General features: G+C 32.0%; 1 protein-coding gene and 1 pseudogene across 5 annotated transcripts; both read left to right on the forward strand.

The window, feature by feature from the left end:
• Window positions 1–4,345: 4,345 nt before the first annotated feature.
• On the forward strand, window positions 4,346–34,239 carry LOC148613846 (neurofascin-like). 5 transcript variants are annotated; one of them, XM_088587483.1, is made up of 13 exons: window positions 4,346–4,443; window positions 12,225–12,322; window positions 19,996–20,080; window positions 20,810–20,930; window positions 22,092–22,270; window positions 23,616–23,807; window positions 24,737–24,871; window positions 25,858–25,957; window positions 29,150–29,349; window positions 29,607–29,765; window positions 30,959–31,141; window positions 32,012–32,365; window positions 33,599–34,239. In XM_088587483.1, the coding sequence occupies exons 3-13, from the start codon at window positions 20,026–20,028 to the stop codon at window positions 34,114–34,116; spliced, it is 2,196 nt and encodes a 731-aa protein (XP_088443609.1). In that variant the 5' UTR covers window positions 4,346–4,443; window positions 12,225–12,322; window positions 19,996–20,025; the 3' UTR covers window positions 34,117–34,239. The 5 variants fall into 5 exon arrangements, with proteins under 5 accessions (XP_088443609.1, XP_088443608.1, XP_088443612.1 ...); XM_088587482.1 differs by having other exon boundaries at window positions 12,225–12,277; XM_088587486.1 differs by lacking the exon at window positions 30,959–31,141 and having other exon boundaries at window positions 12,225–12,277.
• Window positions 34,240–50,522: 16,283 nt separating this feature from the next.
• LOC148613847 (uncharacterized) lies at window positions 50,523–51,165 on the forward strand (annotated as a pseudogene).
• The last annotated feature ends 1,575 nt before the right edge of the window (window positions 51,166–52,740 follow it).

Here is a 52,740-nt window from a genome sequence, read left to right on the forward strand (position 1 = left end):
TAGAAATGTTACTTCATAGAGTATTTCACAATGGGAAAGTGAAAGTTGTTGTCTTTGGTTTTTAACAAAAATAGTTTTAAAAGAAGGATTATAGACCTACTTGCCTAAAGGAAGTTTTCTTAATTACAAACATGGAAATAAGGAAACTTTGTAGGAACTGTGCATTTATAAGAAGCAATTCTTATGTTCATAACATGATGCTTTATGTAAGAAACAATTCTATGAAGAAACATTCGACATTGCATACTTACATATCCGATTTTCTTTTTATATTTGCTATATTCGTAACAATTAAGTTTGCAACCCCTTTAAATTTATATATAAACAGAAACGTATATAATCATCCAGAAACAGCACAATGAACATGTAGTGTGTAAAATGGTTCAGAATACACTTAAACCTTTTATCCTTAAAAATGATCATTCAAAAAAAATAAGTGACAACATTCCTTCTACTAGCAGATTTGTATTGAGGTCGGTGAATTCTGACTTTTATGAACATAATATTAACCTATACTTGAACTGATATCGCAAATATTGAAACATGTGGTTTGGTTAGCAATAAAACAAGGTTAACTTAACGTTTCACTTCGAAATACATCATTCACAGTGGCTATTTTTTTCTTTTACCAATTTATTATTGACTTTGCATTATATTTTGTATTATTCAAAATGTGATTATGAGAATTCCAATATGACGTGCTTCAAAGCCATACCATGATAAAAAATAATAATAAACACAACACCCACATTTCGTTTAACACATGGACTGCGTCTATTAACACCCACTCTATCATAGAACCATGCATTATGTGCTACAAGGGGGGGGGGGGGTCTTCAAATCAGAATGAAACTTTGTGATTATTGAAACCTAAGTTATAAAGGAATTCACCAAAAATATTTCACCTGGAATCTCTCATTGTAAGAAGGAATAGAGTTAATTCGACAGGGAACCAGTTTTTCAGAATTGTAATTCAGATTTTTCAGGTTTTTTGACAATATTGAAATTAAAAAATTGAGATCAGGATTTAAATCAGGTACATAAATCTTTTATTATCAGTAAGTTTGATTGTAAGGCAGATATAACGCATAATTAAAATGAAGAATAAAGTTTAAGGTGTAGTCTAGGAAAGGGAGATAATCATATATCATTTTTGGAGGGAAAATGCTAGAAATACCATACATTTTAAAACGATCATACAATCTCATTCATTGTTGACAGCAGATAAAACCACATGGTACTGCAAAGGTAAAGTATAGTACAAACTAATTTAAGAATAAAAAATTGGGCACTCTTGTTCTTGTATATCTAACACAGACATGAAAATGATGAAATTTTGGGTTTCTTAGACAACGCTAAAAAAACATCATTTCTTCATAACACAAAATACAAATCAAACAAATAACTAAATATCATGGACTTATCATAAGGGGTTCATGTTTAAATGCACTTGTCATAAAACTTAATGTAAAGTTTGTGACGCCAAAAAAGCAAAACCCACGTCTCGCCTTCTGCAACTTTCCATGCAGGCTAGACCAAATTAAAGCATGGTAAAGGAATTTATAAAAGTGCTGCGTCACTTGTTTTCAAACATGTTCATTATAATGTTAACATATTCTTTCTTTCATAAAATGTTTACACTAAAATTATAGCAGACAAAAGTCGTTTCCCATGTACACCAAAGTTGGCGGTTTTGGTCTGCCAGGTATCAAGTTATCATGGAGTGACAATTTTCATTACAGATCAATAACTTCATTGTAACAAGTAGTTGGATTTAAGTTAAAATTCACAAACAAATACACAAATGAAAGAGGAGAAATGCAGCCTATTACATTTTGATGAAAACAAACCTTTTATTTTCTAAATTACAAATTAGCATGTACAATATAAATCCTTAACATACATGCATGTGTAAAAATACAAATTTGTACTGTGTTTATTTTTTTTTTAATATTTTGTTCTACACAAACAATTTCAAGGACAACAGACCAATACACTGACAGAGAGACAAAGTGAAAACTGTAGGTCACAGCATCCTAAATAATGCAAAAACGTATATTATTTTATAACACCATTCAAGTCAATTATGTTTTTGAGATTGTGACAAGTCAATTATGTTTTTGAGATTGTGACATTTCAATTATATACTGGTACATGAAATCGGTCAGGATCTACAGACAAAATCTTATCAGTTAAGTCAGACATGTTCTCCTGTATTTCTAAACTCTCTATTTCATACAACAAATTTCTTAGTTCGAGATCATTTACAGTGTCAATTTCTTCTGCCACAAAATCTGCAACACGGAAGATGTCCTGCCTTGAATGTTGCCTAGATGTCAAACTTGCAAACAAGCCTTTAATTTGGCTAAAAGGTAGCCATTTATGTGGGGAAAACCTTTTTGATTCATTATTCACTGTTTGCTTCCCTAATCTCTCACAAATCGCATCATAATATGGGCGCTTCCCTGTTCTTTCACCTTCATCATAAATGTTTTTCAAGAATGTTTTAACTTTGGGAGAAAAACGAATTATGCGACGGGTTTTCTTTAAAGCCCATCCTTCATCAACAGCATCCTCTTTGAAACATGAGATACAAGACTGTTCAATTACTGTCTTGTATTCCCTACCAATTGTGTTGCATTTGTCAACCCACATTTGTTTTACAACATCTGTTCCTGACAATTTTATATACTTATGTGATCCTTTCAAAATGTGCCTTTCAAGACCACTAGATGAAACAAACTCCTTTTGACATCCTGGCTCTTGACAGGCAAACCCACTGCTGTTGACACTATCTGATAACAAAAAAAGGACTTTCGTTCTTATGCACTTTAGTATTGTACAACACCTGCACCTGCTTCATGATTGTCTTACTTGTGTTGAACAGCTGCATAAAATAAGAGTTTCCATAAAATGTACACATCCTATGTTTTCTTGTATATTCAATAAATTATAAAATTGGAAGCGTGTAAGACATTAGTTTAAGGTGTAAATAATGGGATTCCTGACATTGATAACAAACAAACTGGAGTACGCAAAGATAACCCCTGATTCAATGTTTATAGTTAGAGTCAAATGAAATGTCTTCAATTAAATCAGATTGCAATATTTTTCTTATTCATACAGGTGTTTGCTTATTGTGGCCTTCATTTGTGCAAAAAGAAAAAGGGGCAATAAAGGGTCTACTTGGCCTAAAATACTACCGAAAATTAATCATGAAGTGTTGAATGATTTGATTTTGAATTTAGTGATGACTTCAATCCTATAGCAACATAGCCCTTTTCCAGAAGCATATTTGTTAGAGTTCTAGCGCTATACAAAACGTCTGCGTAGTTTCGGCAAGCCCTTGCATAACTTATGAGTTGTGATATGAACACTCCATACGCAGGTGCTGAAGGGATGTTGCCACAGATGAAAGAAAAGTTGACAATTTGGAATGAAAAGTCATCACGTTTGTCGTAAAATTTGGTCAATAGTTTTCCTTTACCATCGATTTCTAAGTGAAGGTCAAGATATGATGCTGACTTTACAGTGTCTGTAGTATCCTTTAAGTTCTTTTGGGTAGATGCGATATATCAAATCCCCAAAATTAGGATTGTTTAAAGATAATACGTCATCTATATAGCGGAAACTGAGATTGAAGGATCTAGCCAAACGATATTCTTTCTTTCTGATCAGATCAGCTATAAAGTCAGCCTCATAAGAGTGAAGGAATAGGTCAGCAAGTAAAGGAGCACAATTTGTTCTCATTGGAATGCCGACCGTTTGTTAAAAAACACGTCCACCACACTGGACAAATATGTTGTCGATTAAAAATATCAAGCTAGGAGATTTATAGAAAGGGTTTCACGCTATTATAAGTACAATTTGCCTTCTATTTTACGCAAAACCATCACAAGTATCCAAGAACGTCTGATTAAACCCAAAATACTTTTTATCAGTCCAAATATGTCTCATTGAACGCCAAATACGTCCAAATGTGTCTGATTCAACGATAAATAAGTTTAGACAGCCGAAAAATGACTTACTCGGTCATGTTTTAACTTAAACAGTCGATACAAAAGTACTTATATATATACATATTATCAGTTACAATATGACTGACTGTGGTACGGACAGTCGTTTTTTTTGTTGTATAGTAGTGTATGAAACTGATTAAAAAGTTCTACCGATGATAATTTCATACGGAAGTAGTACAGGCACAATTCATACTAAAATATTATGAAATACAATTGGTAAATGAATTTTGTAATTTCCCGGTAATTTTATCCAGTCAATCAAACAAAATGCTATGCGTTTCCTCTCTTCTACGAACTTATACGATATATAACCAGTCAAAAGATTTGAAGGAAGTAATGATTTAAAACGCTTTTATCATATGTAATGTTTAAATCAATTTAATTCTCTTTGCTGATATTGAGGTTAGGAAAATATTTTCTGTAGGTAAGTTCTATCTACAAAAAAAAAGGATTTTGTTATCAAATTATCTCTATAATAATATTTTCTTGTAACTATTCTTGATGTGGTTATCTTTCTGGTTTTGTAATATTTTCAGTTCAGACGTGTATTTGCCATGTTTTATAATTCGTATGTGCTCTTCAATGGCGGCCTTTAGTTCAGTTTTAAACTTTACTTTTAACCTAAGCCCTTTATGGTATTTTCAGCATCTTGTGCAACATTATTTTTTGTTCAATTGATCATTTCATTTCTTACCTGCTTCCAGGTATTACTGTTTTCTGTAATACACTGCAATTATATTTTGGACAGACAATTTTGTATTTTACATATGCTAATCGTGGATCGTTATGGTGTATCCATCAGCACCATGAAAACTGATTTATTCAACGGGTCATAGTTTTCCTTCCCTCGTTTGTCTACCCCGGACTTGACTTTTTATGAGCAACTCGGCGGGTGTTTCTAGAAAAGCAGAGGACGCTTACCCTACCGGTGCACCTGGTCCATGCTCCCAGTTTTTAGTGGAGTCCGAGTTGCTCATTTACTTTTGTTACTTTGTATGTATGATTTTAATTACTTTATGTTCTTTGTTGTGTATGTCTGTTTTCCATGTCTGGTCTTTGTTTTCGGATTACATTTTTTTGATTACCGCTATAGCCTTGGTTCCCTTGATTACTCTTTGTATATGTTTACTTTGACTTTAGTTTAAAAGCTTTAAAGAACCTGGCCGATAAAATCCGTTAAAGTGATATAAGAAATAGACGAACACCAAGACAAGAGTTTTTTCTAGGTTTTTAATGCACATACCCTACACACGACTACATTCTATATCTTAAGAAAGGTATTTAATCACACTTTCAATATTGCCTGATCATTCAAATCGACGAAAATGGTTACATTTTTTATAAACCGCAAAAATGAAATGAATAGTACTTTCAAAATCAAATAAAATATATAGAAAAATGGCGTTTAAAAAAAAACTATATAGAATTCAAAATGATATCGGATTTTTTATTTAGTTGACTTAAATTTAACCTTGATTAATATGTAATTAAACTTTCCTAACGTTGTTTAAAAACTTACATTACTGAGATTTCAATTGAACTTAATCAATAATTTTGCAAACACCTTAATCGTGATTGATTCGCGCTTAAACCATTGTTTTTACGCCATCTTTTGTTTTAAAGTAGATTCTTTTTTCTACGAATCAATGGTGGACAAACAATAGACAAAACGTTCCAAAAACAACTGAGTGAGACGTTTTTAGAACGTGTATGTCGTTGTTTGATTTATCAGTAGGCCATTCATTACGATGAGTCCAAAAAGAACTAACGAAAAAAGTTCAGTCATTTTATTAACGTTGACTTCTGAATGTATATCTGCGAATCTAATTTGGGTTTCCGCTAGTTCTTTTGCCAGTTTGTTTATCACACAAACTGGCATTTGGCTTGTTTGGTAGTGATGACTTGCGATTCCATGCACTATTGTACATGCACATAATTTTGTATAATACGATAGCTACTTTTAAGGACCATATATGTATAAATGATTTTTGTGTCAAACTAAGAAACAAACGGAGACAAATCTTTTAGCTTTTCCATTGGAAACCAATATCTCACTTGTATGATAAAAATGCCGAAAAAAGTTGAATTGACGATCTGGCTCTTGGATCAGGCCATGTCATAGGAACTCCATATCATCTTGCTATGGATCAAAGCTGCTGTAGGTTATTTAAACATATTTTATTGTCAAAGACAATTGGATTAGACACAAGCTGTACAACTTATCAATGCCTACTCCTAATATATACATTTGAATAATACATACTTATGACATTTACAATAAATAATATTATTTACGAAGTTACTATAGACACAAACAAATATTTAGTGACCCATAAACATAGATGCATGCACCGGGGATTAAGCATGAATAAAATTAGACAGGAATATCGAAAAATATTTGCTCAAATTGAATGTATTATGTTTAAATAACTTATTAATTGATTTTGTCAAGACGCACATGTATCAATGTTGCGGTGGAACATGATAAAAATAAATATTAGTATTGTTCACGATATACCTACGAGTTCAATGTAACGACATTGTATTACTCACGTACAAACCACCTACCAGCTTCAATGAACGTTTGAACATAACTAAAAATCAATGAGTTAAACTTGTAACTCAAATTATCATCTCCAAAAAGCAGAGTGTTGAGATAAATATTTGTTCCTAGACCAGTCAAATTTTGAAAAAGGAGGTTTCGTTGCATAGTAAAATTTGGACAGACGAAAAAAAATTTTTCTGCCTCTTTTGTCAAAGCTCCACAAGAACAGCTTTTATCAAAAATAACATGTGCTCTAAATAAGTCGTTTTTCAAAGCACTACACTTATTTCTAATTCGTGCATGAGTCAAATTCATGAATTGTTTACCAATGAGGTCAAATGGTGATGGCCTATTAATAGCATTGTTATTACGATATTTTAATTTTAAACGTAATTAAAAAATATATCAGAATAAGATGATTCTCGTAAGGAGATATCCAAATTGTTCCATAGGCTCAATGTAGCTGGCAAAAATAAGGGACGCTATAATGTCGGTTATTGCGTAAGTTATACACTGGTATGTCAGATACTAATGGGGGAAGTAAATCTGATAAATATTCAGGACAATGTTCATTAATCATATTATACAACAAAAGAAGCTTCTTTTGTTCTCTTTTAATGTTTCCCAACCAGTCTCTCGATAAAGTGAATCTCTACTAGCATATGATGTTAAACCCGTAACTATTCTGGCTGCTTCAAATTGGATTTTCTCAATTCTATCTGAATTGACTAATCCACAATTATCCCAAACTTCGCTAGAGTATTCTAGAATCGGTCTTATGAATGTAAAGTAAATCCTCTCGAGCAATTATCGATCTAGCTTAAATTTTACATTACGTAATACATTGAGTTGCTTAGAAGCTCTCTCAATTAGAATATCTATATAATTTGTCCATTTGCAATCAGAGCTAAAAACCAAGCCCAGATGTTTATGTGATTCCACTGGTTGTTTGATAGAATTATCAAATGTAAAAACAATATTAACAGTAGCTCTGTTGCAAGTACTAAATACCATAATGTCAGTTTTATCAGGTTTAGCTTTACCAGCCATTCAGTAGACCATATAGAAAAATATAAGTCCATTTTAGTCATATTGACAAGTGTCTCCTCATCATGGGCTACATGACCAATAGAAGTGTCATCTGCAAATAATCTACAAAGCCCAATCATATTATCAGATATGTCATTGACATATACAAGAAAAAGAAGAGGTCCTAATACAGATCCTTGTGGTACACCAGCATACAATGAGCCTATGGTTGATTTTCCATCCATGAGAACAACCCTTTGACTTCCAGATTCTAAAAAAAACTATAAAGCCACTTTAATAAATTACCCTTGATACCATATCGTTCTAATTTAAAAATCAATCCCTTAATCCAAACACGGTCAAAAGCTTTGCTAACATCGCAAAACGTAATGCAAGATTTTTGACCAGAATCTAAAGACATCCAAATTTCATGATAAAGTTCAATCAATTGATGTACTGTAGAAAAATCAGGTAACAATCCCGACTGAAATTTATAGATACGATTATTGAAAAATAAATGGTTTAACAGCAATAAGCATTCTGGTGCTTATAGAATCTTTGTCAACTGCTTTGTTATGATTTAAATTTGATAACACGTTAATAACATCTTGTTCGAAAATTACAATATCAGAGATGACCTCCCTTCCCCTGTCATCAAAATCACGGATTGGTGGTATATTGTTGCTTGGGTTATCACCCTTCAATAACATTTTAATAGTCTTCCAATATAATTTACTATTGGCAGTTTTTAAATCTGACAATGTATCGTTAATACTCAGATAAAACTGTTCAACTGCGTGTTTTTTTTTATATTGTTTACCTTGTTACGTTGCGCCTTGTACTTTAGTTGATTACCTGGCATCTTATGTTTTAAATAATGTTTTCGTAATCGATCTCTAAATCTGATCGCATGTCTGAGGTTTGAGTTGAACCAAACTTTATCGTTTTCTCTAATCATCACCTTTTGTGATGGTATACATTCAGTACATATACTCGGCGTCACATAAATAACATACTGTTAAAATTTGAATAAAAATATTTGCTACGACTTTATTGACACCTACCGCCGTTTAAATTGTCTTAAATGACTTGCTCATTCGTTTAGCCAAACGGCTTCTCCCTACACATTGAATCGTTAAATTCCGGTCAGATTTTAATTCTCGGTGCCAATATTTACATTGTAAAACGTCGGCCATGTTTACAGTGATCGGGTTCCTAGGAGATGTTGTTTACGTTTAAATGGTTTGTCCAAAAACCGAAGAACCCAGAATGCATTTCGGCGTTATTTCGGATATCTCGGATTTATTTTACGCGAACAACGTACAATACCGAGAAGTTAATCAAGCAGACGATTGTCACCGGAGTTCGACGGGAACTTACGAACTTCGTTTGTAAACAAATCGTCCCGTAGAAACCAACATGGCGGATATTAGTATGGGATTTTCCCGTAAGGATTTGTTACGCATGATTTAAGCTAAAAGCGACTTGTTCAGGGAGAAGCCGTTTGGCTAAACGAATGAGCAAGTCATTTAAGACAATTTAAACGACGGTAGGTGTCAATAAAGTCGTAGAAAATATTTTTATTCAAATTTTAACAGTATGTTATTTATATGACGCCGAGTATAGTTGCACAAATGTGTCCGTAAATAACTGACATGTTATATCTACATTAGGTTGCCTTTCAATTAAGTTAAACCAATCAGTATCAGCGACCTTTCTACGTAAGAGCTCATAGTTTGCTTTTCCTAATGAATACTTGAACGGAATAAAATTAGGAAAATATTTACAAAAAAAAATAAAATGTCGCAACTATTTCTATTTTTAAATAATAAATATTAAATATCTAAAATGTTGAACCAAAGAATAACAAAGAAATGCAACGACACAACTTAATTTTCAAAATAAGGATATGTTCCATTGATGAATGGTTACAATCTAATGTCAATGGTGTTTGACACCTGTCGCGGAATTGCATTATTTTTGCTAGATTATGACCGGATTATACTCACGCGGTCCATATTGCAAGTGCTTTAAGTTTTTTGTGTGATGTCTTGTTTCCTGTATCTTACGTTTTTATGAGCATTTTTATTTGGTTTGCTACATCGTGTATAAAGATCGTTTCTGTGTCATATGTACACGTTTAGGCCATATTTTTTTTTTATTTTGATTATTTTGAATTGCTGACGCTTCATTATTTTCGCCAATATTTCACAAACAGATATACTGTGACAAACAAGATTGATACCATCAGAACAACTTATTAATTAAGATAAAGGCAAACATAGTAACCAAGAACCTAAATAAACAAACAAGCAAGACAAATAATTGGACTAAAATTTTCCAAAATTACTTCTTCAATGACCAGTTAAAGTGCTCGTTTATTGTATGTCTGATAAAAAGACTAAAGATGAAGGTCACGTTCAATTTAAATAAAAGAATGAAATTTAAAGAAGTCGTCCATCCGTTTCTTATGATGATATAAAAAAAGTATTTGATCACCTGAAAGCTACTCAATGGAGTATTCAATAATACAAAAACAACAGTAGTCGTCCATGTTTTTACGTAGTTAGTTGTAGGAGAATATTTGTAAACTAACTTGTCTGAAGTTTCCTTAAATATAATTATGGAAATGGGGAAACGTAGAGAAAAATGATTTTTTATAAGGAACAACCTTGATGTACATAAATTGATGCTTTACACATTCTGTGGTATAAACATTCGCTTTTCTAATTTCCCAAATCTCAAATAAAATTTTCCATATTCGCTGTATCTATAAAAGTCCCATTATCTGTTTACAAGTCCTTTTAATAGCTATCTCCACTTATGGATAGACTGGTATACAATTGTGGCAGGACGACCTACCTGTATTGCAGAAGGTACTTTATTTAAATAGCCAGTTTACTGACTTGGCAAAGGACTAATTCTTTAGCCAAAGTGGTTTGTCTCTGGCCTGTCACTGGGCGATGTAGGGTTCGATCCTTGGTGTTGGAGTGTAATTTTGTAATTGAATTGATGCTCTCTTCTTATATGATCATCCGGTTACACGTACAGAATAACCAAAACATATTGCACTAGTACTTTAGATAAAGTCTTAAACGGACTGAATAATTCTGACCTGTCTGAGCAAAAAAATTGTTGAGACTAATTCAGTCGTTCAGTACCTGTTAAGACTATTACTGGCCGTAACCATTTAAGTCTTGTTCGGTCTTTTTGAGTCATTTCAATCTTTTAGTCTTTAGCAGGTCAATGTACACTTCTTAAATTTTCTTTTTTCAAATAAATAAAACAATTATAGTAAAATATATTGAATAATGTTATTAGGTTAATATTACGTATCTAAACAGCAGAAGTCGGAGTGCATTGTAAAGCTGCTTAAATTGCTGTGTAATTAAATTTATGGGGATTTTGATATATACTCTCAACGCGCACTTCAAGTCGGTCTGCATACGGAACGTGTAGCAATAGATCCATCTGTAAACCAAATCTTGAAATAGGGGAACAAAACATTTCACAGCATCAATTTAAAATAAACATTACGCATTCGTAGGAGTACCATGAAATTTACAGACAGATATAGGTGGTGGAGTAGAATAAATATATTTTTTTCACTTTGGTGGCTACAGGTTGTTAATAACAGTCGATGATGTATTCAGGTTTCTATTTATTTAGCATAAAAACTTTGATTTGACTTTAAAGATCTGTTCTGTATTTCTTTTTTTTTTTGTTATTATTATATGAAATTAAAATTTTGAGCCGAGAAAAATGTAAACAAATAAAGCCCTTAAAAATTTACTCAATTTTGCAAAATCGCTTAGGGATAGCCGATACTTCATTTTCATTTAGCTTTGAAACTTTTTAAGACTATACAGTAGATCAGTATATTTTAGTTCATAATTATAATGACCGATTGATTATCCTTTTTATATCATACAGATTTTCTACACATTGTATACAATGTAGCAATTTTCAAATAAATTTTAAATTCTAGCGTTTTGGCGGGAGAAAGTCCGAGAGTTAATTTACAGGTTGTATTTCACAGTCATGTCAAATATCAGAATTTGTTACACATTTCCTATATCATAACTTCAATGACATCACTTCCTATCTTATATGACCACAGTGATTACAATTTACACGCGTCATATACTGTTACATGTAGGCTACATACTGTATTTCACATATACATGTATTACGTCGAGTTAATTGATTAGATGTTTAATGTGTGGGTTTGACTTTACTTAATATATTTACTGTGTCCACTATTAGGTACAAAATGATACAGTTCGTACAGAAGATGTGAAATTTTGTATCTTGCATATATACATATGTTGAATATTTGATGAGATATCCTTGTTATTTCTTATAGTTATGTTTGGTAAAATTGAGTTGCGTATACATGCTTAATATCAATTAATTTGTGTATTTTTTACTATCGAAGCGTTCGTTTATCGTGCGTTAGGTGTACGTTTAGCGAGCGTTTAAGTATCGCTCATGCGGGAAATCTTAACGTCTCATTGGGTGTTAGTCTGAGTGTCTCAACCTGAAACATGTAAACTTTAAGTAGTTAATCGTCATTTATGGGTTGATGCGTCAGTATTGTAACAGATACATGTATATAAGTATTTTTGTAGAATGGCGTCACTTCACATGTATCGAAAAGGACAGCTGTAGTGAACAATAAAAGGTATGCATTCGAATAAACCTGACCGATATTTGAGGAGTCGCAAAGGTAAAATTAACCCGTAGCATTTTTTGCATGTGACTTTGTACAAATATTTTGTACTGGGACCACCGTTTTGATTAACTGTATTGACTTATACTATAATAGTTTTATTTTGATGAAAAATAAGCAACTAGTCCTTTGACCATAAAACCGCGGGACTCACACACGCTATATTTTATATCGGTTTGCGGAAGATTCAAGAATCGAAATTGGCAGAGGAAGTGCGTGTGGCATAATTAGTCGGTAATATATACATGTAGATCCAGAGGGTTCCGCCCTTATGGGAAATTTTGCTAAATACGTGCAAAATTTACTCAAAAAAGAGCAGTTTATAGCCTGGACCCCTAAATTAATCATCCTTGTATTCGACCCTTATAGTGAGGTAAATATACTTAAAATAAAAAAGAACACGGGGTAGCAAGATCAGAGAATATATCTGGACTATTCGAAAATGCACACGTATATCCAGGGACGTATAGTTATGTTTTCTTGTAGCTTGAATACAAGTTGACTTACATACTAGTAGTATACAGGGAGTAAATAGTGCTATATTCCTTTTTTCTATGTCAGGTTTCTGGGAAGGAACAAATTATTACTACCTAGAAATTAGGGACGACTCCGGAATCCGGGGAAAAGTTTTGGGAGTGTTGTTGATCGTCTGCTGGAGAATTTTTGTAATGTGAATTCAAGTATAGTTGAATGTGAAAATTTGTTGTCTGAAAATTAACAATTTAAAAGTTCGTAGTTTTTTAGTTGATAATTGTACCCCAGACCCAAACAATGCGACAATAGTCCAAAACCCGCGGGTGATCATCCTTCCAATTCACTTGTAGTGAGTATACTATTTAGTTAAATCATACATCCTTTAGACTGTAAATACAGGTCTATAATGTAACTGCAGTGACTTATTGTATATCCCTAGAGCTGTATATGGTAAATGGCTTTCATTTAAGAAACCTTACTCTACATATGTGACTCGCATCAACGTTGAGCACAAAAAAAAAATATATCGGATGCTATAATTTAAGAAAAGAAATCAAGGGCGGATTCGGGATTTCAGGTTGGGGGCGTTAATATGAAGAGCTACAAGACAATTTGGGAAGATATTACTGAAAAAACAGATTTCTTACAACAAAAATCCCTAATTTCATAGGGATACCCTTTCCTAAATTCGCACAATGAAATATGAAATAGCGGATATAGGGCAGCTTATATAATAAGAATTTTTATATTTATTTTGGTGATCTCTGAAAATATTTAGTTACTTTCCTATGATTTAGTAATACGCTGGTGCGTTTTTTTTTGTTTTTGTTTTTTTTTTGTTTTTGTTTTTTTTGCGTTTTCTTGCGTTTTTTTTTTTGCGTTTTACCATATCCGTTCTTGTTTTTCTTTTGCTAGTATATAGTATGAAGTTCAAATCATTTGGCTTCATGTCATATATTGACTACATCAGGTGAGGACCCAATGAACGATGTGCCGGGCATATGCTCCACTCAAATTAGGAGGGAATAAGTGCATGGAATTAAAATTCACATAATTTAAACTCAAAATGTCCATATTTCATACCAGATTTATGGTATAGTATTACTGCGTAAGGTTTTCCATATTTGCTTAGTTATTGAACTGAGACTAGCCATATTGGACTGGAGCGTAGACTAAGTCCTATATTTCTAGCCGAGGACCAATAACTCAATATGGAAAACCTCACACAATTATACCTTTATTGACTAACTAGTCCAATACACTAGGCCAATATGGACTTTAACCAGTCCAATATGAGGGATTGTACGGGTAAAAACCGTATTGGACGGCTTAATCCCAAATTGGTAGGCTAGATCCGGTATTGACGCACTTTTTTTGTATTGTATCGGCAGTTTTAACCATATTTAGGCTAACTTTAGTCAATAATACTTATTATTCCTTAAATATACTTAAACCTAATCTGCAATTACTTCCGAGAACTCTACTCGTCCGCTAAAAATTACGCATACATTGTGCACATGAAAAGGGCGTCAACGGCGGCCGGACCAAGAGTTCCTAAATGGGAGGTGATATTTCGATGGGTTTAAACTTGTTTTTTAATAATACAACAAGATTAGCTTTTTGAAAGGCAATCCATTTTGAAACAACAAAAATATTTGTCTTATTTTCCTATATAAAATTTATATATACAGATTTTTGCATGCACATGATATGGCTGCAAGTCGTTTCTAATGATATTGATTATTCGGCATTTACCTCCTGCATTACATGTCACTGTAGTATATGTATCATAGACCTATACATGTATATAGTCACAAGTCTATGGTTGCGCGGTATAAAAGAAAACTACAATATTCAACTAAACGGCAAAATTGAGTGACGGAAAGTTCCAAAAATCTGGATTACTTATAATTACAGTTTAACTTCAGACATTAACTTTACAAAGCATGTTCTCAAACAAATATTACATTTTTGTTTAAAAATTATTTTGTATACATGTACCTTCACGTACCGCAATACAGTTTCATCATTTATCAGGGACCGTATAGCTTTACTACTTGAGGTCATTTTTTCATGGTCAATACATACTTTGTGTATGCATATTTTCTCTATACTGTGTTATAGCTTTTGAATCCCTTTTCTCAATAACAAATTTCATTTTTGGAATAAAAGAGGAAATGAGATGAGTGACAAAATACATGTATCTACGTCTTTTCTTGTATACATCAAAATTCAAGTGTGTAAACTGCACTCTCAGATTTCTATTAATTGATGCTGATACATGTATAATTAGGTCCGCGGAAATTGTCGGCGAACGGATAAGATTTACGATTTAAAGGTCCTCTCTTAGTCTTCTCTTTTGTCATTTCAAGATGGGCAATAAAATATAAACTTTTAGAATTTGTTTAATGATTGATTAACTTAATATTGGGGTTTAACGCCAAGCAGCATTATTTCAGCTATATCCAGGGGATGAAAATGAAATAGGTGTAAAATGGACATGAAGTTAAGACGGATTGGAAAAAAAAGATGAATGAGATACAAGGATAATAGGATAAACATATTTTGATTGCCGCTGGAAGTACGGCAGAACGCAAAGGTTCCTTCTCCGATAGAATACTAAACAGGGTTCTTTAACTTGCGAGGAACGTGGCGTCTTTCCCAACACATTGTACCACTATGGTTTTTTTTTTGTCAACGATTTCCGTATTATGGTCTGACGACCCCAGCATGTAACATGCCAGGGTTACCCCCATGTACACCTGGGACACACAACCCAGTTGACCTCAGAACCTGTACAGGACTAGAGTTTTTTTTTTTTAGATAAAGACAGATAAAACCCATTTTAGCTTATTGTATAATGCATTTGATCTTTACATTTTTTTTCAAAAATGAACACTTTACTTACGGGCTTTACTGTAAAACGAAAATAGAATGCATCATTAAATGTGTCATCCCGCCGAGGGGGATGGCAACTATTAAAATTTTGAGTTCTAAAATTAAAGGTGAAGCTCAGTTTTGTATTAGTGATTAACAACACAAATACAAGAGAATCTTTATTCAGATTATAAGAATATTTTTGTAGATGTTCGAATATAACAATTTGGTTTGGTTATTTGCTTTGTTAGAGTTTAGCATTAATTAATTACTTCGCCCCTGGGGCGGGATTACCAACTTACAGCCAAGTATACACACGAGTGTCAAACAAATTCTTAAGGAGTATATGGATATGGTTGTGTTAAAAAAATGTACCCACCCTGCATTGACAGTATGATATAATTAACGACCCAATGCACTTCAAATTGTTTCTTATATTCTGCGTACGTGCATGAATCTGAATATATCTGATAATATTTACAGAATAAAAACAAAGGGGTTCAAAGGTCATTAAGGCCTAGATCAAGTCTTAATTAATTATACTTTCATTTCGCGTTAACGTTTGTCTTATTAGATTATTTTGGTACATCTTGTTTGTTTAAACCCGATCTTTGAAAATACATTGTAATATTTTGATTAACGTGATTTATAATGATCTTTAATGTAGTAAAAGTTAGTCTTAAAGTTTTGTGTTCATAAAGACATTAAAAGTATATATTGTTCCCTGGGGATACTTTTGAGATACATGTACTCTTATAGCATTTCAGAGTCACCCATATTGTGCAAGATTGTGAGTCGCAAAAATAGAGGTACAATGTATTTAGTCCTGTCAAAATGTGGACTATGACTTCAGTGGCTACACCTGTAATAATCTTGACAATATAGGATTTAAGGGTGTCTTGCTTTTTTTACTAACTTGAAAATATAGTAAGTAAGTAGGTAAATAGGTTAGTAAGTACTTATTTCATTATAGTTACCTGTGTTAACAGATATGATAACTGTGTTACATCGAATACGTATAATGTATCAAACATCCAGGCCTTTGGACCTAAAAGTCACCTTATATTTAAATCGTTTTAAATCATGCGTGTCCACATACAATTTATGAATGATGGTGTGTTGTATACCTATACCAAGAGGTGTTACTTAGCACTCCAACCTTGTTTGGTATGGCGAAAAGAGCATACCAGATACCTCGTGCCGTACCAACAAAAAATATTGGCCCGATGACAACCGTTCCTGCTGCTGCATTCCTGCCTATACCAACAAAAACTTGCTTGAAGCTGCTTCAACCGCTAATCATTTGCATACCTACATGTACATATATCTCAATTGCAAGAAGATGTTTTGGCGTTTTCCGAAACTTTGCGTCGTAATATTTAAAGGGTTTGGAAGTGGAACAGTTCTATGATTTTATTCATTATTTTTGCAGTCTACATGTTTATTTGTTAATGCGATGTATGCATGAAAACATTAAAAATCAGTAACGTTCCAATATTTCGCATACACTTACTTATGTAATACGATAATTTTACCGGTTGCGTGAAAAGTTTCACACAAAAACAAGCAGATGTATGAATACCAGTGTAATGGACATGATTCCTTAAAACACGTGTAACCACATCAAAATTCGTATTTACGTATTTTACCATACGGTCCGGGGAAGGGGGTAACTTCATGTATATTGCCGTACGGAAATGTGGAAAACAATTGAGTATGGTTTTCCAATTTTGATATATTAATTTCATTGTATAAATTATGATTAACTGGGATGGATGCCCTACATAGCTGTTCATAAGTATATATTCATATGGAAATTGTTAAGGTGTACAAAGGAGAAAAAAAATTGAAAAATCAAACTTCGCTAATTTGTTTTTCACTAAGTGTATAAGATCATGGTTAGTTCACTTACACCCACACATAAACCACGTCGGACCTCTGTTAAAAGTTATGTTAATTAGTTAATTAGACCACCGAACTGATACACACGAGCTCCTTCTCATCAGTTCAAATTACTGAGTGGTATCCTTATTAATAGTTTCCAGTATGAGCTTTGTTTTATTTTATTATATGCCATATACTATTGAAAGATATCAATGGTTTTATAGCAGTGTACCATAAAAAGCATTGAGAATACGCACCAACTCTTCAATTAAAATACATGTTACATTTAGTAAAACAGTGTAACTCGAAAATTATTATTTTGTTTTAGAATTTTGACGAAAATGGAACTTACCCTGTATTTGATGGTACTAAAAACAATGCGTAGTTTAAAGCAATTTCAAAAAGTTTTCAAGTTTCAAAAACAATGTACATTTCACGAAAAATAGGCAAGAACGCGAAATTAGGATATCGCATAATACCTCGCCACGACGTGTGGCGGGGTGTATAAAATTGAAGACAAGAAAAAAAAATCAAGAAATAGTAATAAAACACTAGATATATGAACACATAAAAACCGAGAATGGTCCTTGTTATAGTTTCGTTGATGATATAAACTGCGCACAATCCGATTACATCTATGTGACTGTATATACATGTATACAGACAATATTCGTTCAGTATTCATGCAGTGCACATAAATTTGAAATCTTGTACATTGTATTATAAAGAATCATCTTTAAAAAAAGCAAGCTGCTACTACTGTATGCTTTTTTATGGACATGTATACATTTTGGGGTCTGTAATCAACATCCATGTCGGGGATACTAGTTTATAGATGTTGGAAATTTCTTTTGGAATAAGGTAAAACTGTAACTTTTATGGATATATTTCAGGCATATATTTAGAATGCAATTTAACTATAAACAGAATTAGAAGGTAGTTCAGCACGTTGTAGCGCCTGAAAGTTTTTTTTTCTACAATTATCCGATAAATTGATCTTTTTTATTCAAAATTATCTGTAATAGAATTTTTTTAAAGTCGGATGGATATTGGATACACTAAATATGAATAAAAATTTAACAACAAATTCAATACTTTTGTAAAATAAGTATAAATAAAATTTAAAATCAAAACGAGAAGAATTATTTTGATATATTCTTTTAAATACATATAATATTCAGAATTTAAATGAACTATAAATTACATTAATAAAAAATTCTAAAAACAATATATCATTAAAGAATATTGTCTAAAGGGGACAGTTCATGTTCACAATATTATGACTTTACAAGTCTAGACACAATCGTGTAATATCTTAGTACATAATTTTCAGACAGTCTCAAATGATTCAACAAAGTCTGAACTAGTCTGAACAGAAAACAAAACAGCTGGTCTTGTTTATTTCAACAAGTCTGAACATGTCTTACATGTATCGAACTGAAAACATCTTGTAGTCTTAAACCGTCTTAACATTTCGAACTGAAATCGATCTTACTCTGTTACATAGTCTCGACAATTTTTTGTTAAGATTTTTTATTATAATTTAAGACGATCTAAGATTGTGTTAAGATCGAAATAGCCGTTTAAGACATAAATCTCAGTACTAAAGTTGTGTATTTAGGTCAAGAAAGTGCTTTCTTGTATCTATTTATAAATCATCTTAAGCCCGTATCCTGTAAAAGGATCATTTAAATAATGTGTTGACAAAATATATAATCTCTGGATTAGTGATCAGTGTATATTTTAGTATTTAAGAATTCACAACAAACAAAATAGAAAAAAATATGATAACTTTGAGCTGGAAGTTATAGAAGATTTTAACATTTACATGCTAACCATACAAAATGATAAATCAAATCTGACAAAGGACATCATTTTCACTAAACCAAAAACTACAAAACTATATTTTTTCTTTTTTTTCGAACTTTGTGATAACAAATATCAAAGATCACCACAGAAACATTGTTTAGGAAGATTTCGAAACGAATGTCACGTTTGTAATTGTTCAGCTCATTTATCATTTATGCTGAGGTTAGCAAAATTTTGCATTGGATAAGAGCCTTTGTCATCCTTTCAAGAAATGGTATTTCATGTATAGGATTGAACACGTTTTTTTCCAGAATTTGTCGATGTGTAAAATTAGACCATTCAATTGATTTTCATGTAAGGTTTTTGAGTGAATGGTCCTATTAAAATCATACTTTAGGCTTTTACGTTGTTTTGTTAAAATATGTGATGACAATAAGGGCATTATTGCAAACAGAAAAAAACAGCAATTTCCCATCCCTTTAGCGTCCTGAAGATAGCTTTGCTTTTAATAACAGCTTACGTTGCTTATTTTGTTTCTCTTTTTGACGTTGTATCAAACTGAAACTTCGTTTGTTGCTTTTTGTTGGTGTACTCAACTGTATTTTGTTCATGACATATCTTTACAGGAAATATCGCTTCTTTTCCGTTATAGAAGAATGGAAAAAAGAAATGTACATCATCATATTATATTGTTGCTGTGGCTGCAATTAGGTAAATTTTCCGCTTAAACTGCCTTGTCTTATATATCAAGGTATTATTAACATCCAAATATTAACGATTTTGTTTTTATTTTGCGTAACCTTTTCAAGTTCTCCTGAAAAAATGACTTTTCGGAGTGTTTTGTTGAAAAGGATATTACGTTCAGGGGGACGAAAGTGAAAAAGGCTATGCCACGATGTACAAAATTGAGTGGTGCCGAATGATATACCATAATGATCCATGAGGTCAACAGAAAAAGTGTGTCACAAGAACCTCATTGTAAGCTGTTTCACTGGTACAAAAATTGTATGTATGTTCGACAATCCCTGGCAAAATATGTGAGTTCCGATATGAAAACTTTATACACTAGTGCTGATAGGATATTGCAATGGAGGAAAGCATTTTCAAATTATTGTTCATTAAATGATGTTTTTCAACGAGTAATTACAATGCAATATAAAATCCGTTTATTCCGGTCAGTACTTATACATATATACAACGTCTCAGAATGTGGCGACTCTATTTGCTACACTGCTCCATCGGATCAAATTGATACAGGGAAGATATATAAACGTATAGAAAGGTCTGAAAAGTTCCCAACGATGTTAGAACTGTCAAATTTGCGATATATATATATATAACAAAACATAACGAAGTCGACTGACATCCGAGATTTGTTTATTTTGTTTATTTTTGTTGTTGTTGTTGTTGTTGTTTTGTTGTAAATCTAGGATTTTACAGTACAAGCCTATGACCAGCCTCCGCAAATTACGACAACATTTCAGGACACATATTACTTGCCAGAAGATAATGATGTACCGGCAACTTGGCAGTGTAGAGCGTCAGGCGACCCACCTCCAAAGTTTGTATATATGTTTACAATGTCTAATTATTTACACAATAAACAAAGGATAATTTACTTACTGGAACTAAAATGACTTATAACTATCCCAATTTAGTTAAGTCCATACTGCGTTTATGTAACATTTTCTTGGGATTTGGGGCAAGTGGGATGTTCGAGTAACTTGTTAGGTCAAAGATCACTATTTGCTTAAGGCGCAGTTTACACAAACACACTTTTTCCAACCTCAATAACCCTCATCCCGTTGCCTTTTTTAGTAATTTTCAGCAATATAAATCCGATGGATGACAAATTTTACCTAAAAAATAAAAAAAAAATGTTTGTAACGCCTTGACTCAGTAATTTATATTAGTTTAATTGGTTGTTATAATATTATATATTGTCATTTCATATATCCTAAAATAACGATTAAAACCTGAATGAAAACATAGGGGACTATTAGAATATATATATTGGGATTCACTCCTTAGGAAAAATTGAATCGTTGCCTCTCCCTTTATTGAGCAAACTAGTCTCAAATTTATCGTATTTTTGCTTTGTCTATGAATTTAACATAACTTATATTACAGCCGTCACACTTCAATTTTTTTTTTATTTAAAACTGTAGTTCAAAAGGTGCTTGCAAGTTCTTGTTGTGCGTTGAATCAAATTATAGTTTACATTTGTTAATACGTGTCGATGTATGAGATCATCTCTTATATACAGGCTATGTGAATGATTATTTATAGCTCGTGACAACTGACAAACTGGTAACTTCCATTTATAAAAGGTGAAGTTGGTAATGGCATTCGATCTTCTTGTAGTAAAAATAATTTCACTGCATTTGTTCTATTAGAGCAGTCAAAATCCAAAGACTATATATATACAAATGATATACGGTCACTGACTGAATATTATTTTCTGTTGCTTAAAATGTCATCGTTTGACACTTTTGTTGGATTCAAAAGACAATAACAGTGCACTGATTAGACAAAAAAAAACTGATGTACGAATTTATCTCGAACCGGAAAACATACTCGGCAGAGCCTTGCATTTTCTCGTTGTTCTAAGCCTCATCTATATATCAGTTTTATTTCAAGTCAGTGCACAGTTATTGTCTTTGTATTTAATTTTAGTTGAGGTGTGACTTTATTTTATTTTAAATGTTATCATTTCATTTAGATATGAATGGAATCTAAATGGAAATACTATAAAGAGCAGCCAATACGTTACAGTCATTAACAAATCCGGAAAACTAATTATAAAACGGGCACAAATCAGTGATTTTGGGGATTACAGATGTATTGCCAGGAACAGAGTCGGCATAGCTATTTCATCATTATTTAAACTTAGAAGGAGTTGTAAGCATAAAATATGATATATCAAACATGGCATTAAAACTGCACACTTTCGTTGTTTTTGTGTTTAACATTCATGACAAGTTACAATTCTCTAGGTACATTCGTTTCCAGGAGTATTTGTGAACACGTGTCTTGGCGTATTTATATAAAAGTACTACATATCATATGATCAGAAAATGATCATGTTCACTTAACATAATACGTACTGAAACAGGATGTTTAAGGCGTTCGACATACATTGTAGAAATCGTTCTTTGTTAATTGTTAATTTGCGTTATTTGAGGTATATGTATGTATTACTTTGAAAATTAGGACTGCACATGTAATTACCTTATGATTCAGTCTTTATGTTATCATTTCTTAACTTGACTTAACTAAACGGCAGATTTTAAGTAGTACTGCAGCTAAGAATCATGCAAATTATGTTATATGTGATACACCCCTAAAAGGCTACACATTTCATTTTTTTGTTATTAAGTTTCTTTATATGTATAAATGATGGGATGTGTGAGCATTCATTCCAATCTGTCTGCTCTTAGTAGATAATTCACAACGAAAATCCAATAGTTTCTATTATGTTAGTGTCATGTTCGGAGTTACTTTGAATTGTGCAGTACATTCTATTTATTTATTACTTTATGATTTTTATGAAAAACAACATATTAATTTCTGTTTACTATAAAGTTTTAAACCAAATGTCAGAAATGAAAATATGTATGCTTCCCAACAATGAATCACATTTTTCATGATTCTTGCTGGAGTACTACCAATTCACTTATAAAAGAACGGAAAACATAGTGAAACATAGTAACTGTAAGGTAATGTTTTGATAAAATTCAGACTCGACATCAACTTACATAGTGTATGCTGTTACTTATAAAAAAATACAATACTACTGGATTAAGAAGGTAGACCTAGGGTAATGGTCACAACACTTGAAATTATTGATATGTTTATATCATATTCAATTTCACCAATGCCTATCAAGCTTTCATTTATTTGAAACATAATATATAAAACCAGCCCAAGTAACTTTGATGCTCACGTGCGATTAATGTAAAATGCCGACAACAAATGTTTCAATTATTGTAAGAGTTATTTCCCTTACCCTAGGTCTACCTCCCGAAAACAATTGAATAAAATTGAATCTCGAATATCTGCACTTGGCTCACTGGCTATGAGGTTTGGCAAACACAAAAATCAAAAAGATGAATACGGCTCTAATTACTATCGACAGGTTAGTAACAACTAAAACAAAAAGCTTTTTTTTTAAATTGGAAAAGGTTTCATCATAATTAGTAGAATATATTCAGAATATTTTAACATTATTTTAATTTTATTTTAGTTATTGGATTATTTTCTGATACCGGCAATAAAATTATAATACCTGCTGTTACCGAATTCAGCCATATTTCAATGAAATGTGAAGGCAAACCTAAATGTATTCCACAGAATCAGTGTAAAATAGAATGGAAAAGAGGAGAGGGAGTGAAAGACTCAATAAAGGAAACTAAGCGTGTTGCTTTGGACAAATATGGTAATGGATTTCTGGTTAAAATGTCGGTATAATAGAGATAAATACAGATAGTTTCGAATACTCTTTTTATTTTATTCTATTTATTTCATTAAAAAAGACTTACTATATAAGGCCATAAAATATGCTACTCCACTAATTCTTTAATAATTCTCCACAGTTCATTTTTACTTTTAATTTTGATAAAAAGATCCCCTTTGTTAGTTTCATCCATTTACTAATGCTTACAATCACCCACAGAGTACGCGATTCAGCTTCTGTATCTGTTTTGATCTTGAACTTTGTGAGTTTTATGTTCATGAAGTTTTGTGAGTTTTATGCTGAAGAAGGATATCTGTTATCCGAAATATTCAATTTAAATTTTACCACCTTTTGGTGATGTTAAACATATCTAGACGTTTATTTGATTTATTGTTATGTTTCGTTTTTAACGATTCATCACCCTGGTTATATATATATATATATATATATATATATATATATATATATATATATATATATATATATAACTAAATCATTAAATCGACAATTAATGGCACAGAAAAAAGATTTTAAAGTTCCTTTAGAAAGAAACCAAATTTTACTGAAAATAAAAGAGGTATCTTTTTCAATGATTTTTTGGCAATGAATTAAATGCTTTTACGTAAGTTATTTCTCTTTATCCGTTGAAGTTAATAAAAAACCCAACATTCAACTTTGAGAAATGATGCATTTGTGATATGAAATAAAATTTGTCATGTGCTACCACCCTGTTTTTTTTTTGTTTTTTTTTTGTTTGTTTTTTGGTTTTTTTTCCTTTCTGGACGCTCTCGTAAACGGAGGATTCAAGATGAATGAGATTAGAAACTACTTTTCTGAATATAATATATGTATAACTAAATAAACGTGCGTTTATATACATTATTTTCACAGTTCTTATTATTTCTCAATAGGGACTCTTCATCTCCTGTTCGCAACGATGGAAGACAGTTCTACTGCCGTTAAGCCATATTCTTGTGTTATAGGAAATGAAAACTTAAAAACATTCTATAAAGGTCCTGATATAATATTCCCGATGATTAAACAAGGTAGTATTTGAAGCTTTCACAACTCTCAAATGGGAAAATTAGGTGGTCGAGGTGGCTTCCTATTACAATATTTGGTTTGTGTGGCTGCTTGATGAAGGATAAATCCTTGAAATAATTTTTTTTTCATAATGAGATTATTTAAGTTTTGTATTTTATGGGTAGGTTAATTTTAGAAATTTCGTAGATAATTGAAAAATGTGACGTTGAACTGATGTTTTGTCTGATGATTGTGATTTTGGTTTAAAGAACATCGATTGCAATCTTTTCTATAATATTGATCGTGCGAAGACAATGTTTTGGATGTTTTGGAAGAAATCAATGATTAGAGATATAATTTCAACTATTATGTAGTACTGTGAAAGTATTTTGATCCGAGGATACCAATTTTCGTGGATTAAGTTGAAAAATACGAGTTCGTGGATTCTTGAATTTGTGGTATTTGACGTTTTCAGTATACAAATTAATGGAATTTTCTTTTTCGTTGGGAACCAGATGTCGTGTTTTGGCCTTTTCACAAAAAACCACGAAAACTGGAACCCCACTAACAATAGTACTTTCACAGTATTATGGTTGTTAAGATAATGCTGTGTTCTAGGATTTATTTAAGGAGAATTTAAAATGAAGCACTATTTGGCTTTGATTGGTCATTTCGGTTTGAATGAAAGTAAAATTGTCCTGATGGCAGTTGGTTGAATTGGGAACGTTGTGAAATAAAGACCGGGTACTTAATGATATTGATACGTAAATGACGCCATTTCAGAGTTATGCTGATAGTTAATACAAGTACAAGTTTCGTTTCTTTTTTTTTCTAACAACTATGTATGTTTCTTTCCGCCTGAATATGAAATGAAGAACTTTTGTCAAATAATGGAACAAATGCAAATGGTATTGCCAATTAAATGACCCTTAATGAAAACGCTATGCTAAATCGTTAGATGCTAAAAAAAATGATATCAAAATTTTTATTGCTTGATTTCACTTTCAAGCACAAACACCAAATCGGAAAAAACCAAATCTGGTTTTCAAACATGACGCATTCGGATTACTCGGCGGAGATGCAGAACTACAATGTGTTTTTGCATCATAGTAAGTAAGTCATAAATTTTCTAAAGAAATTTTTTCTATGAAAATCTTTTGAAATTCTCATAAATTTCAAAGTTTTCAGTATAACATAGAAAAAACAAATAAATCATACCCGTTTTTGTGTAGGTTTAACATAGTTTGTAGATATGTATGGTACAAACGTGTTTCGTGTTCTTTGCTATATGATTGATGTCTGTTGTTCATAATTTAGGGAAAAGACAATTTATATCGTAACAATGAAGTGATTTTGCACTCAATATATAAAGAAACAATGATAGTTCTTAAGTAGCTGTCTTTTTAAGAATCATGCAGAATCTGAAAAATGTGATATACCCAAAAAAAGGCTACGTATTTTTATTTCTGTAATTAAGTTGTTTTATGGGTGTATATTATGAAATATGTAATTATTCATTCTGATCTGTCTGCTCTTAGGAGATAATCAACATTGAAAATCCAGTAGATTCTATTGTATTTCAGTGTCATTTACCGAGTTATCTCCCTTAATTTTGAAATCTACAGTGCATGCTCCTATGAGCATGGGTTATATGAAAAACCAAATATTAATTTCTGTTTACACTACCTGAACCGATCCGTGCAACAAAAATTACGACCGGTCATCAATCACCAATCAGTTACCGGTCAGTCATCAATCCGTCAAACCGATCCATTCAACCGGTGATCGCATCACGTGATTACAGATTACAGAGCGATCACTGTATTTTACGGTTTTTAATGTTTTCTTTGTCAATTTTACACATATTTACATAATGTAATATATTTTAACATCAATTTATATATTTATTTTACATTTATTTTATTTCAAACACAAAACTCGGATCAAAGCGGTCACCGGTCATCGGTCATCGATCCGTCAGCGATCAATCAGTTAACAGTCATCGATCCGTCAAATTGTTGCGCGGATCGGTTCAATGACTGTACCAAAGCATTTTAAACAAAATATCAAAAATAAAAATATGTAGGCTTTCCAACCATGAATCACATTATGCATGATTTTAGCTGGAGTACTACTTTACTAAGTTTTTAATAATGTAATGACAATAAAGTGTATGACAAACGGTAAAAAGCAATCCACATACCTGTTGTAAATAGTCTGGCTATTATAGGTAACGTGTCATTATATCAATCCTGTCCATGGTCTTCAACAAAAAGCATAACAGTATTTTATTGTGTCTAAGATCGGTGTTATTTATTTCCTAATGGGCATGCTCTAGAAGCAAGATATATTTCTAGATGTGATGCTATGATTAGTTTTATTGGTGAGTGAAACAGAAGCCTTCTCGGGATTGGTTAAGCGCTGGTTTTTAAAACACTTGTACCGGAAATAATGAGTTTGGAGAATGACACCCTATTTTTTTCTTTAGACTTGTTGAAATATGTCAAATTGCTTTCAGAAAGCGTAATAGTTGATTAAGTTCGAAATGATACAGTTTTGAGAAATATTAAGTCCTAGGTAGTTGGTATGTTACTGTAAGTCTAGATTTGTCTTACAGTTCTTTGTTTTGGTGCAGAGAGTTGATACTAAATTCATGGCACAAAGGAAGTTTGGTACAAATGGTCTGTGGCCTCCATGATGTTGACATGAGAGTTAGAAAAGAATGTATTAATACGTGTAGACACGTATTGGTTTGCTGGTTGTTTATATCAAGGGTTGGAACAATCAACATAAATAGACTTATAAATTTGCAACCTTTCTTGGGTAAACCGTATAATTTAAGAACTTCGCGAGAATCCATACAAACAATGATACCTAGTTGTATCTGCAAACATGTACCACCAAACCTTTTTTAAAACTTTCCAATTCTATACCTACATCTGTCAAAAAGGGTTCCAGCACTTCCAGGACACTCACTTGCTATTCCCGTAGTGGTTGTAATTCAATGTGGATCCTGAAAAAGTTAACCTCATCAATTAAGGATAATTATCAGAATATAATATCTTCAAAAAACACGATTTTTCAACTCTTTATACTTCTATTCTCCATGTATTCAGTTAAACTCCCGACTCAAAGATATACATCGTTGTTACTCCAAATAATATGGTACACCTAGATTATAATACGTTGTTCTTGGTAGAGACTTCTCATACATTGTTATAAATAATTCAAAATCATTTTCCAAATATACCGAAGAAGGAATTTTCAAGCTTCTAGAGTTTTGATTGACAGCATATTTGTACAGTGTGGTGGACGTGTTTCTCATCAAACGATCGGCATTTTAATGGAATCAAATTGTGCTCCTCTATTTTCTGACTTATTCCTTTACTCTTATGAGGCTGAATTTATAGCTGATCTGATTCACAAGAAAGAACATTGGTTAGCTGGATCCTTTGATCTCAGTTTCCGCTATATAGAGGACGTGCTATCGTTAAACAATCCTAGTGTTTCGTGGATTGGGTACATCACATCCACCCAAAAGAACTTGAGATAAAGATACTAAAGAAACCGTGAAGTCAGCCTCATATCTGGACACCACTTAGAGATCGATGGTTAAGAAAAACTACAGACCACACTTTACGACATACGCGATGATTTTTCATTCCGTATTGTCAACTTTATTTTCATCTGTGGCAACATCACTTCAGCACCTGTGTATAGACTTTCATATCAAAACTCATACGTTATGCTAGAGCTTGTCGTAACTATGCAGACTTTTTTGTATCGCGCTAGAATTCTTACAATTATGCTTCTGGAAAAGGATTATGTTGCTACAAAATTGAAGTCATTACTATAGAACTTTCATGGTCGTCATCATGAACTGGTGGATCGTTACGGTGTATCCATGTTGTTTTTAGAATAGCGGAGGACGCTTGCCTTGCCCATGCACCCGGTCCATGCTCCCAGTTTTAAGTGGAGTCCGAGTTGCTCATTTACTTTTGTTATTTTGTATGCATGAATTTGATGATTTTATGTTCATTGTTGTGTTTGTCTGTTTTTCATTGTTTAACGTCATCTTTATAGCATAAACTAAGATTAAAAGATCTAGCTAAACGATAATTGTGTTGTTTTGTCCAAAATACTTTGAGTGCAAAGAATGAAAATATAGCATATGTAGACTGAGAAATTCTTCTTTCTTCCATCGATTTTTATGTACTATAAACCACTTTACCATAGGCAGGGTCTTTGTTCTTTTTGAATTAGTATTTTAATGGAAACATTCAATTATTATTGATTTTTAGCCCCTTACCTGATGTATCATGGACAGAACCAAATGGCAGGCTTATTCAAGAGAGGTCAGAAAAGTATGAATTTCGTGAAAATTCGTTCAGGAGGACTTTGAAAGTGAACAATCTATCTATTGAAGATGAAGGGGAGTATACATGCATCGGAACTAACGAAAATGGGATAGCAGAAGCGAAAGTGTATCTGAATGTCACATGTGAGTTTTCAATTTTTTTTTGGTGAAAGAGCAAATACAATTTTTAGAGCACATCCAATAAGATAATAAATGTGATGATAAAAATGAAACGTTTGATTGCATCCTATAACTTATTATCCCAATTATCCGATATACCAAAAACTCTTGGTTGGGTACTTTAAATTACAGTATTCAAATCGCTTAAAGTTTTGCTTTTGTATCTCAGTTGTTCCTAATTTGCCTTTGTTCCCTGACTTTTTAATGATCAATTTTTTCAGCAAAACCATTTTTCAGACGAGGAAAGGTTCTTGAATCCCTGGTCTTACCAGTTAATAAGAATGCAAGATTTTCATGTAAAATGTACTCAGTGAAAGGTGAAAATCCGCCGTCGTCACCTGAATGGTTTAAAAATGGGGTACCTATACCTCAATATCAAAGTAAGCTCTGTGATATTTTATACTTTAAGTAAATCATTTGACACATTCTTGTCAATATATGTATCAAAATACACTATTATACGATGGAAGTACCTTGTACGTACTTTTGATAACAGAGGTGTCCTTATGAATCTTTGAAAGTTTGTGCTAGACATCATATTCAAATTCAAACTTTGGTCTCATGTGTAGTCAATTTCATATTTTTCCCTGCACGTAAAGATCAAAGGTAAAGGAAACTCAAGATAAAACAATACGTCAATGCCTTCTCATTCCGTATTGTAAATTTTCCTTTCATCGGTGACAGAATTCTTCGTCTCCTGTGTTTGGAGTTTTCATATAACAACTCATACATTATGTCAAAGCTTGCCGTGATAACTATAACTTTTTGTACCGAGCTAGACTTTTTACAATTAAGCTTCTGGAACAGTGTTATGTCGCTACAAGATTGAAGTCATCATTTTATCTATCTACACCATGAAAACCAATTAATTACAGTATCATATAGTTTTCCTTTCCTCTTTTGTCTACCACGGACTTGACATTTGACTAGTACCTCTGGGAGGGTTTTTCTAGATATGTAGAGAACCCTTACCTAACCGGTACACCTGGTCCGTGCTCATACTTTTTTATGCAGTCCGAGCTCACTTGCTTCTGTTTCTTTGTTCATGTTATTTTTGTTATTTCATACATTTTGCACTCTTTGTTTTATGTGTCTGTTTTCCCTGTCCTTGAATCTTTTTTTTATTTTTGCTCGAATTTTATTCACTTGAAAACTCTTTCAATTTTAATATAACAAGATGCAATAACATGGAAATTCTGGGTTTAAAGATAATACCATGGTAAAAAAATAATCATTACGTCATGTCTTTGAATATAGGTAGAACAAAGATATATAAAAGCAAATCTCAAAACTATTTTAAGACAAAACACTTGTATACTAACAAATTGAATACATAATTTAGCAAATCTGGTATAGGAGTAATACAATGGGGTCGATACAAAAAAATATTTAAAAAAAATATCAGTGGTTTGTTTTTCTCTCTACATTTAAATGAGATAAACGACTAATAAGAATAGCTAAGACGGTTATATCTCTTGTTGTACCGATATCGCATACGGTGAATTACTCTTTACCCAAGTCATATTAACGAGGCATCAATAAACGAGGCTTAGATATAAATGTATTTGTACAGTTGGTCCTGAAAGAAACAAGAAATACGAGCTGAATGCAAATGGTTCTGTATTAACAATAAAAGATATAAAGAAACCAGAGGACACATGTACTATCACGTGTAAAGCTGGCAATGTTATCCATGATTTGGATGGAGCAGATTTGTACAGTGAAAAGTATGCTGATGCAACTCTTAGAGTCATTGGTAGGATATTCTTATATTCTATGTTAGAACACAGAATTCTTTGTAACTAGATGCATTATGACCAAGTTTCTTTCTAGAAAACATCTTTCTGTGTTATTGTTCTAGAAAGGACACTTGGTAAGTCGAGCATAAATATATATTTGATTTGATATTGAAGAGCTGTATTACTCTTCCTTATCCGTTTATTTTTATTTTTGTCGATATTTTAATGTGATGCATTCGTAGCCACGATTTGTAAGAAAATTTTCGAGCCAATCATTTTTTCTCGAAATCTATCACAGATGTATAGAAATATTGACACATACTGAGTTTGTGTATTACTTGAAAAATAATTATATCAATAACACCAATCGAATAATTATTAAATTTGGAAATTCATCTTTAATCGGTCTGACATTTATTTTTATGTAGTGGATGATTTCATATAATCTGCACGGAATCCCATTTTCAAACGTGGCTTTATAGGTTTACCACTTTCAAAACTTTATTCTTAGCCAAAAATGTTGAACTAACTTAAACGGAACCACATTATATTTGTCTTCGAAAAGCGGGTGATGCTCTGTTATAAATGTGTGACCATTTGGTTTGATTAAAGTGCATTTGGCGTTTTTGTTGCCTGTGAGCACAAAGAAATACGGTCCCCGTTGTGCTGAACGTCAAAGTTTGAATATGAAATCATTTAAATAGGTATGTGTCGAAAACAATTATTTCACAGACTTATTCAAAATAGCTGAATCGATATTGTCTTTTTATAATTTGTGTTTCTAATCCGTGAATAATTCTAATATTTGATTCCCTAATGAAATCAAAATTCTTGCATGTAAACCCTTTAATGTTGTCCATTTAAAGAACATATATTTTTCCTTGTAGATCCTATTTTAGTATCTTTACTTAGCAACACAACACAAAAACGGACAAGCACAGAACCTTTCTCATTCGCCTTCATTGCCACAACTGATGAAAGTGTTTCACAGCTCTACTACAATTGGGAATATATTCGCCCAGACAACAAAACTGTTTATGATGATGAAATTTTACAAAAATTGCCGTTTGTGAGCTTCAACTCAGACAGAACAAATATGACCATTATTCCGGATCTTGTGGACGAAGACATAAAAGAAAACCAAATTCATGCGGTTCTCGGTTTGTACAGAGTGGTCATTTATCACGAGTTTGATTCTGTCACCAAAAGTTTTAATGTGTTTACTACTGCTGTCGTCCCTGGTGAGTATATATCGTGTTGGGTCTATTTTTTTCCGAGTCTTTTAGATAAAAATCGTACATGTACGTATATTTGATTTAACTGAGTAGTCATAAGTCATCAATTCTTTTAAACAGTGTCAGAATTTAAAATTAATTATCTCACTCTCAATTTCTAAAAATCAAAAGAATGTAATCCAGGGACAAAGACCAGACATGGAAAACAGACATACACAACAAAGAACACAAAGCAACTAAAACTACACACACAAAGTAACAAAAGTAAATGAGCAACTCAGACTCCACTAAAAACTGGGAGCATGGACCAGTGCACCAGTAGGGTAAACGTCCTCTGTTTTTCTAGAAATACCCGCCGAGTTGCTCATAAAAAGTTAAGTCCGGGGTAGACAAACGAGGAAAGGAAAACTATGACCCGTTGAATACATCAGTTTTCATGGTGCTGATGGATACACCATAAACTAAGTTAATTGTGTCAATTGACTTATGTCTAGCAGTGGGCGGTATTCACGGGTCGTTTCTGTACTTTAATCAGCCATTAAGAATCCTTACGGAAAAATCCTACACAAAATCCGCCATATTGGTTTCTTCGGAACCTATTTGTTGAAAAACAATGTTCGTAACTTTTCGTAGTTCTCCGGTGAAAACTGTCAGTTTTTCCGCCAAATCAGATTCATAGGAGACAAACGGGTAATATGTCCGAGAAGTTCGAAGGTACCGAAGTGCATACTAGAATCATTGGTCTTTAGACAAACCACATAGAATAAACAAAATCTCTGTAGCAACCAATCAGCAATCAGAAAGAAAATGGCCGACTTTGACTATGTAAATATTGCCATTCAAATTTCCGAACTGGAAGGATTCGGAAGTTTGACGGCATAGGGAGATATTATTTCGTTATTTCAATTTTGTCATATAGAATCCACATTTAAAACACAGGTTGGTGAAAAACATGTTTTTTAGCCTTTTAAACTTAGTTTTTGATGGTTGTTGCCGAGCTGACGTCGAGTACAATAATTTGACGGGGAATTTAATAGAATGGATAGCGGGAAGCAATGCATAAACATGATCCGTCAAAATCAGAGAATGTCCCCTACTTTTTGTTGATAAATTGTAAAGTTTTTTGTATAAAGCCATCCATGTTGGTGTATCTTATACATTACTTTACAAGAAAACTTTCTTTGTGTCAGATCGAATATGATGAAAATGATACAATGACTATAACCATCTTACTTTCAGATTATACAGTAGGAAGGTATTTCCTAGTAATTCTTGGAATTTTGGCTTTTATTGGAATAGTTGTGGTTGCTATCATTTTGTATCATGCAAGACAAAAAAAGAATAATAATAATAAATCAATGAACACAGATGAGAGTGCGTTACGAATTGAGAGATTATTTGACTCCATTGAACCAGATGTCAGCGCAGTACCTTACCGAATCAACATGATTGAAGGTCATGAAAGTCCACCAATGTCTCATGAAAATGTCAATCCAGTACGGCCAACGATTGAACATGGAAATGACACAAACGTCGATAATTCACTAATAAACCTTTGTTCTACTAGAATTACCAAGAGTTCCTTTGTAGATCACGCCACGGAACTGGATAAAAATGAAGGTTCCGAAGCCAGTGATGATGAACTAAATGTATATGAGTATGTCGCATTACCCAGAAACGGTTACGAAAGTCCATATAACGTTCCGGATCCAAAGAGGGCGACTGGACATGTTTATGAAGAAATACGCTCACCTTGACTTACTGTTTTGTGCCTATGTGTGCGCGTTGTAATAATTTTAAAAACATCATTGACAAGTTATAAAGTAATTTTAAATAGTACTTCGAGTATCAAAATTGCAAATAATGTGGGTTACCTCTCCTTTTTTGAAATATGAATGTGTTTAAAAGACTCTCTGTGTATGTGCATTTAACAAAAAATACCTGTTTGCTTTGATATATGTTTAATGAGTTTTCCCTCCCTTTATGTAATTATTTTTGTTCATTTCAGTGAGGTTTTCTGTAAGAATGAGTGATACTAACTCAGGATTTTAAGGGGGAGGGTTGTGGTCACGCCAAAGTACTCTAACCCCGCCGAATGTCTGTGTATATGTCTTAAGTCAGGAATTTCTTACCTTTGTATGTCTTGTTTCGTTTTTCCCTTTAGAATATATATATGTTTTTGTTTGTTTGTATGTTTGGTTTTTTTTCGGGGAGGGGGGGGGGGGTATACGTTTACGACTATACGTTAGTTGTTCCCACTTTGAAGCCGCCGGACAATAAGAATGGTTACATTAAAAACTAGATATGGTCTGATCAAGTAAATTAATCTAAATTGTAAAGAGTAAATCAGTTTGTATCAAGCAACGTCAAGCCAAACATTGTATTAAATATATACAGGGATCATTTAGAGTATATATGTGTGTATACTGGGCACGTGTTGCTATTTCTTACAGATCTAACAACATTCTAAGTATTACCTTTAATTTAAAATTGTTCTATCTTTGGCTTAATTAACGAGATATTCTCAATACAAAATAAGTGTACATATACCCTAGCTATAGGTCTGCAACCGGTTAAATATTGTTATATTTAAACCACATGTGTGACCAAATGACAAAGCAAAAGTATGATTAGAAAATAAAGTTTGTTCAGGGCTCGGTCGTAAATCAACGTAAAGAACAGATCTCAGATGAACGGTAATGAATTTAAACCAAATTTAATGAAAAAGATTTTAGATTTCTTGTAAATAAGCAACTAAATCTTTGCGCACTACAAAAACCTTTGGTAAAATAATAAATAAAAAAATATCTTTAGAATGTAAATATTTTCACAATTTAGAAAAGAATGTTTCCTGGTAAATAGTAATGGTCTTTGATTTAAACCTAACATGTGCAATTCAAAGCAAACATACAGATTAGGCAAAACAAAAATCGTCATTGTTTTATTTGTATTTCAGTAAAACCTAAAGCCCTTGACCTGATAAACCCTGGCACTGCTTATCTAAAACTATTGACATATTTCCAACTTAAAATACATAATGAAACGACTTAACGAATAATTGAATTAAATCTTCCTCGTGGATATGTATCCGGAAGGTCTTTTGATCTTTGATGATCGTAAACTTTATTCACGGTTATTTTAAAATTTAGTGACCTAAAAGAATAAACTAAAACACACTGAAATACAGAGGTGAATCTTGTGCATAACGTTGTGTTTGAAGGTGTTATAGACCACATAGTAAACTAAAAAATGAAGGATCAAAATTATTGAACTGATAGAATCTATGCAATAATCAAAACGAACAGTCAAAACGAAAGTCCGAAAAACAAATGGTAATATCAAAGTAAAAACACAGACCCGGGTTCTTTTAGCTCAGATATATTAAAACAAATAGTTATTAAGATGAATACTGCCATTGTTCCTTGAGCAACCTCAGTGTAGTCATAGTATTTTTTGTGTTATAAGCCCACTGAATTTTGTGTGTGATATATGCCCACTGAATGTATATAAAGCATCTGGAAAATCTAAACATTGTAACCGGAACCAATGCTAAATATATCTAAAACCTGTTTGTTCGGATTAGAATTATACTGCCGTGTTGAGATTTGATTGAATTTATGTAATACACATTATTGTCACACCTACTGTTTTATTCCCGATTCGCAAATGTGTTTATCTGATTTAATGTCTGCTACTATGACTACTTCAGACTTTTCAAAGATCGAAACTGATGTAACTTGTATTCTGGAATTCTTCAAAATGTAGTTAGTAACAGAAACTTGGAACAAAAACCTCTACCAAAAACAGTAACCGTGAAAGGTTAACTTCCGCTTCAGTGCATTTGGAATGTTTGGGATTGAGAATTTGGGAGAAAGATCGGATTCTGCTTCGGGATAAGGATTTTAAGAAGAAATATATTTTGAAGTAATAATTATCTAATTGTTGATATTTCAAATTTCACTTTGTAATGTAGTGAATAATTTATAGAAAAATGATACTGTGAGGAATGACTATTCAATTTTTTGACGAGAGAAAATTCTCTATGAGGGAGTGTACATGTTGCAAACTGGAATTTAATGCTATATATAATATTAGATACATTTGTAATAATGGAATTTATAATGAATGAAATAGACAAAACAAACATGACAAAAATGCTTAAGTAAATATTTATATTTGACCATGACTTGAATTCTGAAAAATTATATTTTTGTAATTAAGGGAAACGTTTAAAATGTCAAACGTTTGTTGTAATATAGGACGTTTATATGTTATTATTTTTTTTATGATGTAGTTTGTTTATAATAATGAAAATAAAAGTATGGTAATAAAATTATAAAATCACGTTCAGACAATTCATTTTGAATTTATTTTCAAGAGTTTCAAAACTTGCAGACTTTGTGTAGGCGTGCGATAAATTACAATAACTAAAATGTTGAAAAAGCACACTTGTTCACAATAAAATTACGTTTGGGTATCCCAAATTCCACTAAATTCTAAAAATAAATTCAAGTGAAATTACTCTCTCATCTAACATAACATTGGTTAAAAAAGATCACTGTATCTTTTAAGGTGAGAGGTATGTTAACAGTGCCTTTAACGGCGTATGGGAAAATAACATTAGTATTTAAGGGAACTGTCTCCGTTACTTCAGAATTTTTTTCGTAGATGCCAACGACGAAAAAGATGTGTGTATTGGATAATTTCGTTCAATATTACGCCATTTTTTCTGAGTGTCCCAAAATTTTTTAATGGTCTCTTAATAACTGTCACATCAAACAAATTTGCATATAAAGTTTTGGTACATCTAAACAAAGAAAACAAGAACTTGTTAAACCAACTTATATTCGCCTTTAAATTGATAAGGCAATTTCAAATTGACTGTACAAATGTCGATATTTGTTGGTTATGGATTTCATGGAACACAATTGTCTTTCCCATGAGAAAAAAAATATCATATTTTATTCACGAAAGCTCGGATAGTATGAATTTCGTGAAAATTTGTCATGTAGGACTCTGAAAGCGAAGAATGTATCTATTGAATATGAAAAGCAGTATACATGCATCGGAGGTAACGAAAGTGGAATTTTATAGGCGAAAGTATATCTGAATGTCATATATGCATTTGTCGACTTCTTTTGTGAAACAGAAATACAAAATACAAAACATTTGCCATCAAATAATTAATGACAAAAAGGAAACATGGAAAATTGCTCCTTATGTCTCAAAAAATGCTAAAGTGAAAGAGTAATCAAGGGAACCAAGGTTCTAGCGGAAATCAAAAGAATGTAATACAGGGACAAAGAAATTTTACAGGGGTAGAGGACATAACTTTTTCTTTGTTTAAACTGGTATGAAGTTATCATGTTAGTTAACTGCTAGTTGGGCTTACTTCGTATATTTGTATACAGTATATTCAGTTTCTTTATCTCCGTTTTAACAAGGGTCTAGACATTTTTGAACTGATTTTTAGGTGTGTTCACCATGTAATATTCTTCTATAGTTTTAAGGGTGAATGTTGTGAGCAGGCCTAAGCACTTTAAACCACATTTTTTGCGCCAGTCTCAAGTTAGAAATTTTTGGCCTCTCTATGTTTTGTCACATTTTCATTTTTAGTTTTTTATTATATGTTACTTGAGAATAGTGGAGCAACCCTTTTGTTGTAGGTTGTGGGTAATTATGATTTTGGGCCAGATGCAGTCCGTTATGAGATTTTGAAGTACTGACCAAATCAACCCTCGCTTTAATGCCGGTTGAGATTGTATTAAATAATGAAATACACATTAATTTCTTTGTGACGCATATTGTGTTGGATCAAATTTGCAGATATATTTATCTGATTATACTTCCGCTAGTGTGACAACTCCAGGCTTTTTAAACAAAATCTGAACTGACCTAATTTGTTTGTAGTTTTTTTTTTTTTTTTGTATTTTGTTTTTTTGTTTGTTTGTTTTTTTTTTGTTGTTTTTGTTTTTTTTGTTTGTTTTTTTGTTGTTGTTTTTGTTGTTTTGTTTTTTGTTTGTTTTTTTGTTTTTTGTTTTTGTTTTGTTTTTTGGATTGTCAAAAACACTTTTACCCTACAAAAGTTTGAAACAAAAACTTTTTTGATAAACCTCTGTTAGTTAGATCTCTAACCAAGGTCTTACAAACCACTTTCTGTTTGATTGGCCACCCATATGTGGTACCGAAACCTCACTGATTCACTATCTATGCTCTGTAAGTATTGTTTGAAGTACGGTATTTGAAAAAAATGCCAATTATAGATGAAATTGAGGAAAATATTTTAATTCCCAAACAAAATCGTGCCTGAAATGTGAAGATATTTTAGATACATTACTAGTTAAAACAAAATAACCAAATATTGTACACCCTTTATTTGCCAAACATTAACATTTAAAGTCATGTTGAGGCATTTTTCATGGCTAGAGGTGGCATTTCTCCACCTAACATGACATAAAAAAGTTCAAATATTCATAATTTCGGCCCGTTTTGAAGCTTAGACATTATTTAAATGGTCTGTATCACATAAAAGCTTGTTTAACCTATGGTATTCTGAAAAAAGACAATGACGGGTGATATAGAAGAAAATTCTGAAACTCTGAAAAATTCCCGTTTTTCCGATCTTATAGTAATTAACACCCTAAAAGGAAAAAATAAGCGCCTGAATTGATCAGGTATGTTTTGAACATCTTTGCCTTAATTATGAATAGTAAAAATATGAGTTCTACACTGTCGGTATGCTGTGCATGAGAGTACAATTCTTTCTGATACTGTGACCAGTTTTCTAGGGGTATGTGTAATATTTTTACCATTTTTTGAAAATTCGTTCTTGAAAAATTAGTTTTTCGTGGATTATTTATGAAGAAAATAAAATTATACGTATCCAGTGATATCAAATTTGAGACGTTTCAGTTTATCAATAACTTGTAGAGTAGAGTTTATCTGACTTTTTACGGAAAAATCGAAAATCCCATTTTTTGCATTTTTAGATGAATTCTGACTACGAAAATCACCAAATTTATCAAAAGAATCCCAGAAGTATGAATTGTGATCATACTAAACAGAAAAAACCAAATAAACCGTTTTAACTGAAGTGTAAATACTCTAGGGGTTTTGACATTGGAAAATATGTCAATTAAAGTGATTTTTCGGCGGAGTTGGGGTACGTTTTATTCATTTCACCCAAAAATAATAAGTTTTAGTGCAACTGTATTGGTACTATTGTATAGCTGAGACATTAGGCTACATAATGATTAATAAATATCTAAGGTTACTTCGTTTTAAAGAAAGAAGAAGTTCGTAGAATCAAAATACTCAAAAAAATAAATTTTGCCACAACGAGGTCTAAAAAGTAGCCGAAAAAATACAAACATACTTCAATGAGTTTTTGGGGACAAAAACTATTCTTAAATGAGAGGTATAAGGGTGCACATCGGGTATAGCAGCCCACGTACTAATTGGAACACACCAGCTTTAACAAAATAGTCATTTCTGCAATTGTTGCTTTTTTATCTGCAAAGAAAATGATGGTGTTCATGTATATCGTACGGGTGGATGAAAAGGTCAAGTTCTATCTCCTTTTCAATAAAAAGTAAAAAAAAAATCTTCATCGATAAAAAAAAAAGTGAAGGCTTTTATCTAGTTTTCACAAGGTAGATTTGAATAATACATACAATAATGAATTCATCAACACAGTTTGTAAACATTAATTCGACCAAGTAGAAGCGACCATTAAGCAGAACGTGATATGTATTTTCCTATACCATATTTGCAAACATCCAGTTGACTCTTCCAAACCCCAAGGAATAATATGGGTGCCCCAGCGAAGTTGCGGTTAAATTAAATGGTTATTTTTTGATAAAAATTATTTTAGGTTTTAGGGAGTCGTGATGGACAAAGGTTATGAATATAGGCAGACGCCATTACGACTGCCTCAAACCTGACGCCGAAAATCGATACAGCAGATTGAGGCCAAAAATCACTATTTGACATAATAGATGCTTCATATAAAAGCATATAAAAATATATATAGGTCAGGACAATACATGTCATTTATCCGAGTCAAAATGCACAGCCCTTTAAAATGTGCCTTGCTCTACATCAAATAGTATCGGAAGAATTTTTTTGGTCATATATCTAATTCTTAATTGTCAAAAATTTGAAGTTGTGGCGCTTTGGCCACTTAGTTGTAATGATAACATACAAAACAAAGATTAACATTTTCACACAAACTATAAAATCTTCATGCATCTAAGTGCATTTATGAATTACTTTGAATTAATTAAGAGAGTGCAAATTATGAATTAAAACAGAGTAATTCCATGCGTTAGACAATCATTCTAAATTTGTTCAATGAATATTGTAATAAAATCAAAGTTCCTCTGGATAAGCTTTTGTTGGTATGGCTAAAGTATGCAAATAATTCCTTATTTATCACTACGTTCCTTGTCTGTACTATGTACGGCATACACAATGTTAAATGATGAACTAATGAAATGATGAAGTTTTAGTCAAATCCCCCCGGCCCAAAAACAAAAAAAAAATAAAAAAACAAAAAAACAAAAAAAAAAAAAAAAACAAAACAAAACAAAAAAAAATAAAAACAGAAGAACAACTGAAATGTGATTACAAAAATAATGATTACTATAATACATTGGAAACGAAAGTACTTTAGCCATCCATCTGTTCTTATATTTAATCCTGCGTAGCAATTTTACACATACAGACAACGGGTCAACATTCATGAAGAAACAGTTCTTGTTTACGAGAAGGTAAAGTAAAACATATAGACACAAAACTAATAATCATATGTGAAAGTCTTTTTCTTTATTGCGTATATATTAAAACTACAATAAAAGGTTTAAAGTGGAATAAAAAAAAGTGTCCATCCATTTTAAAACTGACATTGTCGAAATATATTAGTAGTACCTTCAGCGCAAGTGATCATGTCATAAAAAAAACAATAACAACACCAACATATATTTTGATTTTTTTTTTTAAGTTATCAATTGTTTTTATTTTATTTAGAAGGCTATGATTGGCTGTGATTGGCAACTAGTAATGCAAATACGCTCTGACGTTTAATACTTGATGAAAAAGATTCAGAATAATGTGTATGCCTCTATGAATCTTGATGGTACTGGGCAATAAGAAGGCTGGTTGTAAACATATAAGGTACTCTTAGGTAGGCGACTATGAGTACAAACCCTGTCAATCAAGAGGTCTTCCCAGAAATGTTGTCTCAACGGGTAATTTTTTTTTTTGTTGATATGTAAAGAATATTACTCGATCACTTAATAGCCAATCAAGCAAATAAAGCATTCAAAATAATTTGGATCTACATGAACATAAGCAAATGACCAAACAACAAGTTTAATGACACTTTTACCGATATAAAGTATTATGTTAAATCAGAAAACTTATTTCGGGATCTATTAGAGTGGTGCTAGTGCATTGCATGAGCATTACACAAAAGTAATAGAAGATGAAATTGTATTTTACCAAGAACTGCAACAGTATCTACCTATAGATATTACCCATATTACCCATATGAAAGAGATACAAATTGTATAATAACCCCAAATACATACATATTCAGTTTGGACTATTTGTCCCTGTTTTTGTTTTACTTTAAAAATATCATTATGATATAATGTAAAATTACATTTATTCCAAGCTTCTTTTTATTTTGCATCAGTAATACACTAACACCATACGTTTCAAAGGTACACAATCATTAGTAACTGTCTACCAAAAGGACAAAGAAAATGAATAAGGAAATCCTTCTAAGGTTATGTTTTACATGAAATATATAAAGGTAATAAAACAAAATACAAACGTTATTTCAAGTTTCAGGAGATAATCAAACAATTGTTAATGTCTTGCCAATGTACATGTATATTTTGACGTATACTCTCATAATTTGTATGCAAACTTTTAACGTGAAAATGTGTCTTAGAAACATATTTGTTCTGCTTTGCATAATTTGATTTGATTTTCATGATTTGATAATGTACAAGTACATTGTATATAGGGTTTCATGGATATCAGTCACTTAAGTCACTTTAGCACAAAAATTTACAAAGCTAAAACACAGTTTGACAGAAGATGAGAGTATTTGTTTCCAGTAGGTCAGAAATCAACGTTTGGTTCTTCAGTATTTCAATGTAGAATTAGAGAGCCAAGATGTATATAATTGAAAACAAAATAGTCAGCAGATAAGGTATTTTGATGTTAATTTTCCTTTTACTTACTTTTCATTGTTCGTATTGGCACTTTGAAAGTAAAAGTTTTTTTTTTGTATTTCAAATATATTTTTGCTCTATTATATTGATTTTGAGTATCATTGAATCAGTTGAATTGATTCGATGCTAATGTACCTTGTTATAGTGAGTACATATAACGAACTTTAATTTTCTTCATTTAAATATATTTTGTATGTGTATTTAGATGTCTCTTTGTTCTTATTTTTTTAGATCTGTTCAATGCCTCCTATATCTGAATTAAAAGTGATTCCACATTCGTGTTTTCTTTAAGCCATTAAATACCATCGAACCCCGCTAGGTCACAGAAATAACAAAATAATAGGATAGTTAAGGCACTTCAAGTACATTTTTCCACTACACAAAATAACAGTCATAAAATGCAACAGTTAAAGTAACGCTTATGTCATCGTTGTTCAATATAATTATTTATTCAGTGTTTTATTATTAAGTAAATTTTGCCCACGGGATAAAAAAAAAGTATATACATTGACCATTATATTGAAAACATTCATTAAATTATTAACATAGGCGTATAAATACAATAAAAAGAATCTCCTTCACAACGCTTTTCAGTGCGTTACATTGATCAACGAAATATGCAACATCATGCACACGTACATTACAAACTTTGCCTCACAATTGATAAGTTACGAACGGCACTATAATAATATCGGAAAAAAATGACAGCAAAATCTGAAATCTTATAGTATTATAGCAATTTTGTGTCATATTAAAACAACATTATGGTGGAATGCGACTTGAAAGTATACTCAAATTATTGTCGCAAAAACGGCCTTAACCATCCTGCGAAGACTGACAAATATAATATTTCCATTTGCTTTCTTGTCACTAGCATTTGCAAATTTGCAATCTGCAAACCCTTAAAAATGGGGATTTTATAATATTTGTCAAGTACATCTTTTTATAAAGAGTGAAAACATGATTTTTTTATGTAAAATATTCCACATCTTATAGCTAGGGGCCCTACATGATGAACAAATAGAAACGGGTCTTTTAGGTACATGAAGCGTCAAAGTTTATTTTTTTATGTTAATGAAGCGTTGCACTTGACATACACTTCTATTGTCAACGTTCATGTTTTCTGTATTATATCTTGACTACACCTGGTTGGTCTGTAATTTGAATATCGTACTTGCTAGTGTAAACTTCCACAAGCACATACAGACAAGAACTAAATTTTTGTAGTTGTTTTATTTTGTTTTGAAATAATGGCTTTTAAAACTGAAGTAATATGAATATGCTCATATTTTAAGTTTAACTGTATAAATAAGAACTTATATTGCAAGGGATTAGGTAGGTAAAAAACCCATTTTGTTCAATTTGTTTTCAAATTTATTGCAACAATAAGCCATTGTCGTTTTCTGAAAAGAAATACATTGTACTTTAACCTACAGGGATGCAATGAACAACCAATATATCATTACAAAAACATTAAATATAATAAATAAGGCATGCTTATACTTAAAAAAGATACTATACTGCACGATTATACCTAAAACGATTGGTGTTACCATTGATGTTTCAGTAGAATTAAATAGCCTTGAAAGCGAAAACATTAATGAACAATAATAGATAAAATTCAATACTCAATGAATTGTGTATTCATATTTAAATTACAACTGACATTTATTTATGATATTGCAAATTTCAATGGACGTTCTATGATGATAGATTCGTGTACAAACATTACCCTTACCACTTCATTCAAGAAAGCGTTGAAGAAATATTAATACTGACATAAAATATATTCTGTTTGAATATAGAAATAAAAAGATTTGTGTTAAATGTCAGAGAGACTTCACTCCAACAGAGAAATTTCAAATCTAAGGCGTCAAACAAGGGGGAATTCAACTATTTATGAAAAATCAAAATCGCCCCAAATAAGCATAACGTGTTCAGTACATGTATGGGATAAACTTTCCATTTTATGGGGTAATGGGCAATTGGACATGGCAAATGGGAATGGGGGTGGGACAATGGGGTGTGGGGAATTTGGCAATGGGGTATTGGGCAAGGAGAATGGGGTATATAAACAGGGCAATGGAGAATGGGGAGAGGGAATAATTTTGATTAGTCAATCGAAAAAAAATTGTTCTGTCTTAATGTTTCTGTAAGCAATTTTCCTATCATAATTCTATGACTGTTACATCAATTGAAATAATTTGAAAATTAAACATCTTTTAGAATATTTTTCTTCTTGATTACAGATGTCACAGTTTATTATTTATATACATTCCTTTAATGTTTAGTTAATTTGTACACTTTTTAATTTCTGGTCATCACAGATTTAAAATGTTCGCGCCCATACAAGTGCGACTTCTTAACAATTTTGAAAATTAGGACTGACATAATTTTATGTCACAGGCACTCGTATGATTTTAATATTGATATGTTAAATATATTGATCAATAAAAACAAGACCCCTTTTTAAATGGAAAATGTTGATTCTCTTTAAATTTTAAATATATGATAAGTGTTGCAACCACGAACCGGATATTAATATTGCCATGTTTGAGAAATTGTACAGAAATAAATGTGTGACATCCACACATACGATGCTCATTTTGACAATTTCTTTTACATTTTAAACAATTATTTTAGACCATTAAGGAAATTTCAAGTGTTTTCACAAATTTATTTTCAAAAAACAACTCATTTTAAAGAATTGATCTAAAATATATGGTTTACAGCATTCCACACGACCTTGTATATATCTCACCGTTCAACATTATACTTATGACCATTTTAACATTTGGTACAATAGTTTTAGGTAAATTAAATGTTTTGCACAAATACACTTTGCAAAGAGTAATCAAGGGAACCAAGGTTATAGCTGTAATAAAAAGAATGTAATCCAGGGACAAAGACCAGACATGGAAAACAGACATACACAACAAAGATCATAAAGTAACTAAAATCATTGCAAAAATATGTCATTTTGAAAATTTTGGAATAAAATATAGCGTTGAAACCAACAACTTGATATTAATATCACCACATTTAATATTTTAAACAGTAATTTTGAACCATTATTGAAATAAATGTGTCGCAGTAACACATATAATGCTCATTTTGACAATTGTTTACATTCTGAACAATTATTTGAGACCATTATAAAGATATTTCAAGTGTTCACACTCATTCAATTTGCACAAATTTCTCAATTTTACGAATTAGTTCTGATATACATGTATCACAGCCATCAACATAATATTTATATTGATACTTTAAACATTTTATACAATAGATTAAGAGTGGAAGCTATGTTAAAAGTGTTCCCGAACATACACTTTGCCAAAATATGCCATTTTAAAGATTTTTGATAAATATTTTTTATCTAATTAATTTTAAATTAAAACTGTTCGCACCTATACAATTTGCAGAAATATGTCATTTTTGAGAAAATGGATTGAAATAAATGTGTCATAGCCAGATATATAATGCTTAGTTTGGTATCGCTTACATTTTAAACAATAAGGTTAGTCAATTATTGAAATTTGGTTTTTTTTTTTGCACGCATATAATTAATTTTGTGGAATTGGGACTGAATATATACACTTGGAAATTAGTGTTTACCAAATTTAAATTTAACATAAAACTAGAATATCCATAAATACATTATTCAGAGTCCTTTTAAAAATTATCGTTGTTCACAATTTGGTACATTTATCTCTAGTTTTAAGAATGTTTTTCATGATAATTCCCCATGCAGCTCGGAGTGGCGATAATACACAATGCAAGGGAATGGGGGATGGGGCAATAGGGTATGGGGCAAGTTGGAAGTTTATCTCATACAGTGACTGTACATTAAATTCAGCCTACCTTAGATTAAAACTATACAAAAAGACGAACACAAAATACTGATTTGACCAATATTTTTCGTCTCTGTTTTGAAGAGTCATAGAACAAAAAAAAACAAAGTAATCATGATCATGATAGTAATGTGCCATACTGCTATTTATACAAGAATTCGATATAAATATAGATAATGTTAACAAGTACTATCTTTAAAAGAAAGATAGCCGACGCGGTGAAATTGTATTCTTTACTTAGAATATTCTACACTTCATTCAAGAAATAACACACGGCACGCAATTTCGGTACAGATAAGTTATCGGTATTGGCCAATCAGGTGACTTGCGTTTCCATGGAAGAACATCATTAACGTCAAAGGGTAAAAAGCGGAAATATACCGACTGCGTCGGAAAAAGGGAAAAAGAGAAAACTTTTTGGGATACGAAAGTCAAAGAATTGTCTAGATTGAAGACCATGATGCAAGCATACATAAATGTAATAAAAGAAACTAGACAGATTGTTTGGTAATGATTCCATAGTACATCCTAAGAACCTGTTCAGTAGTGAAAATCAAAGTTGCCTATCACAGATGCAAATGCAAATAGGGAAGATAAGCAGAATGAAGAAAGGGAGATGCAAAAGATAGGCAAGATATAAGTAGCGAACGAAATGACAAATCAAAACCCTGCAATGTAGCTAAATAAGTCTGTGAAATGTATTAATGACAATGACATGACAGATATGATTTCTGAATATAATACATTGATAACCAGAAAGCATAAAAAATAAAAAAATAAGTAATGTATAAATGAAATGTGGAATCATTAATGGTCGAATAGAAGTGATCAAGTTATTAATTGAAATAATGTTAGAGTAAAAGAGTATTCTATTCGAGGGGCCAAAATACTAGCGGAAATCAAAGGAATGTAATCCAGTGACAAGGAGCAGACATGGAAAACAGAAAAACACAACAAAGAGCATAAAGTAACTAAATAATACAAACAAAGTAACAAACGTAAAAGGGAAACTCGTACTGAACTAAAAAATGGGAGCATGGTCCAGGTGCACCGGGAGGGTAAGCGTCCTCTGCTGCTCATTAAAAGTCCAGTCCGGGGTAAACAAATGAGGAAAGAAAACTATGACATGTTAAATCATATTCCAGAAGTTTAATGTTAAGATGTGCGCGTGATAAAAAAAGAAGTTTGCATAGCAATGGGAAGCTCTTTCATTACATATTAGTTGTGATATGAAAACTTCATATGCAGGTGCTGTAGGGATGTAGCCACAGTCGAAAAAAAGTTGACAATTCTGATTGTGTGTTTACTGTTTTTCATTTAATCGTCAAAACACAGTTTTCTGCTGCTTACTATTAAATTGCAATGATTGAAACCAATCGCTCATGTCGCTATTTTTTTAACGCTATACCAATATATCAAAGAATTAACTTTCATAAGAATCCTGGAAAAAATCATTGGAAGATTAGAAGTAAAGATTGATTACTGGGTTGATGAATATCTCACCCTTTGACCTAAAGCCATAATAATATCTACTGCTGTTCCATTCGCTGTGGTGTTGAGGAATTGCTGTCGACGAAAACAGCATTTCAACAGTCCAAAATGCCTTTTCGACAACTACCCTGAAGAATGGTAACGATTATATTTGTTTGATTAAAATAATTGTTGCCTTGGTATGACATTAAAGCCAAGGCCTGAGAGGTAAGTAACAATTGTAAATAAATGATATATCATGTACACATGCAAAGTCCATTTTCCATCAGTCAGACAGCTATAAGATTCTCGCAACATGGAAACTCCAATGATGTCCAGTGAACTCATTTGTGAATGACATGTTTAGCGAACTAACTGCTTGTTATTGAATCGAACGATTTTTTTACGGTTGACGTATGACTGAGGGTGTTCTTGGAATGCGCTTGTTTTTATGTCAAAGGCTCCCATTATCCTCGGGAAACCATTTACCATCTGAAATTTATTTGTTTCCTATCTGAACGTATGTTGGCAAATTTATAAAATAATTAGGTAGAGTTTCTTGTAATAACTGAAATAATTTTATTTCTGCTTTCCATTACCTTAGATTCAGAAATACGAAATTCTATTAATTGTATCAAGCCTGCCAACAAACCACAATTTCAAAACCAACTGCTTTTCTACAGGTAATGTCTCCTTATCTCTGCAATGAGTTTTAAGCTCTTTTTACGAATGACGTTTAATATTTGAGTGGAAGGGCCATCTCCACATAATTTAAAATTCTTTCACTGCTTATTGGTTTCATACAAAAACAGAACACACTCATTGATATGCAATACATCAAAAAGAATATAGAAAGCAGGGTGTCATAATGTGCCAACATATGTTTTATAAACTGTTTAGCTAACATAGAATATAAGAACATTGATTTTGATCACTTGCATGTATCGTGTTCGAGTCCCGCGGAGGGAACGACAAAAAATTGCTTCGGAAATTTGACAGTTCTAACACCGATTGGAATTTTTCAGACCCTTCTAAAAGTTTACGTTATCTTCCCTGTATCAATTTGATCCGATGGAGCATTGTAGAGAATAGAGTCGTCACTTTCTTAGACGTTATATATATATATATATCTTGTAATTTTTGTAATTTACTCAAACCATGTAATGAAAGGATAATTTAGTGTAAAAAACATACGTAGCATCAGGAATGGCTGCTACCAGATGCCTTGGAAGAACATTTTCATAATTAAACCCAGAGTCACTTTGGAGTAACTTCAAAGCAGTAGCAACCAAACCCACTTTCATACCCTCAATATTGAAACCACTCAATTATCAATATTATTCGGAATGTACGGACCATTGCATATAACATAATAATCAAGCACGACATGAGTTAAGAAATAGTATGTTACTAATCTAAATCCAAATCATGGAAATTGAAGTGACCGATTATTCCTAATGCTAGTAGTTTGGATGATACTGCCATTTCTTTAAAATGTTCGGAGCTATTAGTAACTGCGAGAATTTGTCAAGTGGAAAATTCGTTTTGTATATCTGGTGTACGTTTAATCATTGCAGTGAAATTCCTTCTCCAGAAAGTTAGTATTATATAACATTAAACGAAGTTAAATATGCATGTGCACTTAATTGTCAGTTTGGATACATGCTGTACACATAGTGGGAACAGAGGTATACCTGTATCTGAAAACCTCAACCTTACATGTGTTAAGATATAGAATAATGGTTTCTTCTGAAGAGAGAATACATTGTACTCAATTTATTTGTAAGTTAATGCACTAATAAGGTGTGTAGTTATTGTTGAAATTAAAAATCTAAATCTTGGAATCATTGAGATTAAGATGAACATAATAAGAAATTACTTTCTATAAATTCCAAAAAAAAATTGTAATCATTAAAACATGCATCACCCAATTTTTATTGCAGTAGATAAGCACCATGTGTCTTGATTGAAAAAGAAGTGCAATCATGTCATTCTAAAATGGCCATGAGCACTAAAGACACGTCATCGAATATTTTTCAACCAGGTACAGTGTGCAATTTACTTATGCAATATTTTAATTGAATTACTATGGACAATACCATTTAAAAAAATATTTGTTTTTTCGATTAATGTAGCCAACAATACTACACAACAAAAAAACACATGCATATGTATAAAGTATATGTACAAACCTTTCTGTTTAATGTAAAATACATGTTATTGTAATTGAAACATACATGTACATTCAATGTACAAACAAGTTTCCAGCTTATGTAAAAATACAATGTACTACATTGTATTTTTTACATAAGCTGGAAACTTGTTTGGTTTTTATTGGAATATTATGGATGACAATTTAGTATTTCTTATTCCTCTGATTATATTTATTGATTTTTAGAACATTGCATAGAACATGACTACAGTTTTAATGCTGTTAAGGATTTTCCTGACATGTGTGATGCTGAAACACAGACTTGTCTGACAAAGGCCGACATCAATAAAGTGGAAGACCAGTAAAGAATCTTGAGGGTGGGTTGGAGGATTCCAAAAATAAAATACTGGTCAAGGAAGACAAGTGCAGCAAGGCAACAAGCAATGAGTTTCTCATATATTTACCACCTGGATCAATCTTATGAACAGCAGTTTTTTCCTTGCATAAAATGGCCAAAACGAGACAAAATAAAAAAGTACATGCCTCTATCTTTCAGAAACTACTGTCATTATAGACTGTACTGAATTATTTATTCAAACATCTGGATCACCAACAACACATATTATAACTTACAGTACCTACATACATCATAACACTTTTAAAGTTTTAGTGAGTATAACTCCGTCAGGTGCATTCAATTTCATTTCTGACCTGTAGGGAGGAAATACATCAGATAGGTTTATTACGGAAAATAGTGACTTTCTTGATATGGTTCGTCCAGGAGATGAAATTATGGCAGAGGTTTTACCGTAAGAGATCTTTTATTAGACAGGCGAGCAACACTAGTTCTTCCTCCTATTACTAGGAAATGTGAATGGGGTAAAGGTCGGCGTCTTACATCAGCAGAAGTAAAACTTACTAAAAATATTGCTTGTCATAGAATTCATGTAGAAAGGGCAATACAGAGATTGAAGAAATTTCGAATGTTATCAGGTGTGTTGTTGGATTGAAAATATAAACCACTGGCCAATCAAATGGTAACAGTAGCTGTTTTTTTGCAACCTTGACAAACCACTTGTGAAGTAATGCTACATCTAAACTTTTGTATTTGTATGCTTTTTCAGGTTTTTATCATTATTATTTGAACATTGTTAGAGTTAAACTTTTTCAGCAATTGTCCAGCGAAAAGAGAAAGTCGGTACAGTGCTTACATGTTCCATTATCCCTAAGAAAGACTAAAAAACAATAAAATTATAATTTATGTCCATATATAAAATATCCTAAAAATGTATACATACTTTTACATGTACACGTATGTATCAATAAAATAAGTGGATCTGAAGGGGCAATAAGGCCACTGTCATGGAAGTATTTTTAATACATTTTTATGTAATACTCAACAGTTTAGCTAATTGATTCCTCAAGTGAATTTATTTTTTAGCAATGTACTATATAATATAGTTTTCTTGAAAAAAAAATTGGGGCTCCTGATTTTGCCCTTTTAAGTCTGCCACCGTATAGACTAAGAAATTATGCAAGGCCTGCCTATATTGAACTGGCAGTTTTTGTTATGTTTGAGAAAAAGGGACTAGAAACTGGTCTATGATGATTTCATTCCTTTTTGGTGGTTCTTTCCATTGTGTCACCGGGTATTTTGTGGCATTAAGAAAAATGTCGTTCCATATAAATTTTTTTTATTCTGAAAATACAATTAATCAACTTTGTAATATAAAATTACAATAGCGAGATTAACATTTCTCGTATTGAACTATTAAATAATTCCGAACATTTATTATATTTATAATTAACTAACCTGAAAATACAGGGAACTGTGGCAAAACAGTCCACTCTGTGCCACGTATGCCCGTACAATGTAATGACTACAGGTGTGACAGGCAGTTAGTAAACAGGTGATATTTTTCATGCAAGAGTGCATTCAAATTAAGGTGCGTTTGACTTTTAAGTTTGGTCCGTCAGTTAATATGAACTGATGATGTAATGAATGATTAATGAATTAAATGACTTGGATAAAATGTATATCATATTTTATCTAAATCAATAGTTTTAATTAAATAAAACCAAAAATACGGAAAGCTAAATGGACCTTCCCATGACATGGTCCCCCACAGGACAAAATGCGTCCCCGAATTTCTGTACATATAATACAAAAACATCAAATTAAAGAAATAATTAAACAAACATTAAACATATGTATGAATAGTATGTGGCAAATGCCTCGATACTATTATAAAATAACAACACAAGTTATACATATTAATTGGAAACTCTATTTTCATTGTCCAATGTGACCTTCTGCATTTGTGACGCCCATTTCTCGCCAAGACCCTGTGATGGATGTAACCCATCTACAAGATGTGAATATTTATATCTGATTATATCAGAACATCTCTGATGCACATAGCTGTGTAAGAACGGAGTACATAACTCATTTTGCGAGTTAAACTCGGTAATGAATCTATTTAGAGTTAAAAGAATAAAATTTAATCGGTCCTGCATGGCATTATACTGGGACTCGTGCGCAAGAAATGTTGTTCTGCGTGCTAACAACCGGTGATGATTCTATTTCTCTAAATTCATAGTTGTTATAATAGCAAAAACTAAATAGCATCGCATACGTCGCAACTGTTCATATACGGTTTC

This window comes from Perna viridis, chromosome 6, assembly GCF_037379345.1.
Source record: "Perna viridis isolate PV_CMFRI_1.1 ecotype Kerala chromosome 6, ASM3737934v1, whole genome shotgun sequence".
Classification (NCBI taxonomy): domain Eukaryota; kingdom Metazoa; phylum Mollusca; class Bivalvia; order Mytilida; family Mytilidae; genus Perna; species Perna viridis.

Excerpts from the sequence above, each read along its gene's own strand:
- LOC148613846 (XM_088587483.1), top strand. The coding sequence starts at position 20,026 with ATGGAAAAAAGAAATGTACATCATCATATTATATTGTTGCTGTGGCTG. Across the intron at positions 20,931-22,091 it reads TCAGGCGACCCACCTCCAAA|ATATGAATGGAATCTAAATG; the intron begins GTTTGTATATAT and ends CATTTCATTTAG. Across the intron at positions 24,872-25,857 it reads ATTCCCGATGATTAAACAAG|CACAAACACCAAATCGGAAA; the intron begins GTAGTATTTGAA and ends TTCACTTTCAAG.